Source organism: Puma concolor, chromosome A3 (genome assembly GCF_028749965.1).
Source record: "Puma concolor isolate L17-30 chromosome A3, mPumCon1.1.hap2, whole genome shotgun sequence".
Lineage (NCBI taxonomy): Eukaryota > Metazoa > Chordata > Mammalia > Carnivora > Felidae > Puma > Puma concolor.
The window spans coordinates 44,105,029-44,177,117 of NC_141669.1; positions in this window are offsets into that span (position 1 = coordinate 44,105,029).

Below are 72,089 nucleotides of genomic sequence, written 5' to 3' on the forward strand. Positions count from 1 at the left end.
AAGTGTGATTCACCATTTATTCTATTTGTTTTGAATTAGGTCAGGCACTGTAGCGTTGTACTCTGATTTTTCCATATTGTGATATCCCAGACTATATGCTTCAATATTCATTTAATATAGTATATTTTGTAAACACAGTGAATAGTATTGAAAATGTTATATTTTATGTTCTTGAAATTTCACAATGGCCTCTGAACCAAAGATTTGTTGATTTAACAGATACAAATATGTGGGAGAAAAATCTCATATTTTATAACTTTCATTTTATGTAAGAAAGAGGTACCCATTATTTTAAGATAATTCATGTGATTTTTATGCATTTTAAAAGGGTGCAGGTAACTGTAGACATGGTTATTTTAAGGAAAGATTTTGATTTCAGCTGTCTATTACCCACACTCAGAATGCACCAAGGTCTGGCTACCTTTGAATGCCCAGCACTAGGACACTTTACTACAGATCAAAGTCAGAGTCTAAATTTTTAAAGCAACTTGCTAAGTATGCAGCCTAATGAACTCTGTTGTTGTTTCATGCCTATAAATTTTTACTGCTATTTCACTGACACCACATTCTGCTCTTTCTTGATTTATTAATTTCTATCTATTCCAATTTCTTTCACCAAATCACCTTAATTGACTACCATGCCACTATGGGAAAAGCATGTACTTACCTTTCCAAAAGTTCTCCTTCTGAGTTCTGATTTTATTATACTGCTATTATAGTCTGAACAGTGTATACCTAATTCGTATATGTGTTTAAATTAATATATATGTTTTCCCAGAGGAACACTGTTAATATAACATCTTGCTAAGTTTGTTTTATGTGCAGATTTCAAAATGTATTTTATAACTCATCTTGTTTATACTATGTGGGTACTTTGAATTTCTTCACATGGTTTGGTATATATTTTTTCTAACTGTTTAGTCTTGTTATGCAATAAATTAATGTTAAAAGGCAAAAAAAAAAAAAAAAAGGCGGGGGAAAGGGAAAGAGCTTGTCTGGAAAAGGAAAAACAATAAACCTTATTTAGGCAACTCTTCCCCTGTCAGTGTCTATTAAAGCTCTGTGCTTCTATTGAAAGGGTTTCTTCTCTGTGCCCCTTTCACCAGTAACCTTTTCAGTCTTCATCATTTCCTTAAAGAATATTTCCCCTTGTGCCTTGCTGTCCTGTTGAAATTTTGATTATAAAGATGGCATTTCCGTTTACTCTCATAACCAATTAGCCAACAACAACAAAAAATATACATTTCACTGGATTTTGCATTATAAAAAGAAATTCTGGGTGTTGCAGCACCCCACTAACACCTGTCAAGTCAATTCAAGAGTAATTTATTGAGCTTTTTTTTCCATTTCTAACTCTGCTCCTGAGTACTCTGTGGAATACCAAAAATATACAGAAGAGAAACTCCTGCTCTAAAATAGTTTGTGTGCTAGTATTGAAAGTATGGCATACATACAATGCACAGTTAAAGAATAATTAAGAAATGGGTTAACAAATTAATGATATTCTGGTAGAGATTCCTAGGAAACAATTATCAATGTGGAAATATCAGGGAAAGGTAAAACATAACAAACCACCAAATGCTCGTAATTTTTCCCATGTGAAAAACAAGTTCAATGAATAATATTTTATTAATCCTAAATTATTATCAAGAGTAAAAGGCATGGTGATTTCAGATGTATTAAAAAGTAAAAGAGTGTGCATATTAAGAGTTGATGATAAAAAAGAGTTGATGAGATAAAAGAGTTGATGAAATATTTTGTATTAATATTTGTGTTGTAATATTTGTAAATGTGTCTTTTTGGTATATTAATGAGTCAGTCTAGCCCATGGACTTAAAGTTTAATTTGGCACATCAATGTGTCTAAAACACTCCATTTTGATATATTTTAACGTCTTTCACTCCCACGTATGATCTATGCAATCATGGTGCCTTCTCTTTCAAATACATTCCCATGTTATCACATTTTACAGCTTCTAACACGGCCACATTTGACCAAACACCAACCATCATCATTGGGCTGCTACAGTGGCCCTGTAATTGCTCTCAGTTTTCAAACATCCTAAGCCAAAATCTGTCTACCAGGACATAGCCAAAATGACCTTCTTAAAACCCAAAATAAGTAAGTTGCTTTGCTACCTAAATGCCTGCAAGGTTTCTCACTCTGCTCATCATAAGCTCCAAACTATTTACAATATCCCACCTTTATTGCCCCTGCCTCCCTTTCTGTTTTCATCCCAGGGTGCTCTTCTCCTCACTCATTACTCCCTAGCTACAGTGAGATGCACGTTGTCCACTGAATGCCCTGACCACTAATGGCCTTTACATCTTTACAGTCCAACAACTGCTGTTTTCCCTGTGTAAACACATCTCTCAGCAGAACAGTGGTTATGAATATGGACTCTGAAGTCTGATGCCCTGGTTAAAGGCCCAGTTTTGACACTTACTAGTTGCACGACTATGAGAGTAACACCTAATTCCTGATACTCTCAGTCTATTTCAAAAATGAAGCTAATGTTTATACCCACTTCTGAGAGATGTGATGAGGGTTAAATGATATTATTTGTGTAATGTGCTTATTAGAAAGTGGTGAAGTGAAAAAAGTGGCTACATGGAGTGTGTCATTGTTACCTTGTTTATTGTCATATCTCTTCTTAAATATCATCTCTATAAGTCATTCTCTACTTTTTATAAAATAGACACCCTGTACTTCTTCTATTTCCTTAACTTGCTTAATTTCTTTTCTTATAGCATTACAAATATCAAAAATTATAATATTTTCTTACTTGCCTGCTTGTGTATTATCTGTTTTCACTTCCAAAATGTTTTATGAGCACATGGCCTTTGACATTCAACTAGTTAAGGGAGAATTGTCTAAAACATAGTAAGTATATACTAAATATTTGTAAATAGAAGAGGATAAATTGGAGTTCTAAAATATAGCTTTAAAAATGTTAGTGATTTTTTGTTTTCTAGCCAGTATTCCACCAAGCACTGACCTTGTGAGATGTACAAAGAATCACAAAATGCCATAATCCAGGTTATATTTTCTCTGCACTGATTAAATCCCATTCTTCCAAAAGAGCAGGTGAACCAATGAAGATCTTTTTGTTTACATGATGTGATATGAAGCAACCTGAAAGTTCTGCCTCAACCATATTACTACCAGGCTTAAAATACCCACTGTTTGCTTGATGCTTCATCTCTAAAAAGTCTCTACAGGTTAAGTAAGGTCTGTGTTGCTTATGGGAAGAGCCCCACAGATGCTTTAAAAATATTTTTAATGTTTATTTATTTTTGAGAGAGACAGAGGGAGAGCAGGGGAAGGCAGAGAGAGAGGGAGACACAAAATATGAAGCAGGCTCCAGGCTCTGAGCTCTCAGCACAGAGCATGACACGGCACTCGAACTCATGAACTGTGAGATCATGACCTGTGCCGAAGTGGATGCCCAACCAACTGACCCACCCAGGTGTCCAACAGATGCTTTTAGAAGGAATAATCTGTGGAGTTGGCACGCTAAATATGATGAACATAATATTTGAAATAATTAAGGAAAATATGAAACATTATACAAGGGCAGGCCCTAAAGAAATACTTGGATTTGTCTGGATATTTAAAATATAAAAAAATTCAAACTGAAGTTTTTTAGTGATGGTGCCTTAAACAGTTTAATGCTTACATCTCTCACTGTGCATAATAATGTCAAACCTGTGCCTGACCGTTTCAATAATAATTTATGGTTTTAATCCAACTTCTTCACAAACAGAATTTTCCAGTATTCATTAATTATAAAAGAAAAACAAAAAAGCTAACCACTGAGTATAGATTTTGCATTACACATTCTGTTCATGTTGCCTGCCATCACTTACTATGCTGGACATGTCTCTCTGGACTCTGCTGTGTATTAGAACATGTAGAATATTTGGAATTGAATCTCTACTTTGTCAAATGTAATTTAGAGTTTGTTTGTGGGGTCTCATTTCAAGAGTCTAATTAGAGATGGTTCTGAAAAATAAAATAAGCTCCAGCTAAAGACATGAGTGATTTGTGGCTGAGTATCACAGCCATTATTCATGGGTTTGCTGGTGTTTGAGTTGTTACCTTGTCATGAATTTTTATTTTTATTTTTAATGTGCTCTTAATTGAAATAATTTCCTTCTCTCATAAATACCCACTTAGATGGCAAATAATTTTCTCAAGATATGGAAAATATTTGAAGTAACCTTAAAGTTGATAAATCTGATTTCATTATGGCTGCGTAGCTCAGTTATTGAGCTAATGAAGCCAGCATGATCCAGTGAACACGGAAACTCCTTGACATGACACAGTCATTGGCTGACTCTCATGGTCTACTAAAATTGATCAACTATGTTTATTTGGTGTTGAGAGAAATGAGATAAGAGTTTATGGATGGGCTTGTGCAATTTAAAGCACTCATGAGTGGATGTAGGATGAGATATGAGACAGAGTATATCACAGGTCCTCTTCATTTGGTGTTAATGTTTCCAAATAGGTGTACCAGTGAACACTTCAATGGTCCAGAGAATGTAAGTCCTCACAGGTTGATACTCTCTCCTTTCATCTGAAGGAACTGAATTACATAGTCCTCAAGGCGGGGGGGGGGGGGGGGGGAAGCTCACTGCTTTCTTGAGCTGCTAAAAACATCTTTTTTATTTATTTTTTTAATGTTTATTTATTTTTGAGAGAGAGAGAGAGAGAGCATGAGCAGGGGAGGGTCAGAGAGAGAGGGAGACAGAATCTAAAGCAGGCTTCAGGCTCTGAGCTGTCAGCACAGAGCCCAATGCGGGGCTTGAACCCGTGAACCGTGAGATCTGACCTGAGCTGAAGTTAGAGTCTTAACCAACTGAGCTATCCAGGGGCCCTAAGAACATCTTCTTAATTAGGGATGTACCACCCTGTGGACTCACCTAGCAAATACCTTGCCTTTGATGAGTTAACTTACTACTTAAAAATCAAAGCCAATGAGACCATACCTGTGTTATCCACGTCCACCTAACATTTCATTTCCACCTGAATGTGAGTTAGTTAGCTCAACTTTATGCCAAAGTCCAGTTTCTATTCTTCATTACACTCAAAGCTTCATAGCTTTCTTCAAAGCTTGAAAGTCTTCAAAGCTTGTCATACAAAAATATTAGATGTGAGAAGAGGGCATTTTAATTCTGGATCACAGAATGGATGAGAGGAAAATAAGAAGCATCATGGAACTAATGAGTTTTATCATACACACCATTAGAAAAAAAAAGTTATTTGCCAAAGAGAAATGCAAGTGGGAAATAAAACGAATTGGAACAAACTTTATGAGTTTCTGTAGCTTGCACTGAACTATGAAAAAAATGGACAAGTTCTGAATAGCTGGGGGAAATTTAAATTAAGAAAGAGGGAATTCTAGTAATTGCTGAAGATGCTCATAACTGAGTTTTCTGAAGGTCCTGGAACAGTGATTCTCAGTTGGGGCAGACATGAACATGGCCTCCATGTTTACTCAAGAACACTGTGAAAGTGAGCCACTCTTTTTGAAGTAATTGTGTCCTATCCTGCAGTTCAGGCAAGATAGAGAGGAAATATTAAGAATCACTAAGCAGGAGACCATGCTTTCTTTTGAAATCTACATTTACCAAACAGTGGGTCATTGAGCAAAGATAATTTTTAGAAAAAATCATTAACCCACTACCTTTTAATGGTCAGTAATAGCTGTGGATTTAATTCTCATTTTTCCAAAAATGAGAAGACTACAGTAGTACCTGAACACATAATGATGAGATTAATTCTGAGGTTATTTCCTTATAAACAGACTCTAGAACTCATAACATTACTTGAGAAGAAAATGCCAGTTAATATTATTATGTAATATTTGTGCCTCTTACTGTCTAACTACACGTCAAGTTGCTATTATCCCTTTCTTCTCTTACACCTTCTACCTTTTCTTCCTTATGAGTTATTCTATGTTTTTCCTTAAAGATGACCAAAACACCCTCACCTACCTCCACATCCCTACCTTGGCCATAAAAGAAATAGAAATAAAAGTGGTAGTGTATGAGGACAGAAACCTGCTTCTAAGTTTTGTTGTATGCTAACCCATACGCTCTAGCCAACAGACTAGCCACCCTCAGTTGTTAAACTGAGAGCCACATAACAATAAGAAATAGAATTTCAGATGCATAAGGTGAGCTGGGAATAAGTTGGCAAAAGGAGGCAAAGGGACAGAAGCTTAAAGAGAAATTGGTATTTCCCAAATTAAATGAAATGGGTCTAGAAAAAGATTATTTCTGGGTCTTACACTGCCTTCGGTGGCAAGAAACAGTTAATGCTTATTTTAGAAATAAACTCCTAAGGGGATGTGCCCTTGTCTGGGAGATAAATAACTATCTTGAAGTATGTGCCTGAATTATCTTTGCCCTGCATCTCAGTGGGGTTACCAAGGTATCTACAAGCTTGAATTTACCTCTTATTTTAAGTTTCCTTTTGTCAGTTGACCAACTTAACCAGTTTTCTTATGTTTCTTTTCTGTCTGCCCTCCCTGTCACTTCCATTCACAAGTATAATACTGAGACTGATCCTGCCATTTGGTAGCTTTTAAGACCATGTTTTAATGAAAGTAAAGAGAAAACTGCTGTAAATAAGTAACCTCAACAATACAGTGAGTTCAAAAACAGTTATTTCTGTTTTACAACTTCAAAAACCAGTCCTAATCCTAATCATAATCCAGGGATTCAGTTTTTATTCATTTTGAAACTCTGCTCTCCCCAAGGCTGTTGCATCCCATGGGAAAGGAAGGAGGATGAGCCATGCCACATTCACACCTTATATATTGATGATGAGTCAGAAGTTACAAATATCACATCAGCTTGCATCCCTTAAGACAACATTTAGTCAGATATCCAAATCCAAAATACAAGGGAGGTCAAGGAAATATTGTCTTTTCCTGGGAAGTCATGCTTCTAGCTAGAATTCTATTGCTATAGATTAAGGGTAGAACAGATTTCCTTGGGCAGCCAGCAGTCTTTACCACATGTTTATTTTTATAAATCTGTTTATGTTAATGATTTTCTAAAATTCACTACATATATGCAGTAGTTATGTATTGCTACATTTGAAAAAATATCCCAAAACATAATGGCTTAAAACAAAACATTTATATATATATATATATATATATATATATATATATATATATATATTTTTTTTTTTTTTTTTTTTTTTTTTCATTTTTGAGAGACAGAGAGCGACAGAGCACCAGGAAAGGAGGGGCAGAGAAAGAGACAGAGACAGAGAATCAGAAGCAGGCTCCAGGCTGTGTGCTGTCAACACAGAGCCTGACTCAGGGCTTGAACTCATGAACTGTGAAATGGTGATCTGAGCCAAAGTCAGACGCTTAACCGACTGAGCCACCCGGGTGCCCCCAAACAACAAAACTTTTTAACAATTTCCGAGCATCAGAATTCCAGGTCCTAGCTGGCTCTGGCTCAAGGCTTCTCATGAGGTTACAATCAGGCTGTTAGCTGGAGCTGTGTAATTTATCTAAAGCCCTTCCTCAGGTAGCATGAGTCTAAGATGGTGCACACACATGGCAGTTAGAGTCCCCAGTTCCTCACCTGCTGTAGACTAGAAGTCTCAGTTCCTCTCCACATGGGCCTTTCCATAGAGTTCACGAAACTGCCTGAGTGTCCTATGATATGGAAGCTGCCTTTGTCAAAGTAAGAGAGAAAGGCTGGAAGGAAGAGGGAAGGGGAGGAAAGTCAGGAGAGAGGAGAAAAAGGAGAAGAGGAAGAAGAAGGAGGAGAAGAGGAGGTAAGGGAGGAGAAGGAGAGAGAAGATGATGTAGAGCAGGTGAAAGAGGGAAGAAGTGGAAAAGGAAGTGAGAAAGTCTAAAATGAAAGCTATAGACTTTTAAACCCAATCTCAGAAGAGACACTCTCGCTTCTGCCCTATGCTGCTGGTCACACAGATCAACCCTGTGTGGTAGGGTACAAGGTGAGAAGGGACTGTACATGATTGTGAGTAGCAGGAGGTGTCATTACTGGGAGCCATCTTAGAGACTGGCTACTGCATCTCTCAATGTTTTGATCTTTCTCTGTGTAGTCTATAATGAGAAATTCATTAAGTAGTGTTTTAAATATAAGATATTCAAAGTATGGTAAGATTTCTAAAAAAACCCAAATATTAGTGTCCAGATAATATTTTTAACGGAGAAGAAACCAGAATATTGGGTCGGTTTACCACAGCTAGTGGAACAATCACAGTCTTTTGCTACCAGTGAAATACATATTCCTCAATAATGCCTCATATTTCCTGATTTCATTCTTCCTTCAAATGCTAAATATCATTTCTCTAACCTTCTTTGGGTTCAGTGACTGAGATACAATAAATTAATTTGTTCTAAGTTATTAATGGGTTCCTTTCCTTAAAAACAAAACAAAACAAAACAAAACAAAACAATTATTTTCATGTGAAGTAGTTATTTTTAAAGATCTTTAAAATCTTTAGCCAAAATCCATACAAAGGGTATATCAAGTGATTTTTTATGTTATGTTATTTACTTATTTATTTTAATTTATAGTTTATTATGTTTCCTTTCAGTGGTGGAAAGATCCTTTGGCACCTTGCATATCACACAAATCTGCCTAGATTAATATCAGCTTTGTCATTTGTCTCATTTGTGATGGAGGGTAATGAGGTTTCACTGGAACGTGAATTATACTGTCTTTAATCAGGACATAACAGGTAATATTGTTTCTAAGATACAAAACAGTACTGGAAATCAGCAGACTTGATTCTAGTCCTGACTATACCATAAAGTAACAGGGGATACAGGGGATAAGTCATTTAACTTTTGGTGGCATCAGTTTCCTCATTTTTAATTAAGGACTTTAGTGTAGTATAGTCATTCCTTAAGATGACTTCTAGACCTTAATTCTTTTCAATGATTATGATTTTTGGCCCCTGAACTTCCATTTTATCAATGTCAAAATATGGCAAGAGATAGTTGTGTTATATGGATGAATACAATAAAGAATGTTGACAAAGTCACATAGAAATTATTTCTCAGTCCCAGATTATGCAAAACCCTGTACTCTCCACAGCTCACCATTTTCATTTGCAAAGTAAGGATTGATCTTTAATCCTTTTCTGACCAACTTGATAGGTGGACTTACAAGGAACTAATAAAACTGAGTCTGAATAAAGTTCAAGTACTGAATGATTAATAGTGAACTGGGAAAAATACAGGCCTAGTGGGGGCAGGCCATTTAATGTTCTAAATAAAATTCCGAGAGAAGTATTATCTATTTCCTCTTTTCTCAAGTTTACAGACCTCTGTCTACATTGTAGCAGAGTCTGAGAAAGTTGAAAAAAGTACTTGCAGGATTTTTCCTGCTTAATCTGGTGTCCAAATACTTAATATTGAACTTGACCTTAACATAGAAGGTATTAAAACCAGATTTAGCTCACATTGAAGAATATTTTTCAACCTGTCTCTTTTCTTTGCACTCACCTCTTCTCCATCTGCTCACACATTTTCTTCACACTTAGTGTGGCTGCGTTTTTTTCCTAAAGCCACTGTACTAGTAATGGTCTTTCTAAAACCCTGTATCCCATCTAACTCTCCACTGTTTTTGAATTTGTAATCTCAAGCCATTTACCTCTGCCCTCATCATCCTGGTTACTATTCTTTAATTTCTTCATCACTTCTGTTGCAATTTATTTACACTTCTAATTTCATTACATGAGTTGTTAAAGTTCTTCAGGGCACTTGTTTATATTAAAGATCTAATTATGCTGTGTGGCACAGGTTGCCCATTCAGACTCAAGTGCTCTTATGGCACTTGCCACTTTATCCTCTGTTAGAGAACTGATATTGTTTCAAGATTACATCTTAGAGACTTTATAAATTATTCTGAGAAGGGTGATGGACAGCAGATCAGGAGACCTGGGTTCTATCCCAGGTTTTACCAACACAGATCACTTTGGTGTATTTCTTTCAAGTTCACTCCAACAACACTTACTGAATACATATAATGAGCTAGGCTCTGTACTTAAAGTTCGGGATATAAATATAAATGACTGTTCCCTGACCTACGGACACACATGTAAAGACAGGATGGAAACAGAATGCAAAAGAACAATGATGGAGTCTTGTTCTAAGGACCACAGTAGCATAAGAAAAGTACAGATACAGTCTAACTGTAGAGTAGAAAGCTCTCAAAGAGTAGGTCACAAATGACCTGAGATATCATTTGTAGATGAGCAGCAATTTGTCAAGCAAAAGGAAAGAAAGAGATAAGATAGGGTAACATATGCAGGAATTAGAACAAGTTGTAATTTCTTGTCAGGATGAATAAATAATACAGATTGCTGAGTCCTCCTGCAATCAACTTCACTGAAACTAGAGAGGAAAAAGAGAAGCATGAACTTTAGAAACTATACAGAAAAAAAGGCAGATGGGTATCTTGACTTAGTATGTGTTCTTGAAGTGAAATAGGGAAGGATGTCTGCAGCTGAGATCTAGGGGAAACAGTAGAAACTCTCCATCCTTTTGGGAGGAGAGTTTTTAAGTTCAGCTTTTACCACCTCCTGGAGTTGCTGTAGAAGAGTCAGTACAGGCTGCTCTTTCACACAGAAATCATTAGCCAGGGCAGTCCTTTGGATTGGGGTGGAATTAGAGTCTCTCAAAGCCTTACTAAGATGAGGAGGTGATGTCAGCTGCTCAGGATGGCCTTTCTACTCCCTCCCTTCCAAGCACACAAGTCCATGTCAAGAAAGCCTTCAGATTTTCAGAAGGTTCAGGCAGATTACAACCTACTTACCTCCTTATAATTTGCTATTTCCTGATAGTGAAAAGGTGAGCCCCTGACTAGAGCTTTTCTTCCATACTTGTGCCTGAGATTCTCTGCCTTATAGTTCATCTCATTATCTTTTCACTCACCTAGAAGGACCCAGATTGACGTGTGAATTTTTGCACCTCCCCACCACACATTAGAAGACATAGGAATGACACAGAGAAGTTAACTTCTTCCCCTAAGGTCACAAGGCTGGACAGTGACAGTGCTGGGCAATGGACCAGGGAATCCGATTCCAAGGCCCATGTTATTATACATGTATTACATATATTAACATATGCAGCCTTCTGCGTATGGAGAAAGCAGGCACATGTAAAAGCTTCTTATATATGTACATTAAAGCACAGCCTCAGAGAGATGACTTCTTAAGCTATCTGTTAACCACTTGGGCATATTTGAACATCACAGCATTTATTCGTGGCAGGGGTCTATGGGAGCTTCTCTACTGCAATCCAGGAGAAGGAATTAAGTAGCTACTACAACAAGGGAGACACTTGGCCTCTGAGTTTGGACATCACTTTTTGAAGAAAATCAGCCGTATGTTAAATTCTCAGGGAAAGAATAATAAGGAAGGAATTAAGCCTTCTAAAGAGTCCATGCACTTAAACTTATTCCAGAAGCATCAAGGAAACACAAGGTTGAATGTAACAAGCTGCAATGCTTACCATCCTCTCTTTTATATAAATTAGGGAATTAGGATAAGATACTGACATTAGGGATGGTGTTCTCAGAATGAAACATGGATTAGGTATGAAAACAGAAGGTAATTTGGAGCGTATGGCAAACCAATATCCAGTTCCACAGTGAAGCAGTCTTTATAAACAGGAAATCATCTAAAATACCAAATCCCTCCTGACTCCATAGGAGGGCACAAAAGGTCTAAGAAGATAGAGGAAGAGGGATTTGGAGGTTTTACATAAACACTTGAGGCAATGGGATGCGGGAGAAAGCATTCTAAAGGAAATTTGCTGCTGAATCTGTAGGTATGAAAATAGCCATTTTGAAGCAGAGCTTGTCCAAGCCTGTGTCAATCAAATTTTTCCTGGCCATCTGCCTAGGGACTGTGTGCCAGGTTCATGGATTGTTTAAGACAGTCCTAACCTTTAAGTCATGAGTCAAAGGAAGCAGGAAAACCTCTATAAACAATCTCAGAAAATGAAAATACAAGATATTGTAACTAAATGTAGATTTTGTCAAAGAGGAAAGTGTCCCACATCCGCCCTTGACTTAAAGTAATAATTGTTGAAGAAAAATGGAGTTGTAGCCTCAGGTTGAGATGCCTGATATCCAAATGTGTGGGCACAAGAGCCTGTGTGTTTGATTCACAGTTTTTCTGTGATCCAGACCATTTCCCTGCTATTAATCTGAAGTTAACATACAACTCACAACCTCTGCTGCAGGCATAACTTACCTTGTTTGTTGTTAGTTCTTTTTCTCTAAGAAATCAAAGCAGGTCCAGAGGTTTCCTCACTTCAGTGCTTCAGGCATTCCTGGAGCTCTCACCAGGTATTTGTGCTAAACTCCATCCCCACTGAATATGACTCTCCCTTTCCCTTCGATCATCCCACCCCTTAGTTTCTGGTCAGATGTTTTCTAAACTGCCCAATCTGAGTCACTTTTAGCACTCAACAAAGAAAGGGAATATAGTTTGTAAATTGTGGCCACTGATTCCTCTTTTTGTTCACTATCATTGCAGTCCGCCCATGATTGGATGGATGTGATGGAGGTTAAAGGCAAAGGTCAGAATTCTTGCCCAACCAAGTTGCTTTAGTAAGGATTTCTCAGAAGGAGGCTGATTCAGTTGCGGGGGGGGGGGGGGGGGGGATATGCTTTTTTTTTTTTTTTTTTTTTTTTAACAAGGACTTCCCTGAACTGGGAAGTTTCTCAGCATTCAGCTCCATTCAGTCCAGCAATTATTGAGATTAGTAAACTTATATCATATGTCAAATACCATGATAGCCACTTAAAGACTAAAAACATAAAAACAGCATACTGACTCTTCAAGTTATGATCTTCTAGTAGGGGAATGAGTGATGCAAATAATTATAAGATAAGGCATAATCCAATAAGTTCTGTAATATAGGAGAGATGTGGAGGCACTGAGGGAAACAGGCAAATCTGGCAAAGATTTTTAACAAAGATAGAAGAAAGGGAAGATTGGGTATGGTAAGCAGAGAAGGAATGGGAGGTAAAGAACATTCCAAAAAGAGTGGAAATTATAAATACAAATACTGAAGTTTCTTCATGTGTGTTTGAGAAACAGAAAATGGTCCAAGTGATTGACTTATGAAGGAAAATACAGAGAAATGACTGGGGGCCACCTGATGCGTTTACCCTTGTCCTATGGCCTTGAGCACCCCGGTTTGGAATTGAGTTTCTCAACTGGTCCAGTTTGTGTTTTAGTCTAGCTTCTGTGAGTTGTGCACCTGTCTAATGAAGTGGCCCTGGCTAAGTGATTCCTGGAGTCTTTTCTCACCTAAGGCTCATTGGATTATGCAAGTGTCATGGTGGATGGAGAACACTACAAGTTGTTTTCTTCGGGATCAATAGTTTTCTTGATGATCTTTTTGTTCAGAGTTGTTGACTGAGAAAGAAGTCTTAAGGTAGATCTATAGTCTGAGCTTAAGTTTTCATTTATGTGTGAACAATTATTTTGAGCAGTCACTTATCCAATACATATTTAACTGCTTTTACATACCAGGATGTGTTCTAGGCAACAGTAGTAGAATCAGAGAGACAAATCTCCTGCCCTCTGAGGACCTGTATTGCATGCATTTGAAGAAAAAAATAGAATGATTATTGGGATTGCAGCATAACTTCACTAAAATGTTATTTTTATGTAACCTTGTCTATAAATTCTCATAAGTTTAGTATCTTGAATTATAAAATGTGTTTAATAAAACCTGATTAAAACATGAGGTTTTACTGAGTTTTATATTCACCATAGATGCAAAATATTTTGCATGCTATGGAGTGTTTTACAAGACTAAGTTATAATTAATAACAAGGTTACTCTAATTTTTCTGTTTTTCAGGACTTCTTACCCTGGCACACTATGGAAATACGATGCAAAGTATATATTAAATTCAGAAAGGTAATTATTTTTAATAAAGGGAAAAATGAAGAACTGTGAGGTAGAATCTCATGCAGGTGTCTAACATAGCATAGTGGGTTCTGAATTATTAATGTGATGAGAATCCAACTGTTATCTCACATGGTTCAGTCTACGCCTTAAGGCAATAGCAGAAAGGATAAGAGATTGAGAAAAAAATAAGGAGGATAAATTTAGTATACTTGAAAGAGATTTAAGAAAAAATAAGAAGGATAAATTTAGTATACTTGGAGCCTAATTAAGTATGATGACTTGAGGGAGAAAAAAACTTAGGGTGGTTATGAGCCACTATGCTAATGGTAGCATCATTGATCAGTGTAGAGAATACAGGAAGAAAACCAAACTTAGGGTTCAACAATATAATTTCAGCTCAAGCCACTTTGAGTGTTAAATGCCATATTAATATCTATTGTTACATAACATGATCCAAAATTTTAGCAACAACAAACAACAAATATTTGTTAATTCACACATTTTGTGAGGTTCAGGAATCTGGAAATGGCTTAGGAGAGTGATTCTGGCTCAGTCTGTCAGGAGTTTGCAGTAAAGCTGTGGGGCAGGTCTGTGCTCGAGTTCCAAGCTCCTTCATGAGGCTATTAACAGATAGCTTCAGTTCTCATCATGAAGACCTCTCTATAAGACTGCTCCTAACATGCTTTTCTTCAGGGAAAATGATCAGAGTAAGAGGAAGAGGAGAGATAAGAGAGAACCTACAAGATTTTTAAAAAATTTTTAAATGTTTATTTTTGAGAGAGAGAGTGAGACAGAGCATGAGCAGGGGAGGTCCAGAGAGAGGGAGACACATAATCAGAAGCAGGCTGCAGGCTCTAAGCTGTCAGCACAGAGCCCGACGCGGGCCTTGAACCCACGGACTGTGAGATCATGACCTGAGCTGAAGTTGGATGCCCAACAGACCGAGCCACCCAGGTGACCCAGAACCCACAAGAGTTTTTATAATCTTACTCTCAGAAATGACATGCCATCACTTCTGCTATAAGCTATTGATCACAGAGACCAATCCTGAATATAGTGTTGAAGGGAACCACACAAGAATGAATAGATCAGGAAATAAGCATCATTTTAGATGCTGCCTACTGTAATTCAGTTAAGGATGTTCAGAAGACTGATAAATTAACAATGAGATACTGTGAAGGGCAGGGAAGATCAGGGTTAGAGATGGAGATTTGAATATTTTTGGCATATGGGTGGCAATTAAAGCCCTGAGTTTAAATGAGATGGCCAAGTCAAAGATAGTAGACCAGTCACTCTCACAAGAGTGTATACAAGCCCCACTGCCCATTCCAAGTGAGCCAGAAGAGTGGGGGCGATGGCAGAGTGCAATTTCTTCAAATCATTATTATAGTTTTAAAAAGGCATTTCCAGAAATTCTGTCTGACCTTACCCACCTACATAAGCTATCACCTTTGGGAATCTGTTATATTCACTTATTTGTCTACTTAACAAATATTTATGGAGAACCTAATACATATATTACATATTGGCAAAAAAGTTGGTGTATAATAGAGACTTGAAATTTGTGATTAAGGAAGAGAAGATCATAAATAATGTCTCTCAATTGAAGAGCATTTGGGTGCAAGTAGAGACAGAGCAGCTCCTGAAAGAGACTGAAAAGTTTATGAAAACAAGAAGAAAAGTAGATTCCATAAGTCAAATAAGTAGAGAATTTTATGAAGAAAAACATGGTAATGAAATTTAGGGTAAAACTTAACAAATAACAAATAAGTAAGAGACAAGGAAGGAATAACAAAGAATTAACAAAAAACAAGGAACTAATCAAAATGAAAAATATCTTAAATGCATATAATGGAGATCATAAAAGACAACTCTTTTAACATTCTCTTTTAACATTCTTGATAGTTTGATCATTGCATACATGAAACTTGTCTATCTTCATTCATTGTCCAAATGACACATCATCTTAGACCAAACCAGGTAGAATCTTGAAGCAGAGAGAGTCAAGTTTTAGTGTCCACCATTTCCTGTTAGTAGTGAGCTTCCTCTTTTTTTTTTTTAATCTTATCCACTCTTTTAGAATAAAATTTTATTAAATTTGACCCCTAGGAAAATAGCCTGTATGCAGTGCCTCCTCTACTGTAGAATATTCTTCCAAGAAAGAACATTCTCTTAATTTAAACAGATACATTAACAATTTACTATTTATTTTCTTTTATATTTCACAAACCTTGAATGTTAAATGCCACTAATTTGTTTACTTAACAAAGTTCTTAACTTTTCCCCTTGACTCTCTCTGACTCCCAGACCAATGCTGATCATTCTTGGAACCAAAGCCAGAGTAAGCCTACTGGAAAGCAAAGTTAGATCATGGTTCTTCCTTTCAACAAACCTTACTCCTTTCTTAGGACTAACAGTCAATTTGAACTTTATCTCTTACTCTAGGATTTTGACTGTCTTTTTTTCCTATAGTTTTTTAATGTTTATTATATTTTTGAGAGGGAGAGAGAGAGAGAGCGCAAGTGGGGAAGGGACAGAGAGAGAAGGAGACACAGAATCCAAAGCAGGCTCCAGGGTCTGAACTGTTAGTGCAGAGCCCGACAACGTGGGGCTTGAACTCAAGAACCCTAAGATCATGACCTGAGCAGAAGTCCGCTGCTCATCCAACTGAGCCACACAGGTGCCCATGACTGTCTTTATAGTAACAGCATGTTTTAGCACCAGAGAAGAAAATCATCCTTCCTTGTGTATATAAGCAGCATGTTGACTTGTCGTTCAGAGAAGTGAACTGTATTTTACTACCAGCAGATACAGAGACTGATGGCTTCTGATTTACACAAATAAGCTATATCATATACATTAAACACAAGATATTGACCTCCATTTATCAATGTATTTTTAATGTTAAAAATATAGAGCTATGATCATTTTACTTCTTAATTCCTTTTACCATTCATAGTTTCTTCCTGTCATCAGTCATATTTATTCATATTAATAACACTTTGGTTTAATTAAAGCAGCCTACAATACTTTAAATAAGAACCTATTTTCAAAAGCACTTACTAGTATTTTGGGGGGGGGAATAGAAGCTATTAATGTGCTAGAGGTAATAGGAAATATGGTGGCTAATACACAATATATAACCTTTAGTCTACATCTATTCCAATTAAAAAAAATAATTATTATATTGCATCATCCCACTAAGAATAGTGGTAATATTTTCCAGTGTCTTGATGTCAATAACAACTTATATACACATATTTTTATAAATAGATTTTGTAAAGCTATTCTGGTGCTCAAGTTGGACTAAAAGACCCTCCTCGGAAGTGAAAACTGCAATTTCACCATAATGAATTCACTAACACTGTTATGTGAATTTGTTCATCACATATTTCCCAGCATGACATCTGAGTAGGTTTGACTAGAAGGAAATTTACTTCAGACTTATGAGTTATGGTTCAGAGGCAAACCCATGAGGGAATCCTGGGTCCCAGAAGACAGTCTAAGGCTACCAGGCTCCTGATTAATCTCAGCCTATGGGCCATATCTCCTACTCCATCCATCTCCCTCCTCAGCTATATTTCCTAATATATAAACTCGACCACTTCTCCATTGTGAAATCTATGCCAATACCTGTTCAGAAACTCCTCAACATGTCCATGAAAGTTCTGCTGCAGTTTCTAATCTCATTCACTCTACGCTCTAATCATACTGGACCTGTTCACTATTTTTGAAATATGCAGTGTGTGTTTCTAGGTTCTTCTTGATACATTTCTGTTTGCCTGAAATGCCTTCTTCCTATGCCTCAAAAACAAAACAAAACAAAGCAAAGCAAAGCAAAACAAAAAAAAAAAAAAAAACCCTTAATCTTTTCTTTGCAGTTTTAAAAACAATGTTTATTAAGGTAAAATTCAGACCAAGCTACCTTAAATCATTTCCTGGAACAAGGTAAAGGCATAAATAAATAAAATGCAGAATAGTTGAAGCAAAAAAAATAAATAAATCTTCCATTTTCACTACGTAGACATATACTGAAATGCTAACAATGGCTGTTGATTTCATCCTTTTTCTCCCTTCTGAGATTTGTTTTTTTACACAGTTATTATGGTATAATGTATATTTTATTTTTGTTTTCTTGTAACATTAGACTGGGTGTTTTTCTGTGTTATCACGAGGACTTCATAAACATCGTTTTATGATTTCATTTCCTTCATGGAGTGGCTAAGCCAGGTTTCAGCCATCTTCAAGCACTCAGTATACTCCCTGTAAATTATCATCTTTCCATGAGGAGGCTTACTCATGCCCCCTTCACATCCTTTAAAGAGGGGGGTAATGATGCTAGATTCTCTGTGCCCTACAGTTCTTGCCTCTACCCCTTACTATGAGGCAGGGCAATAAGACTCTGGAAGGAGCCTTCCTCCAAACTTGGGAAAGAAAATATGGATTTTCTTAAGCTTTTGATTTTTTCTAGGTTAATTTGAAACTTACAAATAAATTATAAATATAGTTCAAAGAGTTTCCATACACCATCTTCCAATTTGCTATATTTAGTAACTTCCATTACCAGAGAATATGTATTTACCTTATTAACCTCGGCAAAATATATTAACTAATACAATCATTTTTTCCCAGTAATGCTTTTTTTTTTTTTTTTTTTTTTTTGCTGGTTCAGTCTGACTCAGGATCTCATGTTCTCATGTGGATTTAATTGTCATGTACTGTCATTTCCCCTGATCTGTCAGAGTTCTTCAGCCTTGTCTTTCATGACATTTTTTCAAGCTTTCACTTTAAATTTTCCATGTCACTTTTGAAGGGTCAGTTAGTATGTAGAATGCTTTTCAGCTTGAGGTTGTCTATTGTGTCTCATTAGAATGAGACTGCATATTCATGGGAAGAATACAACAGTCAGTGTGTCCTCAGTGCATCATTGCACAGGGTACATGATGTTGATATGTTTTACTGGTGATGTTATCCTCAGGCACTTGACTGAGCTAATGTCTGACAAGTGTCTGCATTGTAAATTTCCTTTTTTTTTTTTTTTTTTTAGATTTACATCCAAATTAGTTAGCATATAGTGCAACAATGATTTCAGTAGATTCCTTAGTTCCCCTTACCCATTTAGCCCAGTTTTTACCTTTGCAATCACTAAATATTGGAGGAAACATGCTTTGAGATTTTGCAAATATTATGTTTCTGCTTAAATTTTCACTTACTCATTTCAGCATTCACCAATGAATCTTGCCCAGGAAATTTATATTTATATAAATATAAATATAAATTTTATTTTATTTTAATATAAAATATTAAATTAATTAATATATAATATATATTAAATATATTAAATAAATATATTTATTTATTTATAATATATTAAATAAATTAAATAATATATTAATATATAATAATATAAATATTATTTATATTTGCTTATTATTTAGCTTATTTATTATTTATATACTTATTAATTTGGATTATTTTGCAAGGGAGACTTGTCACAACTTGGCATCCCCTCATTTGCTTAATATTTTCTTTGTATAAGTACAAACTCATGGATATTTGTTATTATTATTATTTTTTTTAGTATTTCCTTACATGCTGGCATTGTAAGATGCCCCAGACTTGGCTTTATTTCCCTTGCAGAGCCCTGCAATCAGCCTGTTCACTATGGAGCTATGTTGTGTAAGGAGTGTATTTGCCACTTGTACTAAAGAATGGTATTAGAAAAAAGATGTGCAGGTGTGCTCATTGCTGTATTAATGCTTCTGTATTAGGAGACACACACACACACACACACTCACACATACACACACAAATAATGCCTATACAAATCTGCATTTGGTTCTATATCTGAGTGTGTATGAGTGATTTTAATGAGCCTATTGATAACTTTTGACTGTTGTCTAACATCACAGGCATTATTCTGGCTTCCAGCCTTTCCTTAATTATAACTTGTTTCTCCAGCATTAAAAAACCATATCTCATTCTTTATAAATTTATTTTATTTTATTTTATTTTATTTTATTTTATTTTATTTTATTTTATTTTAATTTTAATCTGTCTATCTACCAACCCTTAGAATGCATATAAAGTAGTTTCAGAATTCATAACTATACACCTAAGAGAAACAAATGTACCAATGAGGATACACTGTTGGTGATCAGTTCTTTTTTGCCTTTAGCCTTACATTATCCTTCCTTAATCATATTTCTAACTTAAATGGCACATTCTCTGTGAGGGCTTCTCCCAGGCCCATGACCATTAAAAAGCACCACCAATGACTCTTCTGCGTCTGCTCTCAGGGAGATTAGAGCACAATTTCCTAAGTATCCTGCTCACCCTAAGAATGTTGACATGAAGGAAACAGTCTCTGCTCTCAAGAAGCTTATTGCCTCAAAGCTGCTTAGTACCTGTCTGTTTGCTCACAGTACTGGATATTGTGGCTACAACATGCTGTCTGGCATGAGAATGATTTTAGCAAATGTTCTTTCAGTAAGTGAATGAATGAATGGATATTCTGTGTAAACAGGAAAGAAAAGTCTGGAAGGACTTATGGGGGCTAAAAACAAGGAGCTGTTTGATGGTTAACCAGGTTAGCACTGGCTTTAGAGTAGCACATGCCCAGAATTAAATCCTATCTCTGCCTTTTACTCCCAGCTATCTACACTTAGGATGCATGAGAGAATTAGAAATAATTGCAGGCAGAAGGTAATTGCGAAGACCATGTACATGCAAGCAAATTACACAGTGGTTTTTGGAAAACCAAGAAAATGTTGGTGCTAGCAAAATATCTAGTCAGTATATGGCAGGTGAAGTTGTTGCCATCATTCAGAGATGGAAACACAATGTTAAAAAAATCTGAGCTACAACATACGGATATTTGTTTTAGTTCATTTGAAACTATTAGATTTGAGTATTGAATTTGAGATTTTTTTTTCTGTACAAGAATAAATAGACTCTTCTTTAAATCTGCTCTACCACACCAACCAACCTGTAACCTCAGAGTCATTTTAGACTTGCTGGCTATGACTGATGTGAAAATTACATTTGTGAAGTGGCAAGCAGGGCCACTTTGAAAGCACAAATTAGTGTGTTCCCTTTCAATTTAAATTCCTTTCACTCTCACTATACTTGGGCACAAACTTGCAGTCCCTTCTCTGAGTGGATAAGAGAGCTGCTGGTTCAACAGGACGTATTTTCAAATTTTAATTACTCATTGAGTAGACATCAATAAAATGTTTCTTAAGGTGTTCTTGTGACCAGTTAAGAGGGCTGAAATCACCAGATCCATTTTGAAAATACCATATGTTCCCTTATATTTATAGCATTTTGTGAGAATGCATTTTGTTGAATGAATATCCAAAGGCTGTGGGTCATTTTCTCAATATAGATCTATTTCCACAGCTCTGTTTTCTCCATCAATCCTCATCATGGTGTCATAAACCTTGAAGTGATAAACACACTCCAGAAAGACCAGAGGACATGGCTTCTTCAGCAGTGTCTATTCCAAAGCATAAATGTGGTAAGGACATATTGGAAGCATATGAATCTTCTAATGCCCTACAAAACCAATCACTCTTCTCACCATGAGGCAAGGGTCAGCCTTGTATCTATTTTATCTAAAGATAACTTTAAGGATTTATAATGAGGTTATAATTTATAATCTCTGATTTTTATCTTTGCATAATACCCTGAACAATTCAAGAATGAATTGCAGAGAGTGTATGTGCAAAGGTGTGGACAAGTTTAAGAGGACCTGTTGGGATAGTGCAGACTCATGGTTAGCAGCAGCAAAGCTGTTATCAAGCTTGTGCCCAGAAGGTTGACGGCAGTGGTTCTCAAAGCCTGAACCTTGGAACAGCAGAATTAGCATCACCTGGGAACTTCATAGACATGCAAAATTTCAGGCTCCACCCCTGAATCAGAAACTCTGAGGTTGGAGCCCAGCAACCTGTGTTTTAACAGGTGATTCTGATGCATGCCAATATTTGAAAAATAGTGGACTAGAGTAAACAGAGGTACCTGGTGCTCAGAAATGGAGAGAATCATGTCAAACAACATGCCTTGAGAGGCATAGTGACTTTTAACTGAGGAATTTAACTCAGAGTAAGCTGAACAGAAGTACAGGTTTGCCCGGGCCAGCTGAGGCTTATACAAACTCTTGTACAAGTATAATCTTTGGTAGTGTCTCTTTCACTCTCAAATATGTCCCAATTTGGAAGAAAAATTATGTGGTCTTCCCAACCTAAGTTATGTCGCAGCAAGAACCAGGGGGAACAAATATCTAAACTTTCTGCATTCTCTCTCTCATGTTTTGGCAGGATCTTCAGTACCCAAACCCTTTTGAAGTCCCAGTGGCAAATGAACTGTGTAGATATAATTCATGCAGGTCAACTAGAATGGACAAAAAGCAAAGTAGCAAAGGATAGAAAATGGAATTGGAATGGCAAGTAGAAGCTATTTATCACATTTGGTGCTTGTTTTCTTTATTGATTTCAGAGAAAACTAAAGAGATGATGTAGTCATTTTATTTTTTTACTTAACTTCTTTCTTTATTCTTTTAGTGAACCCTCAATAGATGTCACTCCTTTTCCCCAGCAAATTATACACTTCTATAGTTTCTACTGAATTTCTTTTGTCCTTCCACTAATGAAATTGAGAAGCCAAGACAGGAGCTAAATAATAGAATGTTCCCCCAAGTGCACTTCTTTTACATTAAATTTGTCCCGCTTTAACTCTGATATCCTCAAAATCCAGCTGTTAAATTCCTTTCTTATTGTTTAATGAAAGAAAGTATAAGATTGTAACCTCCTTACTATAGATGCCCATGTCTTGTCATGGACTTGAGTTAGGAGCTGCAATGTTTTGATTTGGTTAAGTTCTTTTAGATATTTTAGATAACATTTATTCATTCAAATGTAGATTTGATATTAGCTATGGCTTCCTCCTCCCTCTTAAATATGAGAGTGAACTTGGTTTAAATTCCATTTTCTAACCCTATAACAATCCAAAAGTTTGTCCATTGTTTCTATCCATTCCCCAGATTGGCTTTCTTCTCTTTATCTTATCCATCTTTCTTTTGTGTTGTCTCAGTTCAACCGACAATAACCTTAGGTGCAGAATTCTGTTTTCATGCTGTTATTATTGATTTTTATTTTTAAATTGTTTTTAATGTTTATTGATTTATTTTGAGACAGAAAGAGAGCACGTAGGGGAGGGGGAGCAGGGGAGAGAGAGAATTCAAAGCAGGCTCTGTGCTGTCAGCACCGAGCACCATGCAGGGTTCCATCTCACAGATCATGAGATCATGACCTGAACCAAAATCAAGAGTTGGAAGCTCAACTGACTGAGCCACCCAGGTACCCCTACTTTTGATTTTTTGAAGACTCTTACTTAATATTGAGAGGTGAGGGCATCACACATCCCTCCCCCACAATGTATGTAGCCTTATCACAGTACATTCTGTTTTATTCTATAGTGCACAGCACTGTCTAAATTGGTATTGTTCACTCAATTATTTTGTAATATTTACATCACTATGTTATAAGCTATGAGGACATTCTTGTTCTGTTTTGTTTGTTGCTATTGTCCTGTACCTAGCACATGGTAAATGTGCAACAAATGGTAGCTGCATGAGTAGCCAGCTGAGTAAGTGGATAGATGAGTAATTGAATGACAGCACATGCATTTCACCGCTTTACTTTTCCCCACTAATCTTCCTATCACTTCCTATCACTTTAGATTCTTCTTTCTCTTCCTGCACCTCATCTTTGCCCTCTTCCTCTCTCTCCCCTCACCTCTTTCTTCTCCCTCTCATAGTCCTCCATCTTTTCCTCCTCCAAAGAAATATCCTCTATCTTCCACAAATAGACACTTACAAAATTTGTATATTTTTTTCTTTAAAAAGTTAGGCTTCCTCTCACTAGAATTCTTGTGAATACAGTTTTATCCCTTATGCAGAAAATATGCATTGAGCACCCATTCTGTGTCAATACTGTACTAGGTAATGGGAGCACCAAGAGGGGCAGGGCAGACATACTTGTTATTCATGTGGGATCTCAACATGGTGGGGAGGAGAGATATTAATCAAATGATCAATTATTCATTTGAATCATTATTACAATCTCAAATTAGTGCTATGAAGAAACGTGATAAGGAACCATGAAAACATATTATAGGGGAACCAGATATACTCTGGAGATTTAAAAAAGGCTTCCCAAGGCAGTGAATTTGAACTCAGAAAAGAAGTAATAGAAGTTTATGAAGAAAGGGGCCCCTGGGTGGCTCAGTAGTTTAAGTGTCTGACTCTTGGTTTCAGCTCAGGTCATGATCTCACGGTTTGTGAGTTTGAGTCCTGCTGTCAGCCCAGAGCCTGCTTGGGACTGATTCTCTGTCTTCCCCTCTGCCCCTCCCCCGCTCTCTCTCTCTCCCTCTCTCAATAAATAAATAAATAAATAAGTAAATAAATAAATAAATAAATAAACAAACAAACAGAAAAGCAAACTTCAGAAAGAAGTTTACTACACCAAGAGAGGGTGAAAGTATTCTTAGAGGGAACAGCACTTGCAAAGACTCTCATGTAGGAGGGAATATGGCTGATCCTAAAAATTAAAAGACTGGTGGCAGTAGGAGTACAGTGAGCAATAGAGTTAGAAAAAAACAAGTTCACGCAAAATTTTGAGATCAAATTTCATATTTTAACCTATCTTTACAGCAAAAGAACATTCTATAAGAGTCAAAATATGGGCTCTTAAACTAAAATACTTCTTCGGGTACAGTACAATGTAAGGAACAGATTTGAAGGGATCATAAATAGGTGCATAGAAACTACTTAAGAAACTTCTGCAGTTGTCAGGTGAAATGTGATGGCTGCAATGATTTACAGAGATAGAGAGGTGGACAGATTCCAGCAATATTTCCAAAGGAAAATAAACATGACCAAATGAGGATTTTACCTCTAATGTGGGACACTTCCTGAAATTGTGGGATCCAGAGAACATAGAGTTGTTTAGAACAGCCACTCTGAAAGCAGCAGTGACTTTAAGCTGAAGGACATTCCATCTCAAGGGTAACATCACAAGCCCTAGTTTTCCATTAATGGTGCTAGTTTTTACCTGTTTTCCCAGGATAATATAATACAGCATTTAAAACATGAAAAGGTATAAAAATAATACAGTTATTGCCTAAAATTATCATTCATATTAAGACATTTTCCACAAATTTAGATTATGTGAGCATCAAATAGATGGTAATTGCAAAATTAGTAATTAATTGATTAGATAAATAATTTGGTTCATTGGGAAATTAGCTTGATAATTGGTAGGCTATTTGGAAGATAGCTCATTTGGTTGGAATGGGAACAAACCATAAATAATGGAAGGTATGCATTGGTCAGAAGATGGGCTTTGGAGTGAGACTGTGCATTGTGTAGCTTGCTAGTACAATTATTTGCTATGATTGATATCAGATGTAAGAATATTTCTTATCCTCTATGAGTTCAGTTTCCTCATCAATAAAATATTATGATAAGACTATCCCTCATTCATTTATTGCTTAGCACAGTAATTCACAACATTTATGCACTCAATATTATCATACCCTAGAAACTGGTCTTTTTAAGTGAAAGTATTTATATTTCTCTAGCTTAATTTCTCTGTTGGTTAAGTTTCAAGTCAAAAAGGAAGGAAATCCTGGTTGTGGCCTCTAATTAGTTAGATTCTGTTGAATAAATATAATATAATATAATATAATATAATATAATATAATATAATATAATAATATAAATGTACCCACAAAGTCCTTCCTATGACAGTTGTTTTAACCTTTCTTCACCTACTTTATACACTGAATATATACACAGAACAATAAATAAATTTATTTTGCTGTAAATCACTATGCATATATAATTACTGTAACCAAAAGTTTGGGAAGAAGCATGACCCAGGGTTGTAACACATAGCTTGGCAGACAGGCTATCTTAGTCCTTACATAAGCAATTTCTTTGCTGCCAGAACCTGCTAGGCTCCTAAGAGAGAACCCTGAATTATAGTAAAAGCCAAGCAACACAGTCAACAGAATTAGGTGAATTAGATCTGGGACTGTTGAGCTCTGCCTTGCTCCAGTTATCATTTCCAATATTCTTCTGTCTTTGGCTCACTTTGGTTTGCCACTGCTGACATTTTAACTGTGCAGTCGGGTCTCAAATTATGTTACATACCTGATCAATACCTCCACATGGCTTTCCAACTCACTTAGCATAAAGGCCCAAATCCTCATTGTAGCCTGCAAAAAAGGCCCTTTATGATCTCCTCCCACCTTCTCTTCCTTTATCTTTCTGACTTTATCTCTTACCACTCCCCCTTTTGCTCATTTCACCCACATTGGCCTTCTTGCTGAGCCATGAACATATTCCCAACACAGAGAATGTTTATGTGTTGCTCCTTTCTCTATAATGTCTTTGATCCAAATCAATGCATAGCTGAATCCCAGCAACAGAGATTATGTTTTTCTTATATCAAGTGTGGAAGACAGAATAATGTCACTCCTCCAAGGCATCCACAATGTAGTCCCCAGAACTTGTATATATCTTACCTGTAATGACAAAAGAGACTTTGTTAGAATGAGCAAATTAAAGACTTGAGATGAAAAGAGTATTCTGGATTATACAGAAGGGCACATTTATAATCATAAGGATCTTTATAAAAGGGAGGCAAGAGGGTCAAATTTGGAGAAAAGGCAATAGGATGAGGAAAACAGTGCGAGAGAATACTATGTGATAGCGAGCCATAAGCAGAGGAATGAGGAGAGCCTATAGAAACTGGAAAAGTCAAGGAAATGAATTCTCCCCCAGAGGCTCAAGAAAAAATACAGCTACCAACATCCATTTTAGGACTTCTGACATCGAAACTGTAATACAATAAATTTGTGTTGCTTTAAGCCAATAAGTTTGTGGTAATTTGTTACAAGAGTCATAGGAAATGAATATATCAAGTTCTCCCTGATAGCCTTTTTAGTGTAGGATTGAGCCATGTGATTAGTTCTGCCCAGTAGGCTGTGAGCAGGAGATAGGAATGACCCTTGGGCAAAAACATTTAAAAGCTGATGTACGACTTTCTCACCTGTCTTCCCACAGCACAGAGACATCTAAGGTTGTGTGCTCCTGTGTAGCCCAAACTAGATGGAGCTGCCATCAGCCTCCAGGCCAGTGTGGAACAGAGCACCTTACCCACGCTGGCTGAATGTGCCATGAAAGCAAGGAATAATCTCTGGTTCACTTATCCAATTGAGATTTCATAGTGTTTTGTTTGTTTGTTTTTGTTTTTGTTTTTTAATGAGGCATAAAACTATCACTACTCTGAATAAAATACCTCTCCTTCAGTTCTTTAGCCAAGTGTCCCCTTCTAAGAAATTCCCTGACCATATTAAAAAAAAAATCACCCATTGCTCTGGCAATACATTCCCCTCTGACCTTGGTTTTTACTTTGTTTCTTTTCATTCAGTTTCTTCTGCAACTAACTTTTTCTTTCTTTCTTTCTTTCTTTCTTTCTTTCTTTCTTTCTTTCTTTCTTTCTTTCTTTCTTTCTTTCTTTCCTCTTTCCCTCTCTTTCTTCTTTTTACTTTACCCTGTGACACTCTACATTCTTTACTTATTTATTTATTTATTTATTTATTTATTTATTTTTGTCATCAATCCCCCCCAGGCCTCTCCACACTATTATTGCCCTTGTATAGCCTAGTGGTTTAAGGGATTAGTAGAAGCTTGTGAATATCAGCTTCAACATGGCAGAGATTTTTATCTGCCTCTCACAGCTGTTTCCTAGCACTTGGAATAACACCTACCATGTTTCACAGACAAATGCATAAGCTTTTGCAGGTAACTATCCGCTCTTTGACCCTTTGATTCCTGATCAGACTTTTTTCAGCACATTTCCTGACTTTAATTTCTGCCCCAGACTTCTCTAGCACTTCCATTACTAACCGTTTCTCCAGTTCTTCTTGTCTGTCAAGTCTACTTTGGAAAGTATAGCTAAAACTTTTCTCTTTTTCTCTGAACTTTGATAGGACTAGAAACATGAAATACAAAACAAGGAACAAGAATGTTTGGACCAACAAGTCACATGCTAGAAATTGGGGTATGGAAATAATCTTCAAGGAGCTCATGATCTAGAGGACTGGTATGCAATCAAGTCAAAATTATAATCAGTAAGTAAAGACATTTGGTAATTTTTATGAAAATACTGAGTTTAAAGTACATAGCGTAAAAGGGATGCCTGGGGTCTCAGTCGGTTAAACGTCCGACTTCAACTCAGGTCATGATCTCACAGTTGTGGGTTCGAGCCCCGCGTCGGGCTCTGTGCTGACAGCTCAGAGCCTGGAGCCTGCTTCGGATTCTGTGTCTCCCTCTCTTTCTGCCCCTCCCCCGCTTGTGCTCTGTCTCTCTCTGTCTCTCAAAAATAATAAACATTAAAAAAAAATTAAAGTAAATAGCATAAAGAAAATTTCCTGGAGTATGTTATGTTTAAACTGAGTAATTTATCATTTATTCAGGAAAAAAAAAGTAAGTATTGATTACTTACTATACAGCAGTTATTATAATAAGTGCTGGAAATATAAAAGTAAGCTCAACCCACACTGTCACTGCCCTCATCTAGCCTAGTGGTCTAAGGAATTAGTAGAGGCTTGTGAAGAAAGGAAGAGTGACATTTGGTTAAGAGTAAATAGCAAGAGCATTGCATGTTGGCTGTGATGAACAACAGGTAATCCGGAATGCCTGGCTTACAGGAGCATGTGAGAAAGGGGCAGGACATAAAGAACATCAATGAAGGCCTTATATTAACATTTCAAAAGGCTTAGAAATGTTTTATGAATAAAATTTTGGGTTATCCGGTCATTTAAAGAAGGACTAACATGATCATGTATGCAATTTAGAAAGATTGCTCTGTAAAGAATATGGTAGATAGATGAGAAGGAACAAGATGTAGGCAGATGTCCTATTAGAATCCTATTATAACAATCCTATAGAGAAATTACCAGATTCTTTGAAATTAGGGATGGTGTGAATTTAGAGATTAATTGAATGACATAGAGAAACTTAAGGTTTTGAGTCTCAAAGGAAAAGATCAGTTCAGAAATAAAGTCAATCAAGACATTGGACACAAACCTTTCATTCTGATATATCCTGATTGAAACTAGGCAGGTGGTAACCTTAATTTAATTGGTGTTTTCTGTGTGCCCTGATAATGATTTTCTCCCTCCTGGATCCCAAACCATATGCTAAGTTTTAAGTGCTCCTTCTTCTTCTTCTTTTTTTTTTTTTTCTTTTTCTAAGACCTTTTTATATAATGTCTATTTATTTCCCCAGAAGAGATTCAGTGTAAACAAAATCCAAATGTTTTAACCTAATAGGATCTTATCAAAAAAAGACTCCCCTAAAAAACAAGCACAACTGTGAAAACCATAGTTTGTGACAATGATGGATGTCTGCTTTGATTTTTAATTTAGAATGTATTAACTTCCAATGGTGAAGTAACTTGCAAAATTCTTAACCCAACTATCATTTAGTTTGCTCAGTGACAACTGTTCATTGTTGATCATGGACAGTTGGAATTATATCTGGACATGTTTCCAAACCCCTGAATTTTTGTTGAAACACATTCAATGACCTCACCCAATCCCAAGAGGGTCCCACAAGAGAACACAAAAGCAACCCTCTGGTAACCATTGTGCTAAGACATTTGGTTTAAAATGACAATTGTGTGACCTAGTGCAAGCTCAGTGTAGTTTAGTAAGCTATATAAAACTTTATGGTTCTTATAAACCTTTCTGAAGCACCAGAAAGAGATTTGCCTGAAAACCAGGATGAGAAATTCTCTGGTCTTTCCATCTATGCTATCACCTGTTCATGGTCCTTCTAGTCTTTTTCTTCTATGAAAAGAATAGATAGTGAAAGAAGAACCTGGGTGAATATCCCACCAGGAGGGAAATAAAAAGACTGTCTCTCATGGGTAAACAAGAGCTCAATTACCCCCAAACCTAGTGACCCTAGTGACCCAGGTAGGAGAAAGCCTCACCAGTCAGACTACACTGACCATGAGGAGAAACCACCATTCAAAGAAGGTATTTGCAAAAGGAGAGCAAACATTCAGAGAGACACCATGACCTGAAAAGTGATGCTTTTAACTCTTAATCTTTGTCATAATAATGGCTTTGAGTTAAGGAGTGCTTACCTGTGCCAGGCCTGCGCTCAGCACTTTAATTGCATTGTTATAAGCAGTCTTCACAATAGCCCTAATACATGCATGTGCTTCTGTAAATACAAAGAGGAAAATGAAGTTCACATAACCCCAACCAAAGTCACATTACTCTGTGAGGAAGTAGAGGAGCAGATTTTGAATTCAAATCTTTCTGGTTTCTTCAGTCATCTTCAGTCTTCAGTGTTGTTATGGCTTACATTGGGTTTTAACCCAATAATGATCCAGGGTATTATTTCTTCTCCTGCTCCTGGGAGAGGCTTTGGGCTTTCCCAAGTAGGTAGAGTGTATCATTACTTGAAGTTACTGGCATAACAAAGGATTAACATGCAAGCACACAGCCCAGCTTGTTTGTCAGGTAGGATTCTGAGTAGAGAAAATGCTGAACTAAGTTTGCCGGAAGTGGAAATGAGTCTGAAGGTGGTGGACATAGTGGACATTTTCAGTAGAGGTTGGACAGGAGCAAGGAGGTGCATGTCACTGACATTCAACCCTGTTTTGTTAGGTCATGTCTGCTGTCGCTCATGTTCCTACCAACTCAGGACAGGAGAGAAACAACCAGAATCACAGACAGGTATACATGGCGTTGCATCCAAGAAGGATGGACGAGGACAGGTAGGCCCATATTACCTCTGTGGCCTGGGATTATGCCTTCTCTCTGACATGGTAAGAGAACCACTGCTAGGGAATAATCATTGAATAGTTATAATCTGGATGACACTGGACTCTGCAGCTGTGCACATGCAAAAAATTAATAATAAATAAAGTGACAGTATGTTAATGAACTATTTGGGGGTGCCAGGCAATATCTAGCCCACAGTCATAACAAAAGATAAGGCAAATTGAAAAAAAAAACCTAGAAAGGAAAACAATCAGAAGGAACAGCAGGAAAAAGGAGGAGGAAAAGTAGGCAGGGAGTTTGAGGCGACCTCAGAGCTTTGTTTTTTCCAATAGAAGATAAAATGTCATCTTGTGCCTTAATTCAAATCAAAACTCTCCTTCGACTACTACCTCATGCCCACATCAGAGCAATATTATCCTGTGCCTAAAACTGGGATCCAGATTTGGTGGGGAAAGCATTGCTCCTTTGCTTTATTTGTTTCCTGCAATCTTTTTTTGTTTGTTTGTTAATGTTTATTTTTGAAAGAGAGAGAGAGATAGAGTGCAAGTGGGGGAGGGGCAGAGAGAGAGACAAAGAATCTGAAGCAGGTTCCAGGCTCTGAGCAATCAGCACAGAACCCCATGCAGGGCTTAAACTCACAAACCAGGAGATCATGACCTAAACCGAAGTCAGACACTTAGCAGATTGAGCCACCCAGGCGCCCCATCCTGCAATCTTTTTATTTATTAGTGTTTCTCTATCTTTGGCTGGATTCTTTGATGTGATTCTCTTCTAAGCTCTATCTCACCATTATGACACTCATACTGAATAGCTGCCCTTGGAAGAGCCCTTACTTTGACCTTCCCCATAATCAAAATTCTTTCTTAGCAACCTCATTTAAAGGACCGCTTCAGATCTACTAAATCATGTGATTATTTGTGACTGCTAAGGTTACCCACCACTGTGTTACTATAGGATGTGAATGCAGTTACTCATTGAATCAAACAATTATAGTAATGTAGATAGTACCAAGAAATAGCCCAATAACACTGGGTCTATTTCACTGTGGCCACAATGAATATTGAGAGACTCCCAGATGGAATTGACATACTCTCTGAAGGGATGCTGAGAAGTCAGATGATACAATAGGGGCTCTCTGTGCATAAACATTAAATGGGTATTTAAGAAAAAAATTATGAAGAATCATGTCAGGAATGTGGAGTGAGTCTCTGGACAAAGTTTTCTGAAACAGGACTTGGGACACAAATCTCTTTCTAGTCTTTAGAATTAGTGTCCTGACAGTGTATGAAAGGCATCCCAGGAGAAAGAAGAGAAGTACTTCAACATTGGACCAGGATAGGAAGAGTTTGAGACAGTGTATGGTGCCAATTTAATGTTCTCAACTATGTTGAGATGTGTTGAAAATTTATCCAGCAAGTGTTACTCATAAGTTAGAGACCAAGCTTCATATGTTATGTGTGGAAAAGAGAAAGAGAAAGTCTGTTTTGAATCTTGATTAAAGGATTCATGAGAGAGAGGATACTCTCACTTCTGTGAGCATTTCTGCAGCTCGTAAAAGGGACATCAGCAGAAACATGTGGAGTGATGGCAACAAAGGTAAGCGTGAGGACATGTTTGAACTTTGGTGAGGTTTGGGCCAGGAGGCAGGAACAATGTTGGCTGTGACTTGATTGGGGAACATTATTACCGGGCATGGTGATAATCAGTGAAGCCATATCATTGATGCAGAACCTAGGTAGTGAAAAACATGGCTGGATGCACCAGTGAGGAGAAGAGGTGAACAGGGAATAGGAACAGAAAGGAAGGTAAGGGCCCCCAGTGCCACACTGACAGCCCAGAGACCTAGCACAAGAGTGCATTCACTGTCTATGGCTATTTAACCCAGACCCTGTCTTTGCTGTCTTTCTGACTAGTATGAGCAAGAAACCATGGGTTGGACTAACAACAACAAAGAAGATCAGCAAACCCCAGTGTTTATCTTAAGTATTTAATCAGAGCACCCTAGGATGTCTCTGCAAGAGAACCAGAGGGTTTTTTGTTGTTGTTGTTGGTTTTTTTTTTTTGTTACTTTTGTTTTTTTGTTTGTTTGTTTTGTAGTTGAACTCTGGAAATAGTATTATACAAAGTAGAATCTTGGCTACTTAGTTAACTGTGAAACATTGGATAAAAGTACTTAAACATTCTGATATTGCTTTTTCTAAGATGTACACGCCTGTGATAGTTATACAAAATTTTCAGGGACATTCCAAGGATTGGGGTATATATATATGTGCCAATATTTAACATAATGTTTTATTCATCAAAAATACACACACACACACACACACACACACACATCATACTTTGTTTTGTTTTGGTTTTTCCTTCCCCTTCCCTACTTGAAAAGAAATGTGGGTGGTAAGATTTAGATTAACAGTGGACATAGCATTGAAAGAACATTTGACTTAGTTATCTGTTTTGCTACTAAATAGGTCAAGTGTAATTGCAGATTATTCTTAGTTTACAATTAAATTTAGCTCTGTTTCATAGGAGGCTAAGAATAACATAACCTCTCCAGATTTTAATAACTGTCAACTAGATGAGTCAACTGAGGTCTTTGTTGGCACTATCATTGGGACTCTGGCATGGAGTAATTGTACCACAGGACAGACACAGTACTTCTGCCTAGAAAGAAGGTCCACTCTGTTGTAAAGTCAGAGAAAAAGAAAAGATAATTTCCCTCACCAAGCTATAATTGCCACACACTTTACAGATTCATAGCAAATTTTTAAAAATATATAAAAGCAAATATCCTGCCAGTGGTATAAAATTCACCATCAGGTATTAGCAGTTTCAAGGTTGCATAGAGAAAATTGGTTGGCTGGTTAAATGAGGCTCAATCATTGCCTAGAATAAGAATAGCACATACGATATAGTCAATAGGACAAAAACCACTGTGCAAGAAATACCTGGCCTTATGCTTCAGAGTTTTAACAGATTGCTGGCTGGGGTAAGAAAAAAAAAAGCCTCTTTTTACATCTCACAGTGAAATTAGTCCAGAGCATTCTGGGAAGTCACTCATTTCTTTACAACATCTGGAAAGGAGACTGAATATTGATCTCTTTGGACTGCTATGTTTTACCGAGGGTGACGGTTTCTATATTCAAGGGAAAGGTTATTTGTGAATAATGAAGACATTTCACATAGCAAACCCCAATCCACATCCAGATAAAAAGCTAAATCCCTGTCCTCGGGTTGTGCAATTGAATACAAAAGGTAAAAGTAAAAATGTAGCGATCACTGTTGCTCTGCTGCCAACTCGTCACAGAAAATACCTCTTCCTGCTGCCGGCTGGTGTCATCGGCAACAGTGTTGTTTGCTGAGAAGATGCACACAAGTCAGAGCTGACAGAAAAACAGGCTGGGCCTTCTTATGTTGATCTTTCCGTGCCATTTCAACTGCATTGTCCTGGGGTCATGTCTTCGTTTTGTTAACACTGAATATTCATCCCTGAGAAAGCGTGGTTATACGGATGGCAAATACAGTCTTAGGCTGCCATTTTCCCATCAATTAATTGGCATTCAGGACATACCCACATGTGACTGCAGAAACTGTCAGCACTTATTATCGATCAGTTAGAATTAGTGTGCTATTATTAATCCATTTAAACCTGTACATATCATCTATTATTGAATGACTGATAAAGCCTGAGCCCTCTGTAAACAGGGTTCCCCTCTTTGTATACGGGAATACTCGAGTACTCTTTGTGTGACCGAATACTTGAACATTATCTTCCCCTATAGTTTATCTTCGCCATCAGAGCTACAATTTCAGAAGTATAATTTTCTATGCTGGTTATAAATAATAAACCACATATATTAGTAATATTTAATATTTATCTAAACATACGATTGAGCACATTATTGAAATGAGAGGGTGAATGAAACCATTTGAAAGAAAATACTTACAAATTCTAAAGGTTCAAATGTATGAACCTCTAAAGGTGAGATGTTAATGATAAAGACAGTTATTTTAGAGAACCTTGGCTTTGTCTTGATTTTAATAGATGCATGACTTGGGAGCCTCAGAATGGAGGGAATAGGGTAACTTCCTTCTCTGTCTTATATAATCTTGGTCTTTACCATGATTCTGTAATGCATACCAATAAATGGAATTATGCCATAATTATAATACATTACACAATATCCCATCCAACTAACTAGCAATGGCATTTATTCATTCATTCATTTATTAAACAAAGATATATTTAGCACCGCCTATGAGCATGATTCTCCGTATGTGTAGCCTGGTGTCCTGTTAGGCTGTAAAAGTTTCTTAAATAATAAGGGCTTGAGATCTGCCTTTAGGATCCCACGTTCACCCTCACAAATGGATGAATGCAGTAAAACTACTCCTAACACCCAACCTTGCTTCACTTGAGTGGTGATGGGGATTACATGGAATGGACACCATCAGTTCTAACCCAGCCATCCACATCACCGTGTAATTAACCTTCAGATTTGTAAAAATAAACTTCTCAAGTGCCCCAGACCTTACTTAGCTATATGATACCTTAGCTGCTGGGCATATAAATCATTGTGATAAGGTCAGTGAAGGCCACCGAGAAACTGCAGTATCTTAATTCAAATAGAAGAGAATATTGTTTGTAAACATGTATTTCCTCTAGGTCATGCTCCTTCACCCCATCCTGCACCCTTTCCGTGGTTCATATTAAAAGTGAAGAGGGAGCAGTAATTTTAACTAGGCAGTACGTATTTTCAGGGCATTCCCCGCTTGATCATCCATCACATCTCTTTTATTTCAGTCCTTACTTCAAGCCGTAAGTATACCTTCTGGCCCTAAAAGATGTGTTTTCTCACAAAAATATTAAATTTGAAGATGCCAAAGTTTTCAGATCTTGATGTTCTGGAAATATTTTCTCCCTCTTGTAATTTTCACTTCTCTTTTTGTGACACCTTTCTAGAAAGTAGTTTTACATACAGTGACCTTAGAAAGGCCACCATGAGGTGGTATCTTTAAGCTAAATAGTATCCTCTGATTCACTCAATGAAAGTAGCCACTTACTCTGCCTATACAGCCCACTCTGGCAGGGATATTAGGGATCTCAGGTTAGGGGTAATCTCCTCTCTTCGGCTCTAATTGTGTATGGATGTGCTTTCACTGAAAAATCAATCAATAAACAAACAAATACATATACGTGAATATATGCATTATATGCTATATATATGCATTACTTTTTAATATGAAACAGAGTTTGAGGATGAACTAATTATATAATTAAATTGTGTGCAACATAGGTTTCATCAAAAACAGTGGTAAATAGAAGTAATTCTTTGGTGTTTTATATAATAAAATTGAGAGCTTATTTTTTTTAAGCCACTTAAAAAGTTACATAGCTCTTTCCATTTTTATTTTATTTTTTTTTAACGTTTATTTATTTTTGGGACAGAGAGAGACAGAGCATGAACGGGGGAGGGGCAGAGAGAGAGGGAGACACAGAATCGGAAACAGGCTCCAGGCTCCGAGCCATCAGCCCAGAGCCTGACGCGGGGCTCGAACTCACGGACCGCGAGATCGTGACCTGGCTGAAGTCAGACGCTTAACCGACTGCGCCACCCAGGCGCCCCCTCTTTCCATTTTTAAATGGAAATTTCATCACCTTGGTGTCAGGCTTCATGATTCCAAAGCCAGTAAGGAATGGATAAAGAACTGGGGAAATGAAATAAATCTAAGGTAAACATAATTGCTTTAAAGAGGGTGTGAAAATGGAAATCTATTAACATATCCTTTGACCAAAATGAAGTAAATTAGCTGGATTTTTCTGACTCATAACCTAGAATACCAAGAAAGCACACTGAAGGCAGTCTGTGGAAAGTAATTAAAATACCAGTAAATGTTTACTCTGTGCAGGATCCTATGCTAAACACTTTAAATACATCATGTATTAAATCCATACAACAATCCTGTTAAGCTAGTACTTATAAATGTCCATTTTATTTATTTTTTTTATTTATATATGAAATTTATTGTCAAATTGGTTTCCATACAACACCCAGTGCTCATCCCAAAAGGTGCCCTCCTCAATACCCATCACCCACCCTCTCCTCCCTCCCACCCCCATCAACCCTTAGTTTGTTCTCAGTTCTCAACAGTCTCTTATGCTTTGGCTCTCTCCCACTCTAACCTCTTTTTTTTTTTTTTTTCCTTCCCCTCCCCCATGGGTTCCTGTTAAGTTTCTCAGGATCCACATAAGAGTGAAACCATATGGTATCTGTCTTTCTCTGTATGGCTTATTTCACTTAGCATCACACTCTCCAGTTCCATCCACGTTGCTACAAAAGGCCATATTTCATTTTTTCTCATTGCCACGTAGTACTCCATTGTGTATATAAACCACAATTTCTTTATCCATTCATCAGTTGATGGACATTTAGGCTCTTTCCATAATTTGGCTATTGTTGAGAGTGCTGCTATGAACATTGGGGTACAAGTGCCCCTATGCATCAGTACTCCTGTGTCCCTTGGATAAATTCCTAGCAGTGCTATTGCTGGGTCATAGGGTAGGTCTATTTTTAATTTTCTGAGGAACCTCCACACTGCTTTCCAGAGTGGCTGCACCAATTTGCATTCCCACCAACAGTGCAAGAGGGTTCCCGTTTCTCCACATCCTCTCCAGCATCCATAGTCTCCCGATATGTTCATTTTGGCCACTCTGACTGGCGTGAGGTGATACCTGAGTGTGGTTTTGATTTGTATTTCCCTGATAAGGAGCGACGCTGAACATCTTTTCATGTGCCTGTTGGCCATCCGGATGTCTTCTTTAGAGAAGTGTCTATTCATGTTTTCTGCCCATTTCTTCACTGGGTTATTTGCTTTTCGGGTGTGGAGTTTGGTGAGCTCTTTATAGATTTTGGATACTAGCCCTTTGTCCGATATGTCATTGGCAAATATCTTTTCCCATTCCGTTGGTTGCCTTTTAGTTTTGTTGGTTGTTTCCTTTGCTGTGCAGAAGCTTTTTATCTTCATGAGGTCCCAGTAATTCACTTTTGCTTTTAATTCCCTTGCCTTTGGGGATGTGTCGAGTAAGAGATTGCTACGGCTGAGGTCAGAGAGGTCTTTTCCTGCTTTCTCCTCTAAGGTTTTGATGGTTTCCTGTCTCACATTCAGGTCCTTTATCCATTTTGAGTTTATTTTTGTGAATGGTGTGAGAAAGTGGTCTAGTTTCAACCTTCTGCATGTTGCTGTCCAGTTCTCCCAGCACCATTTGTTAAAGAGACTGTCTTTTTTCCATTGGATGTTCTTTCCTGCTTTGTCAAAGATGAGTTGGCCATACGTTTGTGGGTCTAGTTCTGGGGTTTCTATTCTATTCCATTGGTCTATGTGTCTGTTTTTGTGCCAATACCATGCTGTCTTGATGATGACAGCTTTGTAGTAGAGGCTAAAGTCTGGGATTGTGATGCCTCCTGCTTTGGTCTTCTTCAAAATTACTTTGGCTATTCGGGGCCTTTTGTGGTTCCATATGAATTTTAGGATTGCTTGTTCTAGTTTCGAGAAGAATGCTGGTGCAATTTTGATTGGGATTGCATTGAATGTGTAGATAGCTTTGGGTAGTATTGACATTTTGACAATATTTATTCTTCCAATCCATGAGCAGGGAATGTCTTTCCATTTCTTTAAATCTTCTTCAATTACCTTCATAAGCTTTCTATAGTTTTCAGCATACAGATCCTTTACATCTTTGGTTAGATTTATTCCTAGGTATTTTATGCTTCTTGGTGCAATTGTGAATGGGATCAGTTTCTTTATTTGTCTTTCTGTTGCTTCATTGTTAGTGTATAAGAATGCAACTGATTTCTGTACATTGATTTTGTATCCTGCAACTTTGCTGAATTCATGTATCAGTTCTAGCAGACTTTTGGTGGAGTCTATCGGATTTTCCATGTATAATATCATGTCATCTGCAAAAAGCGAAAGCTTGACTTCATCTTTGCCAATTTTGATGCCTTTGATTTCCTTTTGTTGTCTGATTGCTGATGCTAGAACTTCCAGCACTATGTTAAACAACAGCGGTGAGAGTGGGCATCCCTGTCGTGTTCCTGATCTCTGGGAAAAAGCTCTCAGTTTTTCCCCGTTGAGGATGATGTTAGCTGTGGGCTTTTCATAAATGGCTTTTATGATCTTTAAGTATGTTCCTTCTATCCCGACTTTCTCAAGGGTTTTTATTAAGAAAGGGTGCTGGATTTTGTCAAAGGCCTTTTCTGCATCGATTGACAGGATCATATGGTTTTTCTCTTTTTTTTTGTTAATGTGATGTATCACGTTGATTGATTTGCGAATGTTGAACCAGCCCTGCATCCCAGGAATGAATCCCACTTGATCATGGTGAATAATTCTTTTTATATGCCGTTGAATTCGATTTGCTAGTATCTTATTGAGAATTTTTGCATCCATATTCATCAGGGATATTGGCCTGTAGTTCTCTTTTTTTTACTGGGTCTCTGTCTGGTTTAGGAATCAAAGTAATACTGGCTTCATAGAATGAGTCTGGAATTTTTCCTTCCCTTTCTATTTCTTGGAATAGCTTGAGAAGGATAGGTATTACCTCTGCTTTAAACGTCTGGTAGAACTCCCCTGGGAAGCCATCTGGTCCTGGACTCTTATTTGTTGGGAGATTTTTGATAACCGATTCAATTTCTTCGCTGGTGATGGGTCTGTTCAAGCTTTCTATTTCCTCCTGATTGAGTTTTGGAAGAGTGTGGGTGTTCAGGAATTTGTCCATTTCTTCCAGGTTGTCCAATTTGTTGGCATATAATTTTTCATAGTATTCCCTTATAATTGTTTGTATCTCTGAGGGATTGGTTGTAAAAATTCCATTTTCATTCATGATTTTATCTATTTGGGTCATCTCCCTTTTCTTTTTGAGAAGCCTGGCTAGAGGTTTGTCAATTTTGTTTCCTTTTCAAAAAACCAACTCTTGGTTTCGTTGATCTGCTCTACAGTTTTTTTAGATTCTATATTGTTTATTTCTGCTCTGATCTTTATGATTTTTCTTCTTCTGCTGGGTTTAGGCTACCTTTGCTGTTCTGCTTCTATTTCCTTTAGGTGTGCTGTTAGATTTTGTATTTGGGATTTTTCTTGTTTCTTGAGATAGGCCTGGATTGCAATGTATTTTCCTCTCAGGACTGCCTTCGCTGCATCCCAAAGCGTTTGGATTGTTGTATTTTCATTTTCGTTTGTTTCCATATATTTTTTAATTTCTTCTCTAATTGCCTGGTTGACCAACTCATTCGTTAGTAGGGTGTTCTTTAACCTCCATGCTTTTGGAGGTTTTCCAGACTTTTTTCTGTGGTTGATTTCAAGCTTCATAGCATTGTGGTCTGAAAGTATGCATGGTATGATTTCAATTCTTGTAAACTTATGAAGGGCTGTTTTGTGACCCAGTATATGATCTATCTTGGAGAATGTTCCATGTGCACTCGAGAAGAAAGTATATTCTGTTGCTTTGGGATGCAGAGTTCTAAATATATCTGTCAAGTCCATCTGATCCAATGTCTCATTCAGGGCCCTTGTTTCTTTATTGACCGTGTGTCTAGATGATCTATCCATTTCTGTAAGTGGGGTGTTAAAGTCCCCTGCAATTACCACATTCTTCGCAATAAGGTTGCTTATGTTTATGAGTAATTGTTTTATATATTTGGGCGCTCCGGTATTCGGCGCATAGACATTTATAATTGTTAGCTCTTCCTGATGGATAGACCCTGTCACTATTATATAATGTCCTTCTTCATCTCTTGTTACAGCCTTTAATTTAAAGTCTAGTTTGTCTGATATAAGGATGGCTACTCCAGCTTTCTTTTGGCTTCCAGTAGCATGATAAATAGATCTCCATCCCCTCACTCTCAATCTAAAGGTGTCCTCAGGTCTAAAATGAGTCTCTTGTAGACAGCAAATAGATGGGTCTTGTTTTTTTATCCATTCTGATACCCTATGTCTTTTGGTTGGCGCATTTAATCCATTTACATTCAGTGTTATTATAGAAAGATATGGGTTTAGAGTCATTGTGATGTCTGTATGTTTTATGCTTGTAGTGATGTCTCTGGTACTTTGTCTCACAGGGTCCCCCTTAGGATCTCCGTAGGGCTGGTTTAGTGGTGACAAATTCCTTCAGTTTTTGTTTGTTTGGGAAGACCTTTATCTCTCCTTCTATTCTAAATGACAGACTTGCTGGATAAAGGATTCTCGGCTGCATATTTTTTCTGTCTAGCACACTGAAAATCTCGTGCCAATTCTTTCTGGCCTGCCAAGTTTCAAAAGAGAGATCAGTCATGAGTCTTATAGGTCTCCCTTTATATGTGAGGGCATGTTTACCCCTTGCTGCTTTCAGAATTTTCTCTTTATCCTTGTATTTTGCCAGTTTCACTATGATATGTCGTGCAGAAGATCGATTCAAGTTACGTCTGAAGGGAGTTCTCTGTGCCTCTTGGATTTCAATGCCTTTTTCCTTCCCCAGTTCAGGGAAGTTCTCAGCTATTATTTCTTCAAGGACCCCTTCAGCACCTTTCCCTCTCTCTTCCTCCTCTGGGATACCAATTATGCGTATATTATTTCTTTTTAGTGTATCACTTAGTTCTCTACTTTTCCCCTCATACTCCTGGATTTTTTTATCTCTCTTTTTCTCAGCTTCCTCTTTTTCCATAACTTTATCTTCTAGTTCACCTATTCTCTCTTCTGCCTCTTCAATCCGAGCCGTGGTGATTTCCATTTTGTTATGCATTTCGTTTAAAGCGTTTTTCAGCTCCTCGTGACTGTTCCTTAGTCCCTTGATCTCTGTAGCAAGAGATTCTCTGCTGTCAGCTATACTGTTTTCAAGCCCAGCGATTAATTTTATGACTATTATTCTAAATTCACTTTCTGTTATATTATTTAAATCCTTTTTGATCAGCTCATTAGCTGTTGTTATTTCCTGGAGATTCTTCTGAGGGGAATTCTTCCGCTTGGTCATTTTGGATAGTCCCTGGCATGGTGAGGACCTGCAGGGCACTTCCCCTGTGCTGTGGTGTATAACTGGAGTTGGTGGGCGGAGCCGCAGTCAGACCTGATGTCTGCCCCCAGCCCACCGCTGGGGCCACAGTCAGACTGGTGTGTGCCTTCTCTTCCCCTCTCGTAGGGGCGGGATTCACTGTGGGGTGGGGTGGCCTGTCTGGGCTACTTGCACACTGCCAGGCTTGTGATGCTGGGGATCTGGCCTCTTAGCTGGGGTGGGTAGGCAAGGTGCACAGGGGCAGGAGGGGCAGGCTTAGCTTGCTTCTCCTTAGGTGATCCACTTCAGGAGGGGCCCTGTGGCAGCAGGAGGGAGTCAGATCCGCTGCCAGAGGTTTGGCTCCGCAGAAGCGCAGAGTTGGGTGTTTGCGCGGAGCGAGCAAGTTCCCTGGCAGGAACTGGTTCTCTTTGGGATTTTGGCTGGGGGATGGGCGGGGGACATGGCGCTGGCGAGCGCCTTTGTTCCCCACCAAACTGAGCTCTGTCGTCAGGGGGCTCAGCAGCTCTCCTTCCCTTTGTCCTCCAGCCTTCCCGCTTTCTGAGCAGAGCTGTTAACTTATGACCTCCCAGACGCTAAGTCGCTCTTGCTGTCGGAACACAGTCCATCAGGCCCCTCTGCTTTTTGCAAGCCAGACTCGGGGGCTCTGCTTGGCCGGCGAGCCGCCCCTCCGCCCCGGCTCCCTCCGGCCAGTCCGTGGAGCGTGCACCGCTTCGCCGCCCTTCCTACCCTCTTCCGTGGGCCTCTAGTCTGCACTTGGCTCCGGCGACTCCGTTCTGCTAATCCTCTGGCGGTTTTCTGGGTTATTTAGGCAGGTGTAGGTGGAATCTAAGTGATCAGCAGGACGCGCAGTGAGCCCAGCGTCCTCCTACGCCGCCATCTTCTAAATGTCCATTTTAGAAACAAACAGAAGACTGGTGAAGTTAGAAATCTGCCCCAGTCACACAGCTAGCAAATAGGTGGAATCTAAAACCTAGATCTCTACCACTAAAACCCAGCACCTAAAACAGTACAAGGCCCAAAGCAAGCTCTCTATGAATGTTATCAGTGCTACTTAAATACTGCATTCTACTGCCTTACATATGGCTGTGAAAGACCATGTACATAGAACTGGCTACCACATAGCTCTTGTAATGTCTCTTGTAATATTGTGGGTTTTGCAGGTTCTGCTGAAATGAGTAAAATATCCATCACTCAAACTTAATTTTAAACCTCACTTAGATTTTATTCCTTTAACACCATTCTTTGATTCACAGAAAAGTTTAAATTAGTCTTGGGAATATAAACCATAAAGCAGAAACTTTATTTGGACTCTGTTGAAATAAGTGAGGGAGGAATAATCATGAGCATCTTAAAAAGTAAGATAACTTACTTTGTATGTAAATTCCAGTGCCCTCCCCAGCCTCCGCATTCACCACAATATTTCCACAATTATTCCCAATAATAATGGGAGAAGAGCAGCAGTAATACCCATAAGAGTGATTTTCTGTGTTAAGAATTACCAGAGAAAGCTTCTTGAGAAATACCAGTGTTTTGGGGACCCCATACAACCTTTCTCATCCAAAAATTAAGACATAAAAAAATGGAGTTGGAAGTTGAAAAAAAAAAAAAAACTGAAGAAATTGGGGACAGGAAAGTTGCTTGAGTGGGAAAGAAAGTGATGTTCTCTTTATCTTAGAAATAAGCTTCTACATAGCTGGACAGTTGTCCAGGATTAAATTAGATCCTGAAAAAGGTGGGGGTATGACTTACTTATTCCCCTTTGCCAGATAATAAATTGTTGCAATACAAAGTGGCAATACATGAAAGGTGTAGAAAAAGAGGGATGTCTAAAGGGTATCTGGGGTAGTGGTTTGGAAACTTGGCTGCCCATAGATATCACCTACAGATACAAACTTCATGGCTTCCTGTTTCCACACTTTCCACAAAGGTGATTGTCATTCCGCATCTCAAGTGTAAATGTGACATCTGTATTTGCAGCTGTTGGGAATTTCTTAAGTAAAGAGATTTAGTTGGAGATGAATAAAAGGAACTCTACAAGTTCGGGTCTATCAGGCTATTATTTCACATGGGAAATTCTGCTGACCACTGATGTGTTTTATTCTCTTGTATTTTCTCCTATTTTCCATGAATTTAATTTAAAAATATAATATATACTCATGAAAATGTAAGTAGTTTTTGAAATGAAAAAAAAAAGCAAAAATATATGTCTTCCCATCCTAGTATATTTCCTGAAAATACAGATTTTCTGCATTAAATGTACTCTTACAAATGCATGCAGATATGTAAGTATTTTCTATGAAGGCAGGGATGTACTATCCATATTGTTCCCTAACCCTTTTCAAATTAAAAAATATATGAAATTGTGGTAAGATACACATAGTGGCTTCTGGGTTATGGTCCAGCATGTAAGAAACTTGGAAGTCTTATCTCAATCCTAACAACAAATAAAAAGCAGAACAAAGTGAAAAATAAACAACTCTTAGATTTGTAAGGGAAGAAAAGTCACACGACAAACTGCTGCCCAAATTGGAGAGACCAGTTGGGATGAAAACAGAGAATTGGAGCTTATTGGGGTAGAAACTCATGAGCAAGAAACTCTACAAGAATCAGTACTAGGGTTGATGAAATATTGGCGACTCAGTGCAAACAAGTCCGAGAGAGAAAAACTCCAGAGATACCCAATCATTGAGGGGATCCCAAACTTTTCAAGTTTTGCCTCCTGGAACTCAACCAGGTTCTCACATTGAATATCAAAGAAAAATCCTGTCATCTCCTGGCACGTGGAAAGGCAAAAAGGCAAAAGCCATTTTGAAATATACCAGAATATTTTGTTCTTCTTCTGTTCTGGTCTACCCTCAGAAGAAACAGTTTAACCAGAGCCTAATCTGCTGGGGAAAGAAACAGTTTAACCAGAGCCTAATTGACTTGGGTAAAGGAATACCCAATTCCAGCTGACTCTAGCCATTTTGTGCCACCTAATGAGTGCAGAGGGACTCTTCATTTTGGCTCAGGTCATATCACAGTAATGAGATTGAGCCCCATATAGTGAAGCTCCGCCCAGGGTGGAGCCTTCTTAAGATCTCTCCCTCTCTCTCTCTGTCTCTCTCTCTTTCTCAAAAAAAGAAAGAAAGAAAGAAAAGAAAAAATAAAGAAAAGAAAAAGAAAAAATGAATTAAAGAAATTAAAGGTTGAGATATAATCACAGAACTATAAAACACTTCTCCTCCCTCCACATTTTACCACCACATAACTACTTATTTACAGTAGTTTCTTTTACCCAATACATAATGTCTGATTATAAAAAAAAAATGATAAGGCATACTAAAAGGCAACACAGTTTGAAGAGACAGAGAAAGCATCAGAACCAGATGCAGATATGGTAGGGATGTTGGAATTACTAGACTTTAAATTTAAAACAACTATGATTAATATGCTAAGAGCTATATTGAATAATGGAGACAGTCTGCAAGAGCAGATGGGCAGTGTAAGCCAAGAAGTATAAATTCTAAGAAGGAACCAAAAAGAAATGCTAGACATTAAAAAACATTGTAACAGAAATGAAGAATACCTTCGAAGGACTTATAGGTAGACTGGACACTCTGAACTTGAGGATATCTCAATAGAATCTTCCAAAACTGAAAAGCAATGAAAAGAATACTGAAACAAACATAGCAAAATATTTGATAACTATGGAAGAACTATAAAAGGTGTAACATATGTGTGATGGGAAAACAAAGAGAAGAAAGAGAAGGAATAAGAAGAAATATTTGAAAAAATAATGACCAAGATTATTATAGGAAATAATGATTTTTCCCAAATTAATGGCAGACAGCGAACCAGGAATCTATAGACTCAAGAAGCTCAAAGAACACTGAGCAAGAAAAATTCCAATGAAAATCTACACCTGGCATATCATTCTCAAACTACAGAAAATCAAAGAAAAAAAATTCTGAAAGAAGCCATAAAAGAAAAATGCCTTACCTATGGAGGAGTAAAGAATTTTATCTGACTTCTTTTCAGTACCACGCAAACAAGAAGACAGTGGAATGAAATATTTAAAATATGGAGAGAAAAAAAAACCCACCAATCTAGAATTGTATACCCCCATGAAATCCTTTAAAGTGAAGAAAAGTAGACTTTCAAGATGAACAAAAATTGGAATCTGTTGCCAATAGACCTGCTTTTAAATAAATGTTAAGAGAAGTTCATCAAAGAGAAGGAAAATGAGGGGCACCTGGGTGGCTCACTTGGTTGAGCATCCGACTTCGGCTCAGGTCATGATCTCGCGGTTTGTGACTTTGAGACCCGTGTCGGGCTCTGTGCTGGCAGCTCAGAGCCTGGAGCCTGCTTCAGATTCTGTGTCTCCCTCTCTCTCCGCCCCTTCCCCACTCATGCTCTGTCTCTCTCTGTCTCAGAAATAATTAACCATTAAAAATTTTTTAACAAAGAGAAGGAAAATGATATAGGTGAGAAATTCAGATCTACATAATGAAAGAGGGAACATTAAAGAAGGAATAAACATATTTTAAAAAATCCAATTAAAGGTGGGAAGAGGACCTGAATAAACTTTTTTCCTAACAAAGACACACACATGGCCAACAGATGCATGAAAAGATACTCAACATCACTAATAATCAGGGAAATGCAAATCAAACCACAATGAGATATCACTTACACCTGTCAGAATGGCTAGAATCAAAAAGGAAATAACGAATGTTAGTGAGGATGTGGAGAAAAGGGAAGTCTTGTGCACTGTTGTTGGGAATATAAATTAGTGCAGTTACTGTGGAAAACAACATGGAGGTTTCTGAAAAAATTGAAAATAGAAATACCGTATGATCCAGTAATTCTACTAGTATTTACCCAAAGAAAACATGCTAATTTGAAAAGATACATGCACCCTTATGTTTATAGCAGCATCATTTATAATAACCAAGATATGGAAGCAACCCATGTGTCCATCAATAGATGAATGGATTAAGATATTCATATATATATGAAATGGAATTTTACTCAGCTATAAAAAATAATGAAATCTTTCCATTTGTGACTACATGGATGGACCTAGAGGATTTATGCTAAGTGAAATAAGTCCGGCAATTACAAATACCATATTATTTCACTTATATGTGGATTCTAAAAAACAAAACAGATGAACAAACAAACAGACCCATAAATACAGAGAACAAACTGGTGGTTGCCAGAGGGAGGGGGGAGAGAAAGGGCAAAAAAGGAGCAAAGGGGAGTAAGATACAGGTTTCGAGTTATGGGCGAGTTTTGGGGGTCCAGAGGCAAGGTGTCCCAGAGACTTGTAAGTAAGCCTCCTGATGCAATCTGTGACACAGTTAAGATCAGTGTCCCTTCGATATCTTCCAAGCCCTACCCGCCATTCTTCCAACTGCTTTTCCCCTATCTGCCCCTCCCAGTTGTACAGCTCATGACTCAGTACTCTAGATAGGGAGTATCCTGCAAGGCTGAGGAAGCCAAATGATCGCTTACATGCTCTCCCTTTTCCCCACAGGGGAAATTGTGTGTGGAGATAAACTCTCTTGGTGCTAATATGAACCACCTTGAAGGAGGAGCCATCCAGGTAAAGTCAAACTGTTCCTCCTACCCTCTCCAGTGTGTCCAATCTTCCAATATCTTTTTTTTTCTCCATCCACATACTGAAACTTTTCTACTGGACTCCTTGACTTCCACAAAGGCTCTCTTGTTCTTAGGTATTGTCAGATCAGTGTTTTCTAGGGGCTCATAAACATGCCCAGCCAAGAGGGCTTGGATCCAGTTCACAGGCCACTTCAGAGTCCACAGTTGAGACTAAGGTCTATATGCCTATTACCTGAGTACCTTGGCCTATGGTGCTATATTTCACAGCTCCTACAAAGGTACTTTTGTCTGTGGATGGATGCCAAATTGTTATTTTTGAGGTGGATATAGGAAGAGGGCTCTTATTTGGCCATCTTGGTGATATCACTGTTCCTCAAAATGTTCTTTGATTTTGCTTGACCCAAGATTTTATATCAAAATGAAGGACTGGGAAAATGCTCAGGATGGCCTGACCACTGCCAGTGAATGTAAGGAAAATCTTTTTGAAGGGATAAATGCTCAACTAAGAAACTTCATAATGGTTATAGTTAAAGCCTTAGCGAAGATGAACTCAAACAGAGGAAAATTCACCATATTAAAGAATAGGCCAAAATAAAGGAAAGAAACATGAACATAATTTAATAAAATTATTATATATAGACTATATGTATCTATGTGGCCCAAATTTGAAAATATAAAATATAAAATGAAAAACAAAAAGTAAATAATAAAATAAGTTGGTTTGATTTAAAAATAACCTTCTACTACTTCACCCCTGCTAGGGTGGTTATAATTTTTAAAAAAGGAAAACAAGTGTGTTAGTAAGCATATAGGGAAGTTGAATTCCTTATACATTCCTATTGGAAATCTAAAATGGCATAGCTACTGTGGTAAACATTTTAATGGTTTCTGAAAATGTTAAACACAGAATTATGCATTTGTGGGTCTGGGAAGTTGAAAATTGACACAGCAGGCCAGCAAGCTGGAAATTTAGACAAGAGTTGATGTTCCAGTTTTGAGCCCAAATTCTGCATGGCAGCATGTGGGGAACTCAGTCAGGATTTCTATGTTGTAATCTGGAGGCAGAATTTCCTCTCCTTCAGGAAACTTCACTATTGATCAAACGACTGGACACCATAGCCTCACCACTTTGACATGTAAAATTGACCTTCACAACCACTTTATAGTAGGCACTTGCAATGCCAAAACACATCGATCAAACCCCTTCGCTTTGTTGAAGGTGATGGCAGAAGCACATTTTGAGACAGAGCTTTTGTCCGTCCAAAATCCTGACCAACCCATTCTGAGCATGCAGCATTAGTTAGAAACAGATATCATTGGTGATTGGTTATTTAGACATGTTTGTTTCTGCACTATAATCAAGCCTATTCTAGGTGAAACAATGTGTGTGTGTGTGTGTGTGTGTGTGTGTGTGTGTGTGTGTGACATCTGTAGTCAAATTAAGAAAATATGTCATAAAATGTAGGCATTTTAGGAAATGTGAAAAAAAGACCTGGATCTACTATATTGTAGCAAATCTGTTACACTAATGGCATCTAGTTTGTAGTGCTAGTGAGTCTTAAGTTATCCAACATTGCCAGTATCCTAAAACTCATCATATTTTGATAAATTTAGTTGAGGGAGATCTGAAAAAAAATTTATTAGTTCCAAAAATCGGTTTTACTGGTAGGAATGTATGTGTCTAAAAACTATCATTATTATGTAATGTAAAAAACTTATTGTTGATTTTAAATATCTGGAGATTGTTAACCTACAAAATGAACAAACAGTGTAAGTTGGATATTTAGAGTAGGACTTATTCAGCATTATTACTAGGAAGAAATGTATGTGGAAGGTAAATTGCATGCTCCTTTCCTTCATGAACTCAAAAATTACTAATCAATCAAAACAGTAATGTTAACATCTGTTTCTTTTCTCAAAGCATAATTACTGATTAAAGATATATCATAAAAATGGACTTCTATTTGGGCACTTCTATGTAGCGTAATAAAAAGATGTCTATGCCAGGAATAATAAGGAGTATATTCCTACTTACATTATTTTGAGAACTTTCTTATCTAGTATCCTACTTACAATATACTTAGAGTAATGATGAAAATATCTGCACAGTGGCTGAACAAAGCAGGAGATATATTTGGTAGTAAGTCAGTTCAAAATGGCTCAAATGCATCTTGTAGGCAGCATCCATAAAGCCAGCCAGGGCTGCGATGTCATTTATTTTATGCCTTGGAACAGGTTCACTACATACTCAGTAATGTGCTTGTACTAGCTTTCTTCCTAATATGGGGATATAATTTGTGACAAATTGTAGGTAATACATAAGTTATGTCCTCCTTCCAGTATATTTTGACTCCTAAGACTTTGTCTGTGGTATAGCAGAAATAAAAATGTTCAATTAATATTAAAAAAAATCAACCTCAACAGCAATAGAACTCAAAAATAATGGATGTATAAATGACTTACTTTTTGTATTGGTCAAGATTTTAAAAGTTATAATTGATGGTAAATCTCATACACTGCTGGTAGTGTTGCAAATTTGTAAAATACTTGCTTCCAGACTATTTAATAGAAGTTGATTTAAGAAATATGCTCAAGTGCTGAGTCCCAATTTCCACACATAATAAATTGTCCTTAGGACAACATTGTGGAAAATAATGCATACACAGAGATGTGTATTACTGTATTGTGTGAAGTTGTGAAAAATTAGGCAAATCTAAATAGCTATTATAGATATTAAAATGTGGCGTAGCATTTTCATAGCTATAGTTGCAGACATAATTGTGATCATATATATGGGAAGTATGTGTATCACCCCATTTTATAAGGCACTCATTTAAATGTATTTATAAACATATATATGTGTGGGGAAATAGGTTCTCCTTACATAAATGGGTTAGAAAAAAGCTTAGAGTGGAAGGCTGCCACCACAGGGTGAAAATGAACGAGGTTAGCTAGCAAGATATTGTAATGGGATCACAAGTACTTTCCATCTGACACCAATATACTATTGTACTTTGATCACAAACTCTACTTGCCCCCCCGACAAAGCCTTTGCTTCTTACACATACAAGTTAATGATTGTGGTCTGATTGTTTTCTCCACGTCCATGTGTGTAAGATCTTGTTTTCTTCATTTTCACCATGTGGGTAATACCTTGTGAGCTCAATAAACATGGAGACAAAACCCCTGTTCAGGGCTCTTGTCTTCTCCTGGACATTAGATTTTTCTCATATTCAGTTCTGCATCTGCTCTCTTGCTGGACAAGAGAGAACTCCAGACTCATAGTATGTGACATTATATAATATTATACATCATGTCACATTTAATATCTATTAAAATATTAACAGCATTATATGCAGGCAATGTGATTATATGGTTATATATAACTAAAATGCTTTTCAATTCGTTTGAATTTTTTCGTGAGCATACACTATTTTCATAATAAAATAATGTTCTTGGATTTATTAACTGGGTCTACAGGTGGTCTTTAAGTCAGTCTACTGACTATTTAAACCTAAGCAGCCTATTTTTTTATTGCTTTCTTTTGGTAAAAAGATGACTTTATTCAAGAGTGTTAGCTGGCAAGCATAGTGAAACCTAGTTCAGATAATTATGTTATACAAAGGCATATCATTTTACTTAGTACTAAATATGTTTTCACCTCATCCATGCATCTTACACAGTATTATTATTCCCATTTATTCCACTGAGGCTGAGTGTGGTGAGGATGGAAGACATGTCAGAAGCAGTGGAAGGGTCATGGTAGCTGCATGACTTTTCATTATTATAGGTAGTTTCTTGATATATAATTCTATGGGTTAAAATAGATGAAAACACTGAAGTGCACTGTATTCTACAGTGGAATCTCTTTCCAAGTGTGTGGGAAAAAGTGCTAAATACAAGGATGACAGAAGACACGAAAAAATTATTAAATCGAATCTTTTTACCAAGAATTGCTCTGCAATTGAGATAAATGGACTTGGTGAACTAATGGTTTCGTATTGCACTTCTTAATCTTCTTAATTCCACCAGGAAAAATGGCCACGTAGTGCTTTGGGGCTTAAGCATTCCGAGCATAGAAAAATGACTGATAATTAATTTAGCAACTACAGTGATTAATGTATAATCCTTTTATTACATAGTCCCTCATTCTCAGTAATTTTGGGTGTTTCTATGTAATGACAGCTGCTGAAAGATTGGTTAGTATGTTGATGATTGAGGTAGTACAAGTTGTAATCTTAGGACATATTTGGAAAGGTATGATTTTCCCATGCTTAAAATGGATTTCAAGGCCCATAGCAGAGACCTTCAAATTTTTCCATGTAGGAAAGAGAAAGCTAAGAAAATAGATCTCTGGGCCCAGCCTCTACTTCAGTGACAAAAGATCCAATTTTTAACTGCTACTGGTGGGGGGGGGGGGAGCAAAAAACAAACCTTTAAAACCACTAGGACTCTGACCTCAACCTTTGTTGGGTAGAGGCTCATGGATTTTTATGTAGTTGTCAATAGAAAAAATATACAGGGACAGATTATTTAAAGAATATCGTTAACCATGACAATAAATTTCATCTCAAATTAACACTTTTTTCCTTAACCTACGATTCATTCATAATTAAATATCATCAATATCTTGTAAGACTTTGTCAAGTTCTACAAGATTGTGATTAGATCATTTTTATGTCTATGGGAGCCTAATTCTAACCTCATATCCTCAAGGCAGTAGGTTTCTAAAATAACTCTCTTCTGAGCTGGATAATACTTATCTTTATTTGTGTAAAATCTTATTACTTGTAGCACCATTTGTTGTGCACTGGTGTTGGAATAGGAAGAGGAACACTGGCCTTGGAATGAGAATATTAAAGTTTAAAGCTCAGTTGTATTAATATCTATATAACTTTAAGCAAATTTGCCTAATTTCAATTTCTCAAGGTAAAATATGAATAAAAATATCTATGTCAGTTATATAAAAATTTACTGAGATGGTTTACTAACAAATTCAGTCATCCAATACTATGAACCTAGCATATGTCAAAGCATTAGTTGGCACCAGGGATACAGAGGTGAACCAGTCAGAACAAGGTTAGAGTTATGTAGGGGAGAAATATTAAAGTAAGTCAACAATATGTCATAAAAATAATGGTAAGCATTACTAAGGGTCCCAAAAAGGAATCTTGAGAAGGAATTACATGGGATACTATGGTTAGGGTGAAGACAGTCTTCCATAAAGAAATGACATTTAAGCTTAGACCTTAACAAATTATTAAGAGACTTGCAGGCAAAAAGTGGGAGGTAAAGCATCTGAGGAAGGTTGATGAAAACTGAGAAAAAACTTTAAAGTCAGAAATAAATGGAAGCAATTAGAATGTCCTTCAATAAGTGAATGTATAAGCTAACTATAGTACATCTATACAATGAAATATAATGTAGTGATAGAAATGATCTATCAGACCACAAACAGTCTTGGACATATCTTAAATACATGTAGCTTAGCTACATAAGTCAGTCTGAAAGGCTACATACAATATAGTTTCAATTATATGACATTCTGGAAAAGATAAAACCATAAGAGCCAATAAAAACCATCAGTGTTTGCCAGAGGTTTGCAGATAGGGAAAGTAAGATTGGCTCAATAAAGCACAGGGAATTGTTTAGGGTGGGGAAAATATCCTATATGATATTATAATTGTGATATATTACATTACATATTTGTACAAAGGCTCTGTGCTTTACATCAAAAAGAGTGAATTTTCATCTATGCAAATTTTAAATATTTAGGTATTTGGTAGAAAATCCAAGATGGAATGCAGAATGTGAAAAAAATAATCTAATTGTATTTAAATGTATGAAACACGAATTAAATGGGGTGGATACAAAGCTGCTGACTTAAGTAACTTTGGAAAGAGGAGTCTGGAAAACTAAAAAACAAAAGATACTATACATAAGCACTATACTCCAGTTGATAAAGTTGTATCTCATGGGAACATGGGTTAACAATTATGATGTTTTTATATATGAATAATGGAAATGAAAAATTAAGTAAATGAATAACAATGTTGGTAGGCAAGTTTTTGTCTGTTGTAGCATGAGGTTACAGACAAATAAGGGGACGATGTTGTAAAGATCTAAATGGTAATGGGTTTGAATTGGAGACATCAGAACAAAATCATTTTAGCTTAATATAGATACAGATGGATACTATAGAAATATGTATAACATGTGCATACATGTGTTAGTATATACACATTAGTTAGTATATTTCCATGCTCTGTCAGCTAAGCCTAGAAATAGTGACATCCCATTAGGAATGAACACACCTAGCACTAGGTTTTGATTTCTAATAAGATTTCTATAATAAAAGGAACCAAGCCTCCTTGGAGAAATTACTGATTCTAGGATGAGGTAGTAATATACAAGATGAACCTGGAGCATCCTGTAGTGCACAGGAAAACAAAAACCCACAATAATGGGAATATATCAAAGGAAAACAGGAGCCAACTAAAAGAGCTACCAGGGTCTCCTGGGTGGCTCAGTTGGTTAAGCATACAAATTTATGTCAGGTCATGATCTCATGGTTCCTGAGTTTGAGCCCTACATCAGGCTCTCTGCTGTTAGCATGGAGCCCACTTTGGATCCTCTATCCCCCTCTTTCTCTGCCCCATTCCCCTGTCATGCTCTCTCTCTTTCAAAAATAAATAAACATTTAAAAAAAAGAGCTACCAATAGCCAAAACTGGAGGATATTGACCACCAAAATAAAGTAGAACTGGATTAGAACCCAAACAATAAAATACATATTTATGAGTTCCTATTGATATAAATACATGATTAAGTAAATTAAGGAGCACCTGGATGACTCAGTTGGATAAGCATCTGATTCTTGATTTCAGCTCTAGTCATGATCTCACAGTTATGGGTTCAAGCCCTGCATTGGGCTCTGCTCTGACATTGTGGAGCCTACTTGGGATTCTCTCTCTGTCTCTGCCCCTCCCCCACTCGCATTCTCTTTCACTCTCTCTGTCTCTGTCTCTGTCTCTCTCTCTCAAAATAAATAAAAAAAAATAAATTAATAAATTGGGAAGAAGAGACAAATCTCCCAGTCAGGAAAATTCCAAGTAAGTTTTGTAAATACTCTGCTCTAAAGGAGGAGGAATATAACTTCTCATCTCTTAAGTATGGACTGCTCATAGTGATTTACTTCCAAGGAGAAAAGTAAGACAAGTGAGTAAAAGAAAGTAAATTTATAGTTGTGAACTCTGACAAACACTACCTTAGCCAGGTTATAAAGGTCAACATCAACAATGATGAGTCATGTTGAAAGTAAATACCCTTGATATAATGTGATAAAAAGAACTTTTTATCTTTGTAGTCTTTCTTCCCAAAACTCTAATCTCAAGTGTAATCAAAGGGGAAAAAATCAGACAAATCCCAGTAAAGGGACATTTTACAAAATACCCAACCAGTAATCCTTAAGATTTTTAAGGTCATCATAAACAGGAAGTGTCACAGCCATGAGGAGCCTAAGGCAACATGATTGAATTTAATGTAGTATCTTGGGGAGTATCCTGGAGCAAAAAACAGGCATTTGATAAAAACTAAGAAAAATGTTAGCAATGTAGGGATTTGGGTTATTAATACTGTATCAATAGTAGTTCATTAATTATAACAAATATACCATATTAAAGTAAATTTAATAATAAGGGAATGTTACTGACAGGTTTTCTCATACGGTTATCAGTTTTTATATAAATGAAAAGCTGTTCCAAAAAATAAAGTTTATTTTAAACACTTGAAGGAAATCACCTGGAACAGAGTAAGAAGTAAAGGAGAAGGGTGATACTTGATGCAGCTAGAAAGCTAGGTAGGGGTGAAGTCACACAGAGCTTTGTAGTCCGTGGAAAGGTATTAGAAATTTCTTCTCAGTATAGTGGGAAACAATTGAATAATTTAAATCTGGCATATAATCGGGTCCCATTTGTGACTTAAAATGGTAATAATAAAACTCTAGCTCTTGTGTAGAAGAATGGATAGGAATTGGGTGTGGGACAAAGGAATATTAAAATGGCACCACTAAGGAAGTTCTTATCATAGTCCAAGAAAGAGATGATGTTAGCTACAAAGATTTTGATAGAAAATCTTTAATGAATTTTAAGTATATTTTGGATCTAAAATGGAAAAACTTGGTTATAGATTGAATGTTGGATTGAGGTTGAGTGAATTGTCCACAATAATATTTATTTCCAGCCCTCTGGTAGGATAAAATTTACAGAGATGCATAGAAATACCAGGAGAATGCTTGGATAAAAACATATGGAATTTTGTTTTCTACGCATTGAATTTGGGAAGCTTTGAGTTTGGTGCAGACTTAAAGATAATTAAGCAGTCAATTGAGTATGCTCAGAAGAGAGGTCAAAATAAGAAAAGAAATTGGATAGTTAAGACGTTGTAGTTGATATTCACAGACATGCAAATGAATGAGGTCATCTAGGAAGAGAGAATGCAAAGCAAAAAGGATGGAACTAGGAGGAATTGAAGCATTTGGACAGAATAGTAAGACGTAGTGGGGAAATAAACAGCTTGACATGTAAGAACATGGAAATGTGTTTCGAGGGAAGTGTTCAAGTCTATTATATGCTGCTGTGAGTTCTAAACAGATGAGAAGAGAAAATGTTTTATTGGATGCAGGAACATAGTGGCCATTCTTATGTCTTAAGAGCAGTTATTATATACTGGTATGCACAGGAATCACGCACTAAGGAATGAATGGTAAGTGACGAAGTTGATTTAGTAGATGTTGAAATATTTCAGGAAGTTTGAGTGTGATGTGGAGCAAGAAGTAGGACAGTAGCTAGGAGGATATATGAAATAAATGTGGGGTATTTTTAGAGAGATTTGCTCCTAGATATTTGAGGAGAATACTAAGATCATTGAGAAGACAAGAAGTGATTCGATCTGGAACACATGTGAAGGTATTGGCATTTCATACAAAGGGGAACACTTCCTTCATGGTAATGAGGTAGAAACAAGGAATTAGCTAGAAAGAGAAGACAATGATTCGTATGGAGAATAATACTTAACAAAAATTGGTGATGGAAGAATGATAAATTGTTTTAATTGCTTCTATTTTCTCAATAAAGCAGAAGGTGCATTAATTAGCTGAAAATTAAAGCAGAAGGGAGACACATTTTTTTTTTTTTTTAGTATTATCCTTCGGGTATACCGTAAGTGTTTTTTAGAGTGAACATACTAAATAAATGTAATCAAACATCTTACAGTGTCAAGTACTCTTTTAAGGAGGTGATCATGATATTATAGAGATAAGAATATTCAGGTGGTTGGATGTAAGAACACAGAATGCAGTTGGTTTATTGTATCTCAGGTTGAGGTTTTTGATAGAAGGAGAAGGTACAAGTAGAGATGTGTGAATTAACAAAATGCTGAATATAAGTTTGGGTCATAAAGTATCAGCTGAATGAAAATGGAAATAGAGGCAGAGTGTTTTAAATACTATATACAAGGTAATGGAGTCAATGGATTTTAAGTAACAGCAGATTGTATTAGTAGGGATAATTAATGCTACCACCAGAACAAACAAACCCTCAATTTCTCACTAACCAGCACTAAAAAGGTAATCTCCTCAGGCAAAAAAATTTTGAAATGTATTAGTGAGGGTCTAATTCCATTTAGTGACTAGTTGGTTTAGATTGCCTCTGTTTTGTGATGGTATCATCTCAATGCATGGCCTTCGAAGTCATTTAGGCAGAGGCAGGGAATGTAAGATTCCACATTCTCTCTTTACAGCCTATACTTTGACCAGAATTAACCACATGACCTGAATTTGCTCCAAGGAAATATGTTTTGTGGAGGATATTTGATAAACACTTTCTCTGCCACAGAGGCCAAAGGTTGCTTTCAGTGTCAACCCAAATTAGATGAGCTGGAAAAATAGAAAACTGTAGACTCTTTGAATTCAGTAAATAGGCAAATTTGCAGTATTCATTAATAACAAAGTCTCTGGCATGACCCTAGAATTGCGTGGCTGTGGTAGAGAGGATGAAAAGGACTTGGGAAATGAAGCTGTAGGTAACTGAGCACAGGCAAAAGTTTCAATGAAGAAAGCCCATAGATTTTAGCAACCACGTAGGGAAAAGAAGGTTATAGGTGTCTGGCATAAACTTTAAATTTTATAATTTTATAATTTCAATAAAATAAATTTAATAAATTTTAATAAAAATGGCAGCAGGGGAGGGGTAATTTATGACCTAGAGGAGATACTGAAGAATGAAGACATTCCCAGCTCCCCACCATGAGATGCTTTGGGTATGAGAGGATGTGAAATCTCTTCTGGAAGAGGGGATTTGATGATATGTCAAATGAAAGTCATATTTTAGTTAAGGCAAGATGATGGGGAAAATGTTCCAGGAAAAGTTTGGAAATAGGGAGCCTGTGTATGCACAAACCAGGAGAGGGTTTGGGAGGAAAATTTGTGGTGGGATCAGCTGAAGAGATATGTATGTATAAGTCATTATGTGGGTGGGATTTCAGGGAATAATGAATAATCAAAAAGGTCAGAACTCTGTAACTGAAATTGCAGTCTTAAATACTAAAACACATGTGAAAGAAAACTACATTAAAATAAAATGTGTATTTGAGGCTCCTGGGTGGCTCAGTCTGTTTAGTGTCGGACTTTGACTCAGGTCATGATCTTGCCATTCATGAGTTTGAATCTCCTTCAGATTTTGTGTCTCCCTGTCTCTCTGCCCCTCTCCCACTAACTCTCTGCGTCTCTTTCTCTCAAAAATAAATAAACATGAAAAAAATTTAGGAAAATAAAATGGGTAGCAAATAAACTATAAATTTATTCTGTGATTAGTTTTTTTTTTTTCTATTTCAACTTTATTCCTTTTTGCCTCTCTATCTAGTCTGCAAATTTTCCCAAATAAATGATCAGTTACTAATGTCCCTATATTATTCTTAGCAATTATTAAATATTTCTGGGCACATTATCTATGTCTTTTTAGCTATCTAATATTAACTTGCCAAAGTAGTCATATCTTTTTTTTTTCAACCAGGCCACTCGAATTAATAGGCCTTTTCAATGCCTAAAGCAACAACGTAGAGGAAAAGTCAATGTGCTTATTTGAAATCTATTATTTTCGTGAATAACTAAAGCTGTTTCTTCTGTGATATGTGTTTCAGGAGCACCTCCATCTCCCTTTGTCTCTGTCTGCCTGTCTGTCTTCCTCACACACACAAGTTTTCTATACACATTCTTAGAGAAATAAAACTTAAGAATTTGGTGTGTTTGGTACAGTCCAGGGGGTATGGATAAACTTGATTGAGATATGTTCCCCTCAAAATTATATTAACTTTGATTACTCAGATAAGATTTTCATACTCTTCCAAGTACTTGATTCATTTTTCTGCATTACATCTCTCTTCCTCAAAAAGCAGGGCTGGTGGTGGGAATTAAAAAACTGTTAAAAATTTGGCAGAACCCAGATATGTTCCAGAAGGCTGTTTGATACATGAGCTATATTAAATTGAACCCTAATTGTGGGACACCGAAGAGCCTAAATATTTCTGAAAGTGAAAAAAAATCCTCTTAAGATGAACACTAACAGCCAAGAAGTTTATGAGCAATATCTTCTATCTGAGATTAACAGGCTCCCTGTCCCACACTTACACCCACTCCCTAATGCAATATTGCCAAGGATATCATTATTACTGTTACTCTTTTGCTTGGGAAATAGAAGGAAGCAAGTTGCAATGAAATTGAGGAATATAACTAAAGCTATCCAATAGTGGGATGGACTGCTTTTGTTTGTTTGTTTGTTTGTTTGTTTGTTTGTTTAATAGGGAGCTCCCAATCCTAGAAATGGTGAAGTCCAGGGGTGCCTGTGTGGCTCAACTGGTTAAGTGTCTGCCTCTTAGCTCGGGTTGATCTCAGGGTTGTGAGTTCAAGCACTGTTTTGGGTTCCAAACTGGGCATGAAGCCTACTTTAAAAAGAAAAAAAAAAAAAAATGGTGAAGTCCATATGACCATCTATCAGTTAGAAAGTAGAGGTGATACTTTAACAAGTTGATAGACCTATCTGTTTCCCACTACCTCTTTACTCCAAGGACTTTACATCAATAATTTAAATACAAAAGCACAACATTTCTGCTGGTTTTACTAGCCTGGAGTATCACTTTAAGTGAATAATGGGTAATTGACACTTTCTTTGATTTAGCATTGGCACAACATATGCCCAAATCTCCCTCCCCTCTCTCTGCCTGAACTTAGATGACTACAAGTTGAAGGTTTGCTTTGAGCTTGGTCCTCTGGAATTCACACAGTTTCAAATCAATGTCTATCTACTTATAGGCTTAACCAGACCCAGGAATGCCACTGATGGCTAAAGAGAAGCAAAAGGCTCCACAAAGAATTTCCCATGTACCCCTGCCCCAGCAGCCCATCTGATGTTTCTATGGAAACCTTCACCAGGCAGCAGCATGCCTTACTGTGCAAAGGAATGAGGAGGTGTGTTCCTTTCATTACCATGGCTCCTAGAGAGCAACCACCTCTTAAAATGAAAGAACATGGTGAATACCATTCTTTATTCTGACAGATAAGTTGTTCAGCAGAATGGTGAGTTATTTTCAGAAATTGTACAGTGCTACTCTTCTCTCTCTCTCTCTCACTCTCTCTCTCTCTCTCTCTTTTCCTCTTTCCCTCTCTCTCACAGTTAAGCATTTCCTTCAGAATGATTTACATAAGATTGGGGGAATGAGGAAGGAAAATAACTCACCTTTATAAAGTGCCTCCTATGCACTAGACATTTTGAATGTGTTTCTTTTTAACATTTTCCCAGGAGGAAAATGGTTTACATGGTTTGCTTAAAGTGGAACCTCACTCAAATTGGAAAGCCAAGACTAAAATCACTCAAGGTCTGGTTGCAAAGCCCAATGTGTTCATTGAACCCTTAGTAAAACTGAAGGCCTCTTGGAGGTAGGCAGGCAGACAGTGTGGAAAGGGCATGGATCCAAGACCCAAAAAGCTGAATCAATGAAACAGGGTCAAAACTAGGGCAGAGGATTAGTGGAGTAGATTGGGAATGGTCTTGGAAGCATAATAGTATCAGAAATCTAGGCATGGATTCATTCCAGAGGGTACTAGTATGAAACCTCAAAAGTAGTGAGCAGCTATGAATAAGATAGTTAGGTGATAGGAATCATAGAGAGATTATTTTATGATAGATCAAGAATGTTTGTCTTTTGCTGCCAATCATCATTCACTCTGAGGAATAATAGAAAAATACCAATTAAAATGTACCATTTTATTAGTAGTAAGTACTGTTCACCTTAGGAAAAAAAGCTTTAGATAAAGGCTGATTTACTAAATGGCCTCAGCATGAAGCCTAGGTAAGGCCTTCTGTATTATACCAAATCTATATAGTGCTATCAACATATTCACATTTTCTTTTTTTTTAATTTTTTAAAAATGTTTATTTATTTTTGAGAGAGACAGAATACAAGCAGGGGAGGAGCAGAGAAAGAGAGGGAGACATAGAATCCGAAGCAGGCTCCAGGCTCTGAGCTGTCAGCACAGAGCCTGACATGGGGCTTGAACCCACGAATCGTGAGATCATGACCTGAACCGAAGTCAGCTGCTTAACTAACTGAGCCATCCAGGTGCCCCAATACACTCACATTTTCTGACAGAAAAGAGTGGTGGCTGGGTAAGTCAAAACAGCCATTCCTTTTATGAGCTGCCTCTTTGAGAGATGTGCAAAGGTGATGTATCATACTCCATTCCTGCCATTGCTGAGGTCCTTCTAGGTAGTCAGTCTGTCATCTGGAGTCCATAGCCTTGGTAGTCCCATCCTGTTGTCCTAGATTTCTGATGCCCATTGGAAGAATGCTTCACAGCATCTGCTCTGAGGGAGGCCTCAGCACACTGGAACAATGATTAGTTTATGATTCTGACTACCACCTCAAGTTTCTATGCCTAACAAAGCAGGAAACCTTCTTCCAATATCTGTATGACTTCTCCTCTGTGTAGGGGTTTGTTCTCACACTTCACCTCTGTCCTCTCCTCTCAGTAAGTTTCTGAACTCCTCTTCCCACTTATCATATATTAACATTAACCATTTATCTGTCTTTTCAGCCAGATTGTAAATTCCTTGGGCCAAGCACTCTGTCTCATTCACATTTGTATTCCCAATATCTATCAAAGTGCATGATATGCTACAGATGATTTTTAATTGTGAATTTTTTTTTCCAGCATCTGTGTTGTCAGATCCTACACTGCCGGATCCACACAAACACTTCTAATCCTTTTCCATGTGACAACTTTTGATATATGTAAGACACTTATAATGTCCCCCATTGTGAGTCTTTTGTTTTTTGGTTCTTGAATCTCCGGTTGTTTCACCTACTTTTTATGGAGTAATTTTGAGTTTGTTCATCAGGTTGATAGTGTTGTTTTCAGTGTTTCTTTGAAAGGAAATCTCGGCGGGATATGCCACCCCTCAAATTCTCTTTCCCGTGAACGTGTTTGACTGTAGTCCAGTTTACGAATGGCTGTTTCTCACAGGCAGGCAGAAAAGTTGAAAATCTTGACGAGAAGAAGTATCCTATTTCTTTAGCTTTATTTCTATTGAACCATTTTCTTATGGATTTCAAATTTTGTCTCCCTTTAGATATCTTTACCTTTCTGAAACTGTGTCCTCCTTTTATGTGAATTTCCAGTTTCTGAGGTATCAATGCGAGCCTTTCATTTTCAAATGGTGATACACATGCATTTTATCAAGTCTATATAATGTCTATTATCTCTTTATCCCTCTTCTCCTGGTCAGATTACACATGGCAAGCAAGAAGGAAAGCAATCTTCATTTGAGAAGTATAGCTCCAACTAGTCAGTTTTGCATTTAATGTCATCATCTTCCTTTAACGTATTTTTCTAGCCTACATTCAAACATCTCACCCCACCACGTGCCCAACACTGTAGCCAAAAGTACTTTCCTTGTTTTTCCAAGCACATATACTTCAATTCATTGATAGGCTTATAATCATTTTGTAGAACAAGTGTGAATATGCTTGATACAAAACTACTCTTCAGGGTATTTTCTTCTTTTTGTCCATTATTGCTTTTTGGTGCTTCCAAAATGCACCAAATTTATATATATATATATATATATATATATATATATATATATATATATATATATATATATATATATATATATATATAATTTATTATATATAAATATTTTATATTTATGTTATTGTTATTTATGACACACAGTATAGTTTTATCATAGCTTGAACTCTGGTTATCAGTGCTCTCAGGAATGTTCCTATCTATGCTGAGAATATCTGGATGGAAAAATCTTATCCTTTTTCTCTATTCCTGCAAGTCAGTGTTAGTTATATAATATTGTATAACAAAACACCCCAAATGTAGCAGTTTAAATAAAAAACATTTATTAGCTGCGGTTTCTGTTGGTCAGGATTCTGTGTATAATAGCTTAGTTGCATCCTTTGTTTAGAGTCTCTCACAAGTCTCCAAAGTGTCTATGTTTGTCTATGTTTCAGGGTGAGTCATCTCAAAGTTCAGATAGGTAAATATCTGCTCCAAGAGCACATGGTTGTTAGCAGAATTTAGCTCATCAAGAGCTGCTGAACTAGAGGCTGCCTTCACTTCTACATGGGCAATGGGGCCTCTTCAAAAGGCAGCTTTCTAATCAAAAAGTATAGGCCAAGAAGATAGCAGAGAAGGAATGCTAGCAAGAGTCACTATCTTTTATAACCTAATCATGGCAGTGGTGATCCATAACCTTTGCCACATTTTGTTGGTTTAAAGTGAGTCATTGGTCCAGGCCACATACAAAGGGGTAAGGTTAAATACCAGGTGATGGTTATCTCTAAGGGACATCTTAGAAATCAGCCTACCACAAAGGCCTTGGGTAGGATTTTGTACCAGGCTAACTTAGTAGTGTTAATATTATGCTTGTTGAATTGAATTCATGTAGTTTTTCAGACAAATATATTAGTGGATGATGATTTAAAGTATGAAACTTTCAAGGTCATTTTCATTTTATAAAAAAGATGCTTAGAGATAACAAAGACTTAAACTATAAAGGTGGAAGGTCACACGTTTGTTTCATATTAATCCTATCTCCTATTTGTTTCCATCAATCTCTTTCTAATAATAGTTGAATTTCTATAACTTTTTACCCTTCCTGAGTCCCAATAATTTCTATTACTGCTCTAAATCAAGGGCATAGAAACAGTGTCTGTGGTATATCCTGTCTTAACCTATATTTGTTTTTGTTATCAATTCTGATTACTCCTTAACAGGTTCAATTTCTACTTCTTTATTTGCCTTAATGAATACTAGTAAAATGGTATTAAAAATCAAATTAAATTGGAATTCAGTGATAGTAACAATACAGTATAGCACTTTCTCATTAAGGTTCTCATACTGATATGAACTCCTGAGAATATTTCAATTTATATACAACTGCTTCCTAAGCTAGCCTAAAATAGAATTTGGTATAGGAATTACAAAATTTTTGGTTATTCCATATCTGAGTATCTTGAAAAGTCATAAAATAATGCCCAAGTTGTAATGGCCTACTTGGACTTTGTGTGCCCAATTACTCACATTCACATTACTAAGCCACTTAACCTCTAATGGAAAGTTTATTTCTGTTCTGTCCCAAATTCTTATGCCAACATTCATATTCAAGAAGGATTCTAAGGAATTGTATGGTGTACTGTTAAGAGTTTAGTATTAAATCTTCTAACCTAATGTCTCAGTCTGCACTGACTGGGTTCTGTTATAATTCCCAAGTTTTATAGTGCATTTTCTCCGTAGACCTCTCTCACAGAGAGACTTCCTGCCTTAGATACAGTCATTTGAGCTTCTACCCAATGAATTCCTACCTTGGACTCAGTTATTTCAGCTTCTACCCTGTGAACTAAACTCTATAGCTGAATTTCTTCAACTGAATCCCAGTTTCCCTGTGACTAAGATTCCAACATCAATTTCCTTCTAACTTTTAAATTTCCATTTAACTGGATAAGTACCAAATTTTCTTGGCTAGACTGAAACTCCAAATATAGCAATACATTTATATCTTTGATGATTTATTGGTTTATAACTTGGGAAGTTCATATTTCACTTCAATTATTTTAGCATATATTCCTTTCCCTGCAAGCACTGAAATCTTTTTGCTTTCAATTTCAGGTGTCTGATTTTAGGATATGCCTAAATTCAAAGTTCTATATATTTTTTTCAGCCTCTGCCTGTTCAGGCTTCAGTTAGCAGCCAACAATAAAAGCCTGATCTCTAAGGATGAGCCCCATTGTCCTGAAACAATGAGAACCCAGCCTAGCATTATATTGAGAAATTTCCTCCCAGTAATCAGTGAATTCAGATATTATACTGCAGAATTAAGCCTACTTATAGACTGTCTGGAGTTGACCAAACCCTGGGTAGTATATTTACTACTCAGAGATTGTGTTCTGCTTCATATCATGGATGAATCAAATAGTAGCGATTGATTAGGATTTGTTTTATTTTTGTATTGTGAGTCCACACAAAAGTGACCACTGCCATTGGTTCGGTAAATTGAGAGAAACAGGGCTGAAGTCTGAAAGAGTTTTTGAATTTTTTGTCATTGTATCAAAATGGCTGTTCTGTTGTTGTCATCACAGGAAGAAGAAAGAGCTAGATTGCAGAAGTGTTAATCCAATATCCACTCCTCTATTTCTTCTTTAGTAAAAGAATTCTGATTTTGTTGTAGAAATGGGCCCAATGTAAAAATAAACCAGCAAGCAAAGAATCAAGGAATTAAGGACAAACAAAATACCCAGTCCTGAATTTCCTAGACTCTCTTGCAGCTTGATTTTGTGCTAGAACAAAATTTGAGGTATGAGATATGCAGAAGTCAAAGAATAGCTATTTTTGGAAAAATTTTTTAGAATGAATGCTGCTTCAGTTAACATACACCCTTTTGTTGTTTTCTCCTCTTCTTCCTTTCTGCCAGAAGTACTATTATAAAATTTGAGTTCAGCCAGAGCTGATAATCAGGTGCTATCTCCTACTTCAGCTGTACTGGACGTTTATGCCCAGAAACCATGTCAATTGGCTAGGTATCTATTCTGATTAGTTCCATGTCTGTGCTATACTGGTAGTTGTGAATATTGAATACTACTGCTGGTTTCTGCCACATCTCCTGAATAATGACCAAAAGAGTTTCCGTGAGAATTACAGTCATTTCAGCTCTTATACACTTGAGACATTACATCAGTCCTATATTATCTACTTCCCAAATATTTTGTTATCTGAGTATAAGATGAACCTCTCATCTTAAGTCTATGGTGTTTGCAGTTTCTGTTACGTGAAGCTGTACACAAATGCTGACTAACAGATATAGTTACTTGAACATTGACTTATAACCTCTTTATAGAACTCTCTTTGGGTATAAACAACCTGACTGATATACTTACTACTTGGAATGCTTATATTCAAAATATCCTCTAGGACTAGAGTCTGGCCCCAAATCTTAGCCTAGCCAGCTGTGTGACCCTAATACCACTATCAAATTCTTGAGAAATATTCCCATTGATCTCGATATTTGACCTAAATCCCCCACAGTGACAATCAAATTCTTTTAGCAATCTAAATATTTGACTTCGCTGTTTTTTCTGATGTCAAAATTTTTCCTATGTGGCTCTCCCTCCAGTACATTAACCCTCCTGGTTTAGGTACTTTGGACACCAAATGTAAATTATATCTTAGTCAGTAGTTTGCTAATGGGACATCTGACTTAATGTAATTTTCAGGTTTGACCTATAGTTAGCATGCCTAGTACCAGAAAAATCATGTCTTCATATTCATGAATCATGTCCTTTGGGATATTTTGTTTATGTCCTCATATTATCACAATTATTCTGCTGCATAGCTCTGATACAGCTTGGACAGTTTTTATTATATCTTTTGTTTAAAGGAGGAAATAGAAAGATGGATGACTTGTCAAAGACTCGTCGAGGATAGCATTATTAACCAATGGCAGAGCTAGATTAAAATCATGGCAGCCATTCAGTAGACTAACATACGCTCAAATTGAGGTATTTTGCAAAATACAAAGAATGATAACATTAAGCCTGTAAGTAACTGGATATATTTATTTAATAGAAACTGTAAGTTATGTATGATACCACTCAATTTTAATTTCCTATTATTCTAAAATAAGTGGATGAAATAAGGCATACTGTTTTTTTGTCCTGACTCAAAAAAGATATATTTTCAATTTGCGGGGCAGATATTTGACAAATTATGAATGAGAATCCCTTATGCATAAAAAATAATTCTCATATATTTGAACAAATAATTAATATTATTTGTTTTTTGCCAGAAGCCCATTTTAAAATGTAGTATAACTATGATGCCAACTTTGGAGTATATGATCTCCAAAATTGAAGATTTTTACTATTAACATCCACTGAGATTTTATACCAAAACCTGGGAGTTATTTTTCATTTCTTTTTTCCCCCTCCAACACTCCTATTAAGGGTAGGCACTAACTCCAGTGGTTTTCATCAAATATTGCTCTAAAGAGCTTTGTCACTGTGTTCCAACTGTTTCTACCTTTATCCTGATCCTTATCACATGAACCGCAAGAAACTATCCCCTAAATATTTTTTTTGGTCTCAAATCTCTTCTTTCAGGTTGCTGTACCCTGAACTTTATGAGTTATTTTACTTAAACACAAATCAAATGCTTTTCTTTGTAGTTTAGAATACTTCAATGGGACATTATTTTCACTACTGAACATAGTCTGTGCATACTTTCCATTATCTAAATAAATCCGGTCCTTCCCTCACCCCTCCATCTGCTTCTCCAGTGCTTCTTCTCACCTTTGAATTTCAACCTTGAGCCATGGCCAAATATGTGTAAATTTCCTGAGCTAACATGCTGCTTTTGCTTTTCTTATTTCCCCTCCTTTTGCTCTCCTTCCTCTTCCTCCTTTTAGCTGTGTGCTTTTTGAATGTAGCTTCATCCACTTGTAAGAACATTGCATATCTTTTTGTTGTTATTGTTAGAAAATGTCTTTCTCCAAAACTCTGCTCAAGTATTGCTTTATTTTTCCCCAAGATTTCTCTGACTTAGGAAAAATAATATTGTGATCAATGTGTCTTATGCATACTTGATGATATATGTCACTATGGATTGTATGTTGATGTTGCTTTTTAATCTAGTCCCCTCAGTCATCCTGCCATTTGATCCACCTCTACCACACCAACACTTAATTAAATGCTTGGCACAAGGCTGGTATTCTTCCAACTGTTATTGAATGAATCTATGTAACAGTATTAAGGAGAAAGGCAAGACTGAGGTGGAGAAAAAGTTAGCAAACTCTCTTTTATCTGTGGATTGTTCAGACAGGGCAGCTTAGCAAACCTACAAACCAAATCTACGTAAGTAGAGCAACAGTTAAACTTTTTTCTATCCAAGATACTATTCTAATTATCACAAACTTACTTATTATGGATGGTTTATATACTTGAAAATTTAAAAAGGCTCCAGAATCTTTTTAAAACACTTCTGGACAACATAGAAGCATTCTAAAATTTTCTCATTTTGTGATCAAAGATATTTTGTTAAGAAAACAAACAAACAAACAAAAAAACAAGGTGCAGAATAGGAAGTATAGTGTGCTATTATTTGTATAAAGAGAAATGGAATAGATGTCTGTGTGTAAGTGTACATGCATTAGTTTGTATGTGCATAGAATAGTTCTAAACAGTTACCTCTGATGGACGGGAAGACTATGTGGCCCGGAGTTGGACTGGGAGGGAGATTTAATTTTTATAATTTTGTAGTATACTTCCCCCCCCTAATTTGTTAGTTTTATTCTGTATAAATATGTATATAATTAAACATTTACTATGGAAATGTTTGTGATAGCCAAATTATGTTTAAAATAGGAAAAAAAGAAAGCATTACATGAATGGGTAAATTCTTAGATTTAGAATCAATCACACAGTGGTTTGCATCAATTACCAAGAATCTTAGACTCATTCAAGTTTAGTTGTAACAAGATCACTGGACCTCCTAAAAAGAGTAAATAGATGTGTTTTGCTACATTGCAAATTAACTACATTCACTCATTTGACAAATTGTTCTATCATCATATACACGTAGCTCAAGCTTTCATCTTTAGAGATAGTAAAGCAGAGCTGCTGCTTCATTTAATCTCTACAGACAGCTTTCATGGAGAAGTCATACAAACCTAAATGATGATTTTGTTTCTCCAATACATTCATTACCTGAGCTGTTGCTTTTCTCAAATCCTTTGTCCATATGGTGAAATCAGACCAAGCAAGATAGCGGGAAATGTCAAAAAGAAGCAAGATTATCCTTACTGAAGATGAGAAAAATGCTTTGTGTTAACTCTTCTATCAGTGGCAGATTGTTCCTGGCAGAGATATATTTCAGCAGGAACTCAAAAGTTAACTTTTGAGATGATTTATAAAGCAGAGGTAGGTCATAGCGATCCAAAGTAAACCTATTGAGAAATATTGACAAAGCAACCATTTCCTACCCTTTCTTCATATCCTGGTGCTTAAATGGGAAACTATTCTTCTCAGGAGGACACTATCAGACTGAACTGCTGGTCCTTTGAATGGAGTTATAGTTTTGCTGGTGTGAACTCATTCTCGACAATGGATTTCTATCAGCTATGAATCTCCATTCACTTCAGGCAAGCTGTAGTTCTTGAAACATTAGACTCTGCACCTGAATGGATTGCTATTGACAACAAATCTTTAGCAATAGGAGTAAAAGAAAGAAAGAAAACTCCCTTAGTCATAATAATCGCAGCTTAGAGTAAGTATGACATTGGAATCAGTATAGGAGGCTGAGCTGTTGGGCTCCTTACCACTGCCTTCCTGAAAGGGTAAAGTCACTGATAATTCTTGGGTGAAACTTACCTGTGTTCCTCACACTTTTCCTTGGATGTAGGCTTTCATCATAAATCTAGCTATAAACTCATTTCTTATCATGTCTTAGAACAGCTCCATATCTAAATACTACATGATATCTAATGCTTAGCAAAGACTAAAGACACTATATGTATACTGTAAAACATACACAAAAATACAGACATACATAACATATACACATATTCATTTAAAATATGGTGTTTATAAGAGTAATTGGATGGTATTTCAACATGTATTGTACAATATAAATAAAACAGGTAAAATCAGTCATTGACTATAAGCACAAAGAATTAATTAGTAAACTATTCTGGCAACCTTTCTGCATACTACTGATTATTTCCAAGGCGGTATCAAAATTGGTTTATTAAATGAGTAAAATGATTGAATATTTTTTTAAAAATTACAGGTAAGTCAGAAAATTCTCAAAAATTTTGGGGAGCATAAAATCATCAAACATAATAATATACATATACACACATACCCACTATATTAATTATATAATTATAATGAATTAATTGTATAGTATATATTTATATAATTAATTATATATAAAATATATAATTAATTATATTAATTACATTATGGTTACTTCCATAATTATTTGTGGCTCAGTTTGCTCTCTTTATAAAAGTTAAAATATGTGTTTATTTTCTCCAATGGTGAAATGCAAATAATGATATCCTCTTTTCACAACAATAACTCAAAAAAAAAAAAAAAAGAACTACACGGCAGGAGAACTAGGTACACCTGAAGCTCAGATGATTGTAAATAAATGACAGAAGCCTTTGTGACAGAAGGGTCTTCAGAAACATATCTTGAACTACATGTGCCAGTACTGTGCCAAAACCAATGTGTATGAGAACCAACAGTGTATGTAACAGAAATCATAGTATAGGAGGTATGAACACTGCTCTCATAGATTTACAATCTATTTGAAAATATAATACTAACTCAGTAAATAAATAAGCAGCACTCCATTATATTCAGTATTTTCTGAGTGCTTGTTGTAATACTTCTAAAAATTTTTCACAAAATTACCAGAGAAGCCATAACGTATAACCTCAGTGTGGGATATGTGTGTGTGTGTGCGTGCGTGCGTGCGTGCGTGTGTGTGTGTGTGTGTATTAGAGGTAGAAAGATAGAAAGAGAAGAGAGAGAATGGGAACAGAAAGATTAAAGTTTATTTTTAAGCAACATTGTTAAGAGTATCAGGAGATACATATTGAAAAGAATGGACATTAACTTTTATATCCTCCTCACATTTCCTTTTTTATTATTCCTAAATTCTCTCCTCCACCCACCACCAGTAATTATATATAAATCCATTAAACAAGAATGGTGTGCTTGCTGATCTTTAAAGATTAGCAAAGAAATGGGGGAAAGCACTGAGAAAAGTTGAGGTGCAAAGACAAGGTTTTCATTTGGCAGCCATGCTTAGGGTAGGAGGAAGTCCCTCCATAGATCGATGGTAGGTGTTAAAGAATTGTATAAAATATATTAAAATTCTTTGCCCTGGAAACTTGGGTGGAGAAGCACTTTAAGGGCAGCTTGTTAGGAATTATTAATCACAAAAATCACTACAGCTGAACTGCTAACTCTGTAGGTTAAGAGAGAATGAATGAAGAAAGAAAAAAAAAAGGGGAAGAATGAAGATTAGTGGAGCCTCTTTGATAGAGCTAACAGGTTCTAGAGGTGTTGATCCTTTGTAACACCTGATGCATACTCAACTCTACTACATTCACACTGTTTTTTCCTGAATCAAATGCAGATCTTGAAGCAATTCCCCCAATTCTTCATAATGTAGGCCAGTAGTGGTAAAATTCATTTTGGTTTAGAATTATTGGAGAGTTTTAAAAAATACAGACATTTGGGCTCAAACACAGAGATTAGGCCACTAGTTGTGGGATGGGACTAGATAATTTGCATTGCTACCAGTGCTGATGCTGCTGGTTTGAGAACCTCACTTGGAGGATAACTGCTACATTAATCTTTGTTACTATAAAATAGACATGTATTAGTCATAGGTTTAACTGTAAGTTACATTTCCAAAACGACTGAGTATGTCCAGTTCCACAGACCAGTCTACATTTTTGAAAATCAAATCACAACATGCAAATATCTCAGCTGGAACACTTTAAAGGTAAAATGTATTTAATCCTGGACCATTGTCTTCACAAATAAGAAGTAAATTGATTCCAGTAATCATTGCAATTACCTGTCTTTGTTCACGCTCCATGTCTTTATGACAAAAAACAAACAAAGAAACAAACAAACAAAAAAAAAACATGCTATATTGCCTATTGGTAACTCAGCATTATTCTATATAACTTTTGCCATCTTCTCTGTATTACAGAGGCTGGAGGCCAGGAAAACACATAACCCAGACTCTGTTCCCCTGCAGGGCTCTGATTTATCTTGTACCAATGAGAGGCTTTTGCACAAGATTTGGGACAAGATAAGTCATTACTGCTCATATTGTGACATCCAGGTTTCTGGCCTGAACACTGTCAAGTGGGGTTTGGTGGAGGGCAGGTGTGTGTGCTTTGGTGGAGGGAAAGTGCAATGATTTCCTATTTTCACTCAATTTGATACTTCCGGTAGATAAGATCACTGCTGGGTATTCTATACAGGTCCAG